Raw genomic sequence first — 72089 nt, 5'->3', positions numbered from 1 at the left:
ATAAACATCTACATAACTGTAGTTTATCTTATCACCGGCTCAGGTAAAAGTATAACAGAATAAACTTAACTGTTAAACACACAACTGCCTCATCTTACACAGCAAAGAACTAAGTTTAGAATATACATAATACACACAAACTAACACTAAACTGAACTTCAACACTATCTGAAACATGTATGATATACTCAAGAAATACATCAAACGATAACCTACGATTCAGTTTTCTTTTTACAGTAATTGACGTGGAATTCCCCAAGGCTCCAGTCTGGGGCCTCTTCTGTTCAACATCTACATGCTCCCTACTGGCTCAGATTATGGAAAACAACTAAATATGCTACCACAGTTATGCAGATGACACACAAATTTACATAACCGTATCACCAGGGGACTCTGGTCCAATACAGGCGCTGAGTAAGAGCAGTGAACAAAACTGAAGTAATTGTTTTTAGAGCAAAGGAAGAACATTTAAAAGTCAGCACTCAGCTTCAATCGACAATGTTAAAAACTGCAAACCAAGCCAGAAATCTTGGTGTCGTCAAGGTAAGGCAGACGCTACTGAGCATGTGCAGGAACGCTGTTCTGTTTACAGCTTTGCTAGCTTGTTGTGCTACACATCACAACATCTGGACTTGAAGTTATTTTAGGGATTTATAATGTAGCACAAAGCCCAAAGGAACTCGTCCAAACTCGTAATGATAAAAAGTGAGTGTGAATCCAGATGAAGTCTTTGGATTCATTCTTTTATTTTGTTGGTTTTCAGGCCGATGCTGAACAGCAGAAGAAGAGAACACCTGCTGGTCCTGCTGTCACACCTTCAGGTAACACAAACAGGCTGTTTATTTAAATATACAAACAATCAATTATCTTGAAGACTAATTCCACATAAGTGCATCAAACAAGGTTGAAGTTGTTTTAAACAGTTTGGGGTTTTTTGCTGCCAACAGCCAAGAAACAGGAGACCGCCGAACCAAACTCTACTCCGACATCCAAGAACGACAGAGGACAGAAAGAACAAGAGAAGAAGAAGACGGAAGAAGAAAATGAGTCGGCAGAGAGCCGAGGAGTGAAGAGGAAGAGAGGAGAGAAAGAGGAAGAGAAGAAAACTCATCAGGACGGCAGCGAAGGAAAGAAAGAGAAGACGACAACACAGACCCAAGCAACCAAGAGAAGGAAAGAGGAAGAGGAGAAAGTAGAGAGGAAGAAAACGAAGCAGGACGGAGGCGAGGACGGAAAGAAAGAAGAGGCGATAAAGGAGAAAACGGAGGAAAAGACATCAGCTGAGAGCCAAAGGATGAAGACGAGGAGAGCTGAGAAAGAGGAACAGAAGGAGGAGGAGGAGAAGAAGAAAGCAAAACAAGACGACAGTGACGAGAAGAAGACGAGGAGAGAGACGAGGACGAGAGAAAAAGACGCCGCGGAAGAAAAGAAAGAAGCGCCCCCGACGAAGGGAGAGGAGGGCAAAGGAACAAAGAGGAAGAGGGAAGAGAGGGAGGACGGCGTGGAAGGAAAGAAAGAAGAGACGAAGAAGAAGATGACAGAGGAGGAGAAGAAGTCATCAGAGAGCGAAGGGATGAAGACGAGGAGAACAAAGGACGCAGCCGATGAAGGGAAAGCAGAAGAGACGATAGAAGAGACGACGACAGCGGAGGAGACGGAGGGAGGAAGCCCTGCGGACGAGGAGGTGAGACTCCTTTTTAAAGTTCACTTTTCTAGAAAATGAATCTCTTTTAGTTTGTTGGATTCCAAAAAAACTTGCAACAAGCACTCAAAGATGCTTCTCATACCAACAGATCTGATTTAAGAGACTTTGTAGCATCCAGCCAGTTTTCTGAGGAACCAACGAGTCTGATGATCCCCACACTGCAAAAAAAAACACTTAGTTTGACCTGAAATCATAACGTCTTAATTTCTGTATCATATTTAAACTCCACAGTCATTCAGATTAACTTAAATAAACACAAATCTAAAGAATTTTCTTCATTTTTTCGGTAGTTCAGCAGGACAACAAACATGATGTACAGCAGGTGAGCCGACTGTCAATCAACGCCAACACTTTAAGCCTTCAGATCTTATCAACGGAGCAATAAATTCTAAAATGACCACCAGCACACTTGTTAGAGGACCTGAAATTAGAGATTGAGACCAGAATGACTCGATGGAAACATTGATTAAGTGTTTCCAGAGAGAAAGTTGATGCTTTTTAAATGGGAGTCAGATGGAGCATTGGAACATTTATTTGGACCATAGACTATAAAAGTATGGACGTAGTTACCGTGACGTCACTCGTTGGTTTCTGAAGAGCGGTTTTGAAGCTCAAAGTGAGCCGCTCCGGCCGTCGCCATCTTGGCAGTGTGTGACGCTGCCTAACTCCCAGCCAATCAGAAACGGGCAAAGAGGCGGACCGAATGGCTGAAACAAGCCACCTAGCGGAGTTAGCTTGAAGCTAATTTGCATCCGTAGTCTGTTATAATCAAAACATACAACAACTGTGATAATGCTAATGCTATTTTTTGCTGGCAAAAAACAGGTTTAAAACCATTAAAATGTTCTTACTGAAGGGTCTTTCAGTACAATCAAACCCTGAACAAGACTTTTTAGGCGACCAAAATGTTACAGTTAACTTTCATGAATTGAAAACACATTGAAATAGCGACGGCTACGGCTATACTCTGTGAATCAGGGGTTACGCCATGGTTACGTTACCTAACCAATGCTGTCACCGTGGTAGCGACTTGCCTGTGACGGTACCCACGTGTCACTCAAAGTGACCATGTCCTTAATTATACATAACTTTCAGGCTTAATAAAATTTAAATGGGCGAGTTATATAAAAATTCACCCCCTGTACAGTTATCATGAAAGAGGAAATTATCAATCAATCAATCAATTTTTATTTATATAGCGCCATATCACAACAGAAGTCATCTCAGGGCACTTTTCACATAGAGCAGGTCAAGACCGAACTCTTTAATTTACAGAGACCCAACAATTCCCCCATGAGCAGCACTTGGCGACAGCGGGAAGGAAAAACTCCCCTTTAACGGGTAGAAACCTCAAGCAGACCCCGGCTCTTGGTGGGCGGCCATCTGCTTTGACCGGTTGGGTTGAGAGAGAGAAAGAGAGAGGGAAAGGGGGAGGGGGGACAGCAGAAAAACAATCACAACAACAACAAGCACAAGCAGCAACAGCCAGGGAAGGATGCCATCAGGACTGTGAAGGACCGCGAAGGTTCGGCCCGGGACTCAGGCTACCAAAACCGTTTATTGTACCAGACTGTAAACATGTTTATTTCTGCTGTAAAGTTGGACATTTTAACATGGAGGTCTATGAGGATTGACCAAAAACTGCAGTTCCTTGAACGACCACTTGAGGCTCCAAAAGCGAGTCAATCCCCACAGACCTCCAGAGTTTGGTGCTTGCTTTGGACATTATTTGACTAAAACATTGACTGAGAGTTGAACATCAGTCTGGTTGATACAATAACAACATTCATTCTCACAGGAAGCAAATGTTTTTAAAACTGAATCATGTTTTTCTTCCACGTGCAGCAGCAGCGCCGCCTGGCAGCCAAGAGGGAGAGTCTGTTGACGTCTCTGAGAGGTCTGCTGAAGGCCAAGAGAGGAGTGAAGAGGAGGGAGGCGACGAAGAGCGCTCAGTAAGACTCAACACACACACACACACACACACGGCGGTTAAAAGAAAGCGTGTTTAGACGTTTTTTAAACGTCTGTTTTTTCTATCAGGAACGCCGGAGACGCAGCGAAGAACGAGATCAGGAAGGCGGGAAGTCAGAAGACGTCGTCGAAAGAATCGACGAAGATGATCGGCAGGAAAACGGACGTCAGGGTTTTCATGGGTAAGAGAGCGACAGTGGAGAGAAGAGAGGAGACGACGGTCAAAACAGCAGAGAATAAAACAGTCAAGACGGCGGAGGTGAAGAAGACCGACAGAGCCGATCAGATCAACACGACGACGACGGCGAGTAGAACGGCAGACGAGGCGAAGACGAAAGAGAGCGAGGAGAAGAAAGACGAGAGAAAAATAATCGGAAAGATCGTGAAAGCGACGGCCGGACAGGGAGCGAAGGTTCAGGTGAAGACGATGATGGGAGGAACGACGGCGGCGGCGGCGGCGGCAGAGGAGGAGAAGAAGAAGAAAGAGGAAAAGGTGGACGAGAAGAAGAACAGTTCAGACAAGACGAAGGAGGCGGAGAGAGAGAAGAAACCCGAGGAGGCGCCGAGGAAATCCGAAAGAACGAGAGCAGCGACGGAGAAGAAGAGCAGCGAGGAAGATGAGAAACAGAAGAAGAGCGGTGAAGAGAGGACACCGCCAGGAAAGAACGAAGAGGAGGAGGAGGAGGAGAGGAAGAATGAAACGGGCGAGGTGGAGAAAACGACGACGACGACGAGAGAGCTGAGGAAGAGTTCGGTGAAGACGAAGGAGCCGGAGAGAGAGAAGGCGGAGAGGAGATCTGAAAGAACGAGAGCGGCGACGACGGAGGAGAAGAAAGACAAAAACGTGAAGGAGGTAGAGAAAGAAAAGAAGAGCAGCGAGGAAGATGAGAAACAACAACGGAGGAGCGGTGAAGACGAGAAAAAGAGCAAAGAGGAGAAGAAAAGGACGACAACAAGAGAACTGAGGAAGAGTTCGGTGAAGACGAAGGAGCCGGAGAGAGAGAAGAGAGGGAGCGCCGAAGAGGCGGAGAGGAGGTCTGAGAGAACGAGAGCGGCGACGGAGAAGAAGAGCAACGAGGAAGATGAGAAACAGAAGAAGAGCGGCGAAGACGAGACGCCGAGGAAGAACGAAACGGGCGAGGCGGAAAAAACGAGAGAACTGAGGAAGAGTTCGGTGAAGGAGAAAGAGAAGAGAGGGAACGCCGAAGAGGCGGAGAGGAGGTCTGAGAGAACGAGAGCGGCGACGGAGGAGAAGAAAGAGAAAAGCGTGAAGGAGGTAGAGAAAAGGAGCAGCGAGGAAGACGAGAAACAGAAGAAGAACGGCGAAGACGGGACGCCGAAAAACAACGAAGAGAGGAAGAATGAAACGGGCGAGGCGGAAAAAATGACAACGAGAGAAAAGAAGAAGAGAGAAGAAAAGGAATCACAAAGAGACGAAGAAGAAACGGCGACAAAAACAGACGAAGAGTCGAAGCAGAAAAGTTCAGCTGAGATTAAAACGCCGCAGGCAGAGTCACAAACAGGCGCAGAAGAAGAAGAAGAAGAAGAAGTGGAGAAGACGACCACAGAAGAAGAAGAAGAAGAAAGTAAACAGAAGTGTGACGTCTCGGACGGAGGGAAGACGGATCAGAAGCTGCAGAAGAAGAATCCGACGGTGACGCTGACGGACTCGACGCTGCACAGAATCCACGGAGACATCAGGATCTCCCTGAAGACCGACAACCCGGTAACACACACGCACACACACGCACACACACACACACACACACACACGCACACACACGCACACACACACGCACACACACACACACACATACACGCACACACACGCACACACACACACACACACACACGCACACACACACACACACTGGACTACAGGCTCTGATCGATCGCTGATCAGATCAATGATTGTTTGTTTTCCTGCTGATATTAAAGGAACAAACCAAATAAAATCACATCTCGTTGTTGTTATTAGAGAGTTCAGTTTGTCTTAATTACAAGATTCCTTCTGTTTATCTTTGTTTGTTTGTTTGTTTGTTTGTTTGTTCCAGGACGTCAGTAAGTGTCTGATGGCGTTGGATCAGCTCAGTATGGTTTACGTGACGTCTCAACACGTCCAGAGACACAGCGAGCTTGTCGCCACATTAAGAAAGGTACGAAAACACAACGTAGAAAATATCAGTAATACTTCGTTTTACAGGTAATTTTACACACATTTCCTGGTAATTTACAGATATTTAACGGTTCAATTTTAGGACATTTTACAGTGAACGTGCGAGGAAGCTTGTCGGACTTCAAGTTATGAACTTGTGGCCGAACCACCACCGATGGTTCAGACTAATCAACAGCTACAAATTAATGCAAATTAAAGAATTACAGCTACAAATTATTGCAAATTAAAGAATTACAGCTGCAAATTATTGCAAATTAAAGAATTACAGCTGCAAATTATTGCAAATTAAAGAATTACAGCTGAAAATTATTGCAAATTAAAGAATTACAGCTGCAAATTATAAGAAAAAATATAAAAGTGTTCAGTTGGTTTAGTTGATAAGTGCAGATTCTTTATATTTGGGTTCATACGTAGTTGTTAATTTGCAAAAATTCTTAATAAATTAGACTTGTAGCAATTCTTTAACTGACAAAATACTTCAAATAATCAGAGTGTAGTTTTATGTGTCAAATAACATCATTAGCATATTTAGTTGTTTCTGTTATTTCCTTTTTATTCTACCAAATGACACAGCAGCTACTTTTAGGAAATTATTGAAACAACTAATAAACAAACGATCTAATATGTTAATATGTAGTTTAACACACAAAATTACACACTGAAAACTGAGTATTTTATATCAGTTGATGAATTGACAAATGTCTAATTTATTTATTTATTAAGATTTTTTGCAAATTAACAACATATGAACCCAAATATAATGAATCTGCATTTACCAACTAAACTGACTTTTTTTTCAGTTTTTTTTTATAATTTGTACCAAATTTTACCCCCCTCTCTGTAAAACGTCCTAAAAATTAACAGTTAAATATCTGCAAATTACTACGAAATTTTCCAGGTAATTACTATAAAAAAACCCGTAAAATACAGCGTTATGAAAATATCTCAACCTGAGTTTAAACTTTGTGCGTAGATGCGTTTCTACCGGGCGAACCAGGCCATCATGGACAAGGCCTCGATGCTCTACAACCGCTTCAAAAACGCCTTCCTGGTGGGCGAAGGCGAGGAGGTGGTGAGCGCCACCTTCCTGCGCTCGCTGCTGGAGGAGAAGGAGAGGGAGGAGGCGCAGCGGGCGGAGCGCTGCAGGGAGCGGCTGAGGAGGGAGGAGCTGCTGCAGGAGGTGAAGAGACGCATGGGCCAGGTGAAGGAGAGGAGGAGGACTGACGGAGGAGGAGGAGGAGGGGGAGGGGAGGAAGAGGAGAAAACAGAAGGTAAATGAAATGAATTAGAATTATAGTTTTACTGTTTATAATATATGACAAGTAAATTAATACAAATAAGTAAACTCTGCAAAATGTTTATTAATTTGATGAATAATTTTAGTAAACAATCCCGGCTCAAGGTCCACTTACTAGGTTTGTCCATTCATCTGCTGATGAAGACCATGTGATACCAGAAAAAGCTAGTAAGTGGACCTTGAGTTTAATCTTTTTGGCAATAATTTTGTCAATAAAATTAACTGTTTACAGAGTTAATTCATGATAATAGGTCATTTAGACATTTTAAGATTTTTATTTTTTTCATTTATTATTATTATTATTATTATTATTATTATGACATTTGTTATTATATTAAATAATTGATAATGCCTGTTTATTTTGCTTTAGTATGAAGTATTATTTATTTTCAATAAAATATAGAATTTTTTTTCATCATAATTAACAAATAATACATTATATTTTTGGGGGGGTCATAATTACTATAATTATTATTATTTATACCATGGGCACTTAAAATTCTAGATTCTGATTGGCTGGAAACAGGTGTGTGTTTACAGTTTTAAATTAATGCGCCAGTATTAAATAAAGCAACGGAGAGCTTTAACTAAACAGTTTGGAACCACCGTGAGGATTTAACGCGACTATTCTGGACTTAAAATAGTGTAAAAAGCTTTGAAACATGTCAGAAATGGAGACTGTAGCAACAATAAATGTGTTTGTGTAACAAACGATACAAACGTGCTCAAACTTCACAGAAACATCAGACAACACTTCTGTGATTATAAGAATCACGTCATGTTTTTTTTTTTAGTTTTATCTATAAATTTAAAATTTTGTCACTTTTTACTTCCATATATTTATATTGAGATCTGAACCCAGCTGAACAGTTTTACTGTATTTTCACACATGATGACACTTTTTTAAAGTTGTATAATGTGAACATGTACCTGTATAATGCAGCTTTAATTGTTTATTGTTTGTGTTGTTTACCCCCCTCCCCCCCCCCCCCCCCCCCCCACAGCTCCGGTGGACTCTTCCTGAAGGTTTAGCGTGAGGCTGCCTGGACTGAACCAACTCCACTGAGGGGGTTGAAGGCGGTCGACCTGAAACAGTCACACGGACACTGACGACATCACAACCGTTTACCTCATCACACATATTTATCAGTTTAACTACTTCCTGTTGTAGATGACGTCACACTCAACAGGTACTGAATGTTTGGATGACGTTCATCCCGACATATTGACTCGTATTAGCGTTAGCGCAGGTACCGTTATTGTCATTATCACATACAATACATACAAACTGTGACAGTGACTCATTTTCACCACAACAGTGTTTATTATTATTTTTTACACTTTTCCGTCATCAAACCCCAAACATGAGCATTACAAACCTTCACCAGAGTGTTGAACTTCAAGTTACCTTATTTCAAGTTACGCCTTCATCATTTCTGTTGGGCTCCTGGATGTTGCGTAATTACAGCAACCTGAGCAGGACGTTTAACCCCGACGTCATCTGTCAACCTCCTTTTTAAGCTAATTTAACTTTAACCCTGAGATTAACACGTCATGTGACCCTTAAACATCATCTGAACGTTTTAGTCACTCATCGACCTCTATATTAGTTACAGAAGGGGTGACGGGCGTCTTCTTAGTGACTTTTTTAAAGGACGTGTTCACAATTTTTCAAGTGTATCTTTAAAAAAAACAAACAGCAGTCAGGTGTTTTTATGACACAACAAAATTGTGAATCTGTTCTTTAAACTGTAATTTTGACATCAGGAAGATGTAAAGAAACAAAAAAAACGACCTTTCACCTTTCGGCTATAGTCACGTTTACAATTAAAAATATGACGTAATTTACCTGAAATTTTTTTTTTTTTTTTTTTACATTGTGTAACACAAAATAAGGTGACTCCCTGTTTGTTTTTAGTTGCTTTTACTTGAATTGTTGCTGTTTTTTAATGGAGCTACAGTAACGTCAGCTGGTGTTTTGCCTGCAGTGACTCTGGTGTTTGTTCAGGGTGAAGTTATTTCATCTTTGCTGCATTTTAGTAAAAAAAAGTTGGTTTTTTTTGTCATTTTTGGTAAAACTGAATCTTTAAATCCGTCAACATCTACCTCTGTTAACTTTGATCTGTCGTGATGAAAGGGTACGTCTCCTTCAATTATTTGTTTTTGTCTTTTTTTTATATATTTCTGTGTAATAGTTCTTACGGGGACGTTTGGACCCCGTAAGTCTGTATGAAAACAGGTGTGAACCGACACTCCTGTTTCATTTTAAAGGTGCACTTTGTTCATTCACGTCTCTACATCTGCAATAATTATAGATGCATGAGTACAATTATAGTTAAAAAAAAAAACCTGCAACATGTTTACTGTGTAAAGGGAGAACAGGATGTGAGGGGGCTGATGGGAAATGTAGTTTTTTTTTTTGTAATATTTGACATCAGATTGTTGTTTAACTGACATTCACAGCAGCTTTAAACCCTAAAACATGAAGCATTATTAAACAGACTCACTCCACCTCGACGTTCACACTTCCACAGCTGCAAGAGGACCTGGTGCTTTTGCTCAAAGGCACAAGAACAGTGGCGGCATCGACGCTAACAGCTAACGACTGTTGGAGCTGCACAGTGTTTTTTTTTTGTTTGTTTGTTTTTAAACTCACTGAGAGTGAACTGTACAGCAAGATATTTTATTCTGTATTTTATTGTGACTAAGATGTTTTTATTTTGTTTTTCTACTTGTATGCAGTTGTTGTTGTTTTCTACGTGGCTCCTGTTGAGTTACTGATGTGTAAATATGTAATTTTTATTTACAGATTTTTTTTTTTAAACAAGCTTTGAGTTTATTTGTGAACATTTACATGATATACTACCATAAATAAAATGTTTTAAGAGGTTTCAGATGCAGTTTTACATGTAAAAACAGTATGACGACGATAATTCAGATATTATTTTCTCACGTTTGTGTCTCTGAAGCTGCAGTCGCATCACATTTCCGTTGTATGAATGTTTGTCGTGTTTGCTGTTCACTGCTATTAAAGTTTGAAGGAAAATACAAGCGTACGTTTCCTGTTTTTTGGTGAGAAGTGCGAGTAGATGGATCTGCAGACTGGCAGTCATCTACATGACACACCCGTGTGGTCAGGTTCAGGCATGAGCAGTGAGATGGTTGGGGGTCAGAGGTCAGAGGGCGTAGGTCTGCATATTGATCCTCATGATGTTCAGCTGTAACCGGGCGGATGTGGCTCAGTCGGCCAATAGAAACACTGCTGCACTGTGATTGGAAACGTGTTTCATCACCATTTACAGTCCGTCCTCACACTCGTGTACAGTTTACAGTTTGTGATGAACAATATTCACAGAAATGTGATGTCACTTCCTTTTCGTGAGCCGAGCGCAGTGGGGGGGAACGCTGTGAAACGGAAATGAAAGTGTGCCTCAACAGACCGCACTGGTTTTAACCAGTTTCCTGTCTGTGTTGAGTCATTTATTTCAGTCACACAAGCAGCAGCAGCAGCGATGATCTGTTGTTCAAACACTTTGAGACACTTTTCATTAACAGGTCAAGCTAACATGAAGCTTCAGCGTCCAAATGAGTCAAATCAAGTAGATATCTTTCAACGTTACAGTCTTTTTAGTGCCAAAGTCCCTCTTTTTGTTACTATACTTCCACCTGCAGCTCAACAGGGAAACACTGTCCGAGGAAACACAAAGATGCTAAAAAGACTGTAAATGTGTCAGATATCCACTTGATATGACTAACTCAGACTGCTGAAGCTGAATAGAAGCTTCACACAGACTTTTAAATGACTGTGTGGACACACTGTGGATTTTGGCCTCCATCACTTCCATTGAAAACACATTTGAAGGATCTTTTAATATCCAGTATGAACAGGAGGAATGATTATAGTGAGGAAACATTTGTGTATCAGAACTTTGTTTTTTCTTCTTTCCTCTCCCATTAATCATCTCACGACCCCTCAGATTTATCTGCTGACCCTTTGGAGGGGCCCGACCCCTAGGTTGGGAACCACTGGACTAAACTAGCTAACTGTATATAAAGTAGTGTAAACTAGCTCCACCTCCAGCAGCTACAACAGTAACATGCTGCTCTAACACTGATGCTTCACTATTAATAATCTAATGATGTCATATATAATAATATATCAGTCAGAGGGACCAAACCACTACTTTTACTGCAATACTTTAACTACATCAAGCTCATAATACTTATGTACTTTTACTGCAATACTTTAACTACATCAAGCTCATAATACTTATGTACTTTTACTGCAGGAAATGATCTTCCTCCACTGGTTGTTAAATGATACAAAGGGAAAATACTGGATAAAGAGGAGAAAATAAGTGTGATTATGATGTAAACGGGTTATGAAAGAGCATAAATGTGAGCAGTAAACAGATAAATAGTGTGTGTGTGTCCAGTCATGCAGCGTTATGTTTGTTATTCAGTCTGTCAGCAGTTTGAGGGGCGGAGAAAAGGAAGCAGGAGGTGTGTTTTTCTCTCAGTGTGTGAAACGTAGACAGGCTTCTTTTTTTTCCTTCACGGAAGAGAGTAAAGGATAGGTGACCAAATCCACCGACACCGACAGACAGGGAAGAGAGAGACCGGGACTACTTCACCGCAATAACGCGGCTGTGGGTGTGAAAACCCCCGCAGATGTGCAGCGGGTTTGCGGGCAGCGGGACGGAGCTGTGACCGACAGAAATGGGACTGTGGTTCCGCTCCTGATAGGACCTCAGCAGCAGCAGCAGCGGCAGCAGCAGCGGTGGTGGTGGTGGTGGTGGTGGGAACCCGGCCGATCTGCGGACGTGAGGGAGGACAGCCCGGGCTCAGACATGGCCCACGTAGGCAACGGAGCGGCCGCCGAGGAGGAGGTGAGTTTCTACCCCGCTGCTCCATATCATGTCTCAATGATGTCTTATTTCTAATGGAAACACACATATTCACATTAGTGATGTTTAGTATTGAGACTATATCATTCTATACTAATTATTGATTATGTGCTCGATTAATCGACTTCTTGTTTGGTTTATAAAATGGTGAAAAATGTTGATAATTGTTTCCCAAAAAACCCAAAATGCAACTTAACGTTTTGTTTTGGTTCACAACCCAAAGATACTCAGTTTACTGTCATAGAGGACTAAAGAAACCAGGAAATATTCACATTTAAGAAGCTGAAACTTAAAAAAATGACTTAAAACCATTAATTGATTATCAAATTAGTCGTTGATTCATTTTCTGTCAGTTGATTAATTGACTAATCATTGCAGCTTCAGATGTTTTTATTGTGATTCTACACGGCTGCTCCTACAGTGATCTACCACAGCCCATAATGTTTGAACTATCTCTAAGGGAAACCTACATATTCCTATTAGTGATGTCATTTTATTGATCAATCGATTAGTTGTTTGGTCTATAAAATGGTAAAAAATATTGATTGTTGTTTCCTGAAAGCCTGAGATGCAAACTAGAATGTTTTGTTTTGGTCCACGACACAAAGATATTCAGTTTAATGTCATAGAGACTAAAAAAAAACAGGAAATATTCACATTGAAGAAGCTGGAATCAGAGAATTTTGACTTTTGTTCTTAAGAAATGACTCAAAATGCTTCATCGATTACCAAAACAGTTGCAGTTCATTTTCTGTTGACTGATTAATCAACTAATCACTAAGTTATTTTAGGCTGATGTTTACCATCACCTACAGTCAGTCTATTATATTCCTGTAGTGCCTTTATGGTTTGTGTTGCTATAGTGACCTTATGATCCTAAATATGATAATATGATACAGATAGACATCATTTCTATAGTGACATATGGTATCACTGTATGTTGCCATAAAACTGCAGAATATTCCTAAAATAGTCCTATAAAGTACTCAGTACTGAGTTTATAATGACCTCACTTCCTGTCTTATCATCCTGTAGTAATTCTGATATTTCTATAGTACGTCTGTAATGTTTCTATGTTTGTGTATATGTTTCCTATAATACTGTGATAATCCCACAGTTCTCTGTAGGGTTATTGATATTGATGTATTGGATATTGAAACATCATGATATGACATAAATGTCGTCTTTTCCTGGTTTTAAAGGCTGTAATACAGTGAATAATCTGAACTTACCAGACTGTTTGAGCTGTTCTAGGTCTTTATATCCACATGACTGATGATTATTTATCAAAAATCTCCCTCTGTATTCTGTCACAATATTGATATCGAGGTATTTGGTCAAAAATATTGTGATACTTGATATTGTGTCCACATGGCCCAGCCCCAGTTCTCTGTCAGTAACTTTACCTTCTGCTTTATCACTACATTCCCAAATTATATGTGTGTCTGTAATATTAAATATTAACTTTTATAGGAACAATAAAATTACATGTTCCTATAAAACTCCTACGCACTGAAAATCACCGGGTTAAAATTTTACCCAGTTTGGGCCAGTAAAGCACCAGTACAAAATGATGTGCATATGACCTTCACAAGATACACAAGTTATTAATAATCAATAACAAACCATGACATGTGAGTTTAAAAAGAGAAGAGTAGATTATAACAGGCTTTAGTTTGGGTCTTGAGAGGCTTCCTGGGTAACATTAATCCAGTGTTGTGTTGGTTCTATATTCACCCAAACTGGGTCAAATTTAAACCCAGTGATTTCTTTAGTGTGTATATAGTCTTATATACTCATAATTCTCCCCTCTATATACTATATATTGTGGCTGTGACACCCAATATTGAATTTATAGACCTTGCACCATTATACACAGTTGTTGTTGTTGTTTTCAATGCTGGATTACCAACCAGTGGTCAACTGGTCCCAGCTTCACTGTGTCTGCATTGGTTGTGGTGCTTTAAAACTCAGTATCAACTGGTATGATGCAGTGATCACTCCTATTTTATTACTTGATCCTTAAAAGGTGTCCCATATTAAAATCTAGTTTTAAGATCTGCCTTATATTAGTTTTGTGCTTATGTGTGTTTAATCAAATTAACAAACTACAACACAAGTCATCTCTTTGTGTTTATTTGGGGGTTTTTATGTGTGATCTGGTGAAAAAACAAACAGATATATGATCATAGATATTCTACCCTACATCTATTTAATATGACTGGACAACTTTATTACACTTCACTGACAGATTTCACTCTGATTTCCTTTAAACTGCTTCCATGCTGTCCTCATTTACAGCTTATTTTCCACATCACGTGTTTGATTTACAACAGAGTCTGTAACATTCCTGTAGTATCTCCGCTCTGACCGACAGTGTGTCTCTGGGATTATATAATCTGTTTACAGTGACAGCGGTTTAAGGGGTCTCTCATATGTTTATATGTGTATTAATTATTGATATATGTATGTATAAACTGAACTGTAGATCTTCTGGTTCAGCACAGATGAGCAGTGAGTAGACTGCTGATTACTATATTTATCTATGTGCTGTGTAGTCAGCTTTAGGTGAGGTGATACTGTCAGTTTCCTCGTGTGTGTGTGTGTGTGTGTGTGTGTGTGTGTGTGTGTGTGTGTGTGTGTGTGTTAGTTTGTGGGTTTATGTAAATGACAGATTTGATTTCAACCGCAGACTGTCTTCCGCTCAAACAAACAGGAAGTTGGATGAGAATATGCTTTCAAGAGCTCAAACGTTAATTCTGATCCAAAATGACTGACGATGATGTCACTCACTTCTACTTTAAGGAGGTCAGAATGTGCGTAGTCACAGCGCAGCAGTAAAGTCCTGCATGGCGTCTGGGTTTCTGGCTGATAACATGATGCAAAGACAACTGGCGAGGTTTTTTTTTTTAAACCTTTATGTTTCTAGTAAAACCTGATGTTCCATCCAGGTTCATATTGTTCAAACTGGGAGTGCCCCAGTAAAACTACTGTGTGGGTGTGTTTCACCATCCTTGGGGATGCAAGATATTTTCTAGATCCTGTCAAGGGATCTTGGAGGTTTCTAGGGTGTTCTTGGTGTGCCTTAGAAGATTTTTGGAGCTTTTATTGTTATAGATTTTAGCAAATCCATGCTAATCCCACAGCTTTACAAATCTGTTTCATAGACACACAGAGACAAGAGGAAAAAGGAGAAAGACTGGAGGGAAATAAGAGAGAGAACTGGAGTTTCTAGTGATTTCTGAGATCAAACAGACTCTGAGCTGTCTCACAAGCACACACGTTTGGTTCATCATCTGTAGTCAGTACATTGCGTCTCAGGGGTGAATAAATGCAGACTGCACAAATGGTCCACTATTCAAGATGTCTTATAGGGTGCTCCAAAGGTTTCGTAGTTCCAGAGGTTAACGAATAAAGTTTTGGGGGTCTGAAAGGATTTTAGGGGTCTCGTCTCAAGAGTTGCATAGGTAGATTACATGGGCGGTTTATGGTGACTTATTAGGAGACATGGTGCGAGGTGTCTTTGCAGAGGCTTGAGAGTACATCTACCGTCTGTAAGAGTTTCAACATCCTTACCAGCTTCTAAAGATGAAGGAGTTCTGAGGTTTGTTCATGGGATTTGGGGATCTCAGACTTTTTTTGCAGTTATTTCTTTATTGAGTTTTTACTTGATTATATCCACAGGTGGATGCATAACAAGTCACTTCTATCTTTCTTAGTGTATCATGCAGGACTGTATTACATAAGACTGTAACCACAACTGCAGACTGTCCCCCCCCCCCCCCCCCCCCCCCCCCCCCCCAATCTCCATAACCCTCCGGAAGTGGGAAAGCTTAAATTCTACAAGGTAAAAGAAACATTTGACTTAAAGTGGGTATATTTGTTCAGATTTCCAATGTTGTACAACTAGTCTTCTACCCAACATAGAAACTGTTTGCACCCATTCACTTACAAACTTAGGTAAAATCTGGTAACCAGCATTTTTTTTCTATATTTCATGTATAGAAGACCAGAATTCTTGCATTCTGGGACAGCTTCAAAGTACATGCACCAGTGTAACATCTGAAAACTTGCGGGAACTTAGACTTGCTTTAAGGGGTTTCAGGGATCTTTGTGGTGGTTGGAGAAATCTCTACAGAGGTCTAGAGTTTCCTCAGGTCTCAGTTTTTAGGAGGTTATAGAGGAAAGGGTTATAGAGGTGCTTCAGGAAGTTCAATGGATTTGTACAAGGGAGAAAGAGGCTGTTGAACAGTTCTGTGGGTCTGTGTGGAGGTTTTAGAGATATTCAAGTGGTCTGTTCAGGCCCACTAAAAAGATGCAAAATGTTTTTGAATGGGGAATTTAGGAGGTCTGAAGGGTCCCAAAATGTGCACTGGATGCGTCAGGAGTTTGTAGGAAGTCTAATAAATCCTTGAAGTTTATGGAGCTCTGAAGAGATTATAGAAGTCTGAGAGATCCTCAAAGCATTTTTTGAAGTCCTTGAGGAGGTTTAAGGGGCTCCCCTTAAAGGGTGTGGTGCTTTCTTCAGCATTCTTGTGGTTCCTGAGGAGAGTGTATTTTAATAGGATCTATAGGTTCTTGAGGAGGTTTTATATGTAATTTATGAGGTCTTTGTAAATTTACAAGGTTCTTTGTGTGCCTGAGGACAGTTTAGAGGGTTTTAGGGGTCCCTGTGGTTGTCCTAGGTGCACAAGGTTCCAAGAAGTCCATACATGGTTTGAGGGGTCTTTGAGAAGTTTCAAGATGTCTTTTAGTGTGTTTCAGAGGTTTTGTAGAGGTACCAGTAGCCTTCAAAAGAGCTCTACAGTTCTTTGAGGGGTTCTAATTATTCAAGTGACAGTTCTGAGGGTCTGAATGGGTTTTAGGGGTGCCAGTTGCCTTTACAGAGGCACCAGAGCTACTTGAAGGGTTCTTGCAGTACCTGAGTATGTTTCTTGGGTCCTTGAGGACCCAAAGGTGGTTCAGGTGGCTACACTGGATTTAGGTGTCTTTGAAGAGGTTCAAGAGGGTTCCACAGGTTGTTATTGAGGTATCTCAAAGGTCATTGAAGTGGATATAGGGGAGTTTGAGGGGTTTGACTTACTTGAGGTAGTGTCTAAACACTGAAAGGGACTTTTAGAAGGTTTTAGTGGTCCCTGTGGAAGTTTTAGGGCTCCAGGATTTCACAAGTGTTGCACAAATGCACCTTGACGTGAGTTGACTAGCTAGTTTCCTTGGGGAGACTGTTTCTTGGTATTGTTCTCCTTTCAGACTTTCCAGGGTGATCAAGGGACTAAATCCAGCATCTTTTTGTTTATAAACCCGATGCACATGTTCAGGTGGATGATGTGGGCTAGGTCTGACAAGTTGAGGCTGTCCTGCGTCACAGCTCACCAGTTTATCTTCTCATCAGAGCTCACAAATGCTCCTCTGTCAGCCTCCAATCTAACTCATCTCATTACAGAGGAATTCAGCTGACTTCAGTTGAGTCATCCAACCTCACTGCTCAGCAACACAACAATAAATAACGCATCGCAGACAGGAATTATCGGAATGAAAAGAATTACAGGAAAGACAACATCCAGTTAGGCGGTCGAATGAGTTTGCTGTGACCCTTGACCCCTTTTTTGTAATGTCAATCTAGGAGTAATTGTTTCTTTTTAAGACTCTCAGGTATGAATGGAATGTCAGTAACACCATGGGAGTGTGTTGCAGAACATAGGTTTACCTTCATTCATCCTGCTTCACATTCATACAGAACTCTTATTGTTGGACGTTCAGCAGTTCAACTGTTTGGATTAAAATCTGTGCGTTGCCTAAGGGCACTTAGTCCCTGGATTATAGCCAGGAAACTGTCACTCAGATTTACAGATATTGGACAAAGTAGACATTTTGTCGTTAAGAGTTCAGTCAGCACTTTTTAAGCAGTTGAGTTCCAGGATTCCCAGAGGAGGTTTCAATGCTCTCTTGGAAGGATCCAGAGTTTTTTCCTGGAGATTTCAATGATCTCTAAGAAGGTTATAGGGCTCTCCGAGTGGGTCAGAGGTTCCTCTTAACAGATTTTTTTCTCTGGCATTTTTGTTGGTTCCCTCTGTGTTATCCATGTTTTTCTGAGCAGGAAGTGTGATGGGTCTTGAGGTTCAAGGTTCCACGGGTCATTTAAGGGGTTTTGGGGAAACCTCTAGAGGTTTGGTGGATTGTAGAGATGGTTTTCAGGGTCTTACTGAAGTCACTGAAAGTGTTCAAGGGGTCCTTGAGAAGGTTAAAACATATTTGAAGGTCATCCATGGTGGTCAATGAAGGGTGTCACGGTGGTCTGTCAGGGTTTCAGTGCCTCCTCAGGGGGGTTTGTTATCTTTTTAGGGAGTTTTACGGATCTGTGAGGACATTCTGGGTTTTTTGGGAGTTTCCAAGCCTCTTTAAGAGTACTCGAGCTGTTAATGTGTGTTGAAGTGTGTTTGGTAATAGGATGCAGTGTGTAGGTCTTGACTAATTGATTAGAGTGCTGCTGCTGTCACAAGAGAAGCTTCTCTGACATTGACCTCTCTTTGTGTGAAACAGCACACGTCTTTTTCCACAACTTCTGTTTTCCTCCTGCAGCCGACTGAAAAACACTAAAAGATAATAGATCTGAGGTTATTTTGATGCTGAAGTATGAGAAAATCATCTCTTCTAAATTCCTCCTGGGCTCCTCTATCGGGCCACAGGAATATTTAACTTTCAAGTCACAGTCAGAAATCAGAAAGATAAAGGCCACAAGAGATACATGAAAATCATTTTCTGCAGGCAATGTTGAAAATGTCAATAACTTCAAGCTTATACAAACTCCTGATTTACAGATAAGACTTTACTAATTAAGGAGGCGTCACAGCAGCACAATAAACAGACCAAATACAGAAAGGATAGAGAAAAGTAAAATAAGTAGAAAAAAGTAAAACTACACCAGAAATCAAAATCAGGATGTCATATGTACAAATTAGTAAAGAAGAATAAACAATAAGTAGAAAAAAATATATATATTTTCAGTACAATACCATAATATACATATATAGTATTATATAAGTAATAAAACACTCAGCGAGCACTTTATTAGGAACACCTGCCTCATGTATGTTAATGGGGTTAGGGTTAGGGCAAAATATTAGGAACAGTTTTCAATATGATGCACTCCAGTACACCAGCAGCACCCACTACGACCCCAATAATGAACATAAAATATAAGCTTTGTAAATGTGGAATTCATGGCCGAGCTGGGTTGCGTTAGATTACACAGGTGTCCCTAATAAAGTGCTCACTGAGAGTAGATTTAGTTTTAAAAAGCTAATGTTACTGTCTACAGCAAGAAAGAGACAATATTCAAGAACTTTTGACAGGAAATTCAACACTTTTTAATACTTTTAGGGAACTGAATTCAATGCTTTTTAAGACTTTTCAAGACCTGGAAATACCCAGATTTTTGTTAAGGGCAGCCCCGGATGGAGGCAAAGAAATGAGCAAGAAGAAAGGGAAAGATGGAGGAGGGGTGTTTTCATTTTTCTCACAAACAAATCTGTGAATGAAACCAAAGAGACACTCACTCGTCTCTTTTCACAGTTTTCACTCTCTCATACAAGCAGACGCTCTCGCTGACATTCCCTCACACTGTCAGTGTTTTCGACTGTTAGCGGCATTCACAGCGTTCCAGACACAAATGCCACAAGCTCCTGCTGTGTTTGTGTGTGTTTGTGTGTTTGTGTGTGTGTGTATCTGTCATAGGACAAATTTCAGACTAAAGACAAGTTAATTGGGGACAGCTTGTGCAATTGGGGACAAAAGCCGTGTCCCCAATTGGGAAAAAGCTCATTTTTGGGTCAGTGGTTATGGTTAGAGTTAGGTTAAGTCTCCAGGAAATGAATGTTAGTCTATGTAATGTGTGTGTTTGTGTTTATTATAGATGAATGTTGTTTAACCAGTCAGTCAGCACATTAACTCTCAACACAATAGAATCTTAAAAATGACATGACGGGTGAAGTTTCTCTTTTACAAGATGTTTTTTTTAAACATTAGTTCATGTTAATTCATGTGATTAATAGTTTTTATTCCTGAAAATTCCCAAAATTGAGAAATAAACCACACACTTCTCCTAGATTACCACATTTTGGTACTAAATACTCAACAAGAAACACCACAGAGAAAGTCTCTTTCTCTTTCTATTTCCCCCGTTATTTATGTAAATCTGATCCTGAAACTGAGAGAATCAGCTTCATTTCTGTTGAAATCTGTGATACTTACAGTTTGACTTTCTAAAACAAAAATGCCACACAGCTCTTTAATACAAGCTTCCTATGATGATGTTGAGTTTTTTATTGTAGTTTTTCTATTTTACTCTTACTCTGTTTTTCACAATTGTCTGTTATGCACGTATATGTGTCTTTGTGAAACACTTTGGTGCAAAACCTGTTTGCTTTTAAAATGATATATAAATAAAATAAACTTGAAACTTTTTTTAACATTACAGAAGTTTAACCTTTTCCTGTTAGTAACCCTAAAAGAACGAATAAAATCTGTTCAAATATTTGAGAGGTAAAATGTCAGATAACATCTTATTTGACACGTTTTAAATAATATAATGTAATTATAACAATAATTTAATTTTCTGTCTTAATTTTCTCTTAATGAATACTTGAGAAATGTGTTTATTTTGTTTGACCATCAGTAAAACGAACCTCAAGTTTTACTTTAACGATGATATAATCAGAGAAAAAAAATCATTCTCGCACAATTTTAATTACATATTAAATCACACATGAATAAATATTTTAATAATCCATCTTTGTCTGTGAGGCCGACAGATTGTTCAGTGGACAGAGTGTAACTGGGTCACAGTGTTGAAGTCTGGTTGTGTCTGTGCGAGTGTGACTACAGCGGGTCGATAGCTGAGCCTGCAGGCGCTGAGTTGCTGTCGAGCTCTCTGTATGTGCGACTGCAGCTGTACACTATTATGCAAGGAGCCACTGGGCTGCTATTATTAGCCTGCTACTGAGGCTCCAGAGACATACTGGTGTGTGTGTGTGTGTGTGTGTGTGTGTGTGTGTGTGTGTGTGTGTGTGTGTGTGTGTGTGTGTGTGTGTGTGTGTGTGTGAAATCAATGCTGTTGCTTTCCACTTCACATGTTGATGCCAAAATAGAAAATGCGTTGGATTATATTCACGTTGTGAAGCATGTTTGTGTGTATGTGTGTGAAACTCCTTGAACAAACAGTGTGACCTCAGGCAGCATTGATGCCTTTGATATCATATATAAATATATATCTTCGTCTCCAGTGTACCATGTTGACAGACTGGGATTTTGTTGTTCCTTTAAATAGACACCGAGCTTTAAACAAACGTCCCTTATTCTTCTGGGACATGTTTGTCACAACAGTCAGATGAAAATTTCATCCTTTTGCCTAAATTAGATTTTTCTTGGCAGCAGTAGTGAAAACCGGCAAAGATGATGGTGAGCAATAAATCCAAACTACAGGCTTCAAAACCATCCCTTTTTATTTTTGAAACCATTGGATGAAACTATTCCCAACTTTTCAGGGTGAAAACTCTGAAAAGGTTGGAATAATCTTGAAATGTTTGTGTTTGGCTGGGGGCCTTTTGTTGTGAGTCATTGCCCATATCTCTCTCTCTCAACTATTAATAAAGGCAGTAAAGGAATAAACTTTGGGTGGAACATTCACAAGAAGGCAGAGACATATTTAAAGTATTCAATAATCATAAACAATTGGGATTATACTTGAAAACTCTTAATGGTCCCGAGATTATTCTGAAAAAACCCTGAAAACCTGAGGAGTCAGGATTTAATCTGAAAAAGGAGAGAATGATTCTAATAAGTCAGCATTAGACCTGAAAAGTCTTAAATGGTCTCGAAAAATCTGAATTGAATCAGATTATTCTGGAATAACCCTGAAAATGTGGTAACTCTGAAAATGAGGAAGGAATAAGTCTTAAAATTCAGGATGGAATAAATGTAAAACTGAGGAATAATGCACAATAAAGTTATGAATAGTAATGGAATAATAGTGAGAAATCTGGAACAGCCATTAAATTTTTAGAATAACTCTGAAAAGAAGTGAATAATCCTGAAAAGTTGGGAATAACCCTGATAGGAAACAAACCTGAAACATCGGATTTAGTCCCTGAAAAGTCTTAAATGGTCCAATGTCTAAGTCAGGTATGCATTTGATTATTCTGGATTAACCCTGAAAACTCAGGAATAACCCTTAAAATGCAATACTATAAGTCTTGAAAAACAGAGCAGTTGGACACATGCAGGAGACTGAAGAATCAATATTTATTTACTCAACTCGGGAACAGAACTCAGGAGTGCAAGTGAAGCGAAACTGAACTGAACAAAGGATCCGACAACACCAAACTGATTAAATACAAACTAAACTGAGGTGCAGGTGGAACAGGAGAACAGGAAAAGAGCTGATTGGCTGTGGGAGACACAGGGAGCAGGGCAGGTGTGGAGGAAAACTACAGAGCAAACATAAAACCAATAATCATGGCACACAGATGGCTGTAAATGCAAATTATTCAAATCTACAGAAACAAATGTCAACAAACTCCTTTTGTCACAACATGTTGAGGACGAGTTAAAGAGAATCCAGACATTGAACAAACAGTCTCTGGATAAGAACGTCTGCTAATGTCCTGAATGTAAATACAGAAGACTTGTGGAATAAACTGTCTGCTGTATAAACTCCTCAGTCACATTTCACAACTAGTGTGAAAGCAAAGGGCCGACTGCCACTCAGTCCAGTTCAACAAACTGGGAGAAAGTCTGAGGTGAACTGGTGGAGGGACACCAGAGCCAGACTGGGACAGAACCATGACAGAATAATAATATGGTTAGAAATGGAATTATCCTTACTGAAATAACCCTGAAAACACAGGATTTACTCTGAAAAGCAGAGAATAATCCTGAAAATCTTAAATGTTCCTGAAAAGTAAATAAATAAATCAGATTATTCCAGAATAATTATACTAATACTATATCATAACTGATAATTTTATAATAACCCTGATGATTTGAGAATGACGCTGACAATGAAGGAATATGTCTTATTATTCAGGAAAAACCCTGAACAACAATAATAATAATAATAATAATAATAATAGTAATGTAATAATAATCAAACATCTGGAATAATCCTGAAATTTTAATTAATTCTAATAACCCTGAACGGTCAGGATTTACTCTGATAAGTGAAGTGAATAATTATGAAAAGTTGGGAATAACCTGAAAAGAAATGAATCAAGATTCATCTGGAATAATCCTGACAATTTGGGAATAACTCTAAAATTGAAGGAATAAATCTTGAAAGAAGGAAATTATTCTGAAAAATTAGGAATAGATCTGAAATTTCAGGAATAACGTGAAAAGGCAGGAATAGTCCAGAAAAGTGATAAATGGTCTGGAAAAGGCATAAATAAATCAAGATTATGCTGGAATAACCCTGATAATTTGGGAATATATATGGAATAAGTCTTAAAATTCAGGAATAACCCTGGAATCTGGGAATAAGTCTTGAAAGGTCCTGCTGTACTCTGAAAAGAAGGGAATTGATTCTGAAAAGTTGGGAATACACCTGAAAAGTGTGAAATGCTCCAGAAAAACTAGAAAATAAATCAGATTATTCTGGAATAAACCTGAAAACTCTGGAATAACCCTGAAGAGTCAGGATTTATACTAAAGAAGGGAATGACTCTGAAAAGTTCGGAATAGATCTGGACATACAGGACTAACCCCGAAAATTCTTAAATGGTCCAAAAAAGTCTGAAATAAATCAGATTATTCTGGAATAACCCTGAAAATGCAGGAATACATCTTAAAACTCTGCAATACCTCAGAATAATACGGAATAACCCCGAAATTATAGAATAAAGGTCAGGAATCAGAGGGAATAGTCCTGGAAATACTTAAGTAGTCCCAAAAAATGAAATAAATCAGGAATACTTCTGGAATAACCCTGAAAACGAAATAAGTGTTAAATTGAGGAATAAACCTGAAATCTCATGTTTAATCCTGGAAAAGCAGGAAAATCAATGAGAACAGAAACAGAAAACTGCAGATCAGACTGATGATGACGTTTGTGGTTGTTAACCAGAGTGTTTCTGTGTTTTTCAGGACTGCTTTGAAGATGCCTTCGACCGGATACCTGCGTGAGTAACACACACACACACACACACATACACACATACACACATATAATGCATAAAACGCACACTCACACAAACCAGTCATTCTCTGAGTGTTGTACAAGCTGAGTAGAGGTTTGTAGGTTTGTAGGTGTGTGTGTGTGTGTGTGTGTGTGTGTGTGTGTGTGTGTGTGTGTGTGTGTGTGTGTGTGTGTGTGTTTGCGGTCAGCTGCAGATCATTTCCTCTCAGCTTCCCGTCTCTTTCACCCTGTCTTCTGTCTCTTTCACTTTTAGTCACTTCCTGTTTTGGATGGTGTGTATGTGTGTGTATGTGTGTGTATGTGTGTGTGTGTGTGTGTGCGTGCAGGGCATGTCAGATGGACCTGCAGACAGCCATCCAGGAGACTCAGTGTGCTCTCAATCTGGTCCTCAACAACAAGTTCTCTGAAGCCCTGGACCTCCTCAAACCATGGTAACCACGGCAACGCATCTCCGTGTTTTATTATGTAATATATGATATAGTGTACTAGTGTATTTGTACAAGCACAATTTGCACTACAAAGCTTTTGAATATGATTATGACAAGTGCTGCCACTTGTACTGGTACTGATACCATTACTACTGGTACTGCTACTGGTACATTTACTACGGGTACTATTACAACCGGTACTGCTACTGGAAGTGCTACTGATACTCTTACAACTGGTTCTGCTACTGGTACTTTTACAGCTGGTACTGCTACTGGTACATTTACTACTGATACTAATACAACTGGTTCTGCTACTGGTACCAATACAACTAGTACTGTTACTACTGGTACTAATGCAACTAGTACTGCTACTTGCACTGCTTCTGGTACTTTTACAACTGGTAGTGCTACTGGTGCTATTACAGCTAGTACTGCTACTGGTACATTTACTACTGGTACTAATACAACTTTTACTGCTACTGGTACTGCTATTGGAAGTGCTACTGATACTCTTAGAACTGGTTCTGCTACTGGTACCAATACAACTAGTACTGTTACTTGCACTGCTTCTGGTACTATTACAACTGGTACTGCTACTGTAACCATTACTGCTGGTAGCTACTTCTACTGGTACTATTAATACTGGTATTAATATTGGTATACTACAAACCCTATCTCTAGTGTTGCTATACATACTAAAACTACTGGTACTATTACCACTGGCACTATATGTGAAACTGCTTCTGATACCAGCACTACGGGTACTACTATACTTATCACTAGTACTGGTGCCAGAAATGGTACTAAAACTGCTACTGGCACCAACACTTGCACTACTACTGGTTTTAATGACATTATTGATACACATTCTACTGATACTACTATTACTGATACTTTACTGCTGCTGATGGTACTACTACTATACACACTACTGGTTCTGAAGCTATTGCATTACCATTCACACTGGTGTCACTATCACTGTTATTACTACTACTGCTCCGTCATCTGAGGCTGCTAGTGCTGATACTAGGATTGCTACTGATACTTCGTCAACATAATTACCGTGTGTATATAATATACTTGTGTGTGTGTGTAGGTGGAAGGACAGTATGTACCATGCGTTGGGTTACAGCAGCATCTTGGTGATGCAGGCAACCATGACCTTCGAACATAGAGACATCCAGACTGCCATGGCAACCATCAAGGAGGCGTTACACACCTGTCAGAGGTGAGAAAGGAACAATATTGTGTCGCTCTGTCTGAGAGTCAAGAGCTGTGCAGGTTTGGCTCGAGTATTTGGACATCAGATTAAATTACTTTGGCAAAGATAAAGATTTAGTTGAGTCCCAACAAGGGGGGGGGGGGGGGGGGGAATTCAAGTAGAAGTTATTTTTGTTGAGCACTATTCTTGGTAAATTGAGCCTCTCGACCTCTCTCTGGCCTTATGAACCAACACCGCTTTCTTAAGACTTACTTTTTGCTAATTTGTGTTCTTTTGGGGGCATTTTTGATATGCACCAGATATTACACATATTTATCTTCAAAACATAGGATAAGAAAAATCGGTGCTCCTCAACAAGTCACTCCCATCATCCAAATAGAAGTAATATCCGAATAAACAATATACAATAAGAACAAGAACACAGCAGGGATAAATCTGGAACATATGAGAAAGTTTCAGAGCAACTGAGATTATTCTGAGCAGCATGCATGGGAATACATCACAATATAATAGACTTGTGTATATTTCTGGCTTTTCCCCTGATGGTCTGAATAACTCGCTGTTGCGCTGTGCTGCTCTGTCTCATCTGTCCGTGCGCTGTCTTCTTATCGCGCTGCAAAGTTATGAATTTGTTTTTCACTGCGTGAGAAAATGGTCGTGTAGTGTGAGAGCGTGTGAAAAGTGTAAACATTACACCTGCTAAACATCAACATGTTAGCATTGTGATGTTAGCATTTAGCTGAAAGCACTGTTGTGCTACGGTACATGCGAAAGAATTTTAATCTTGTTCATTTTATAAGTAACTAAAAAAGACATTTTGCTCAAAGGGGCCATTTTCATTATGAATAAACTACATTTAACTGTTCATAATCTCCATGATATTGCAAAGCAAAGGATGTTGGCTAAAAATTCACTCTGTTATTCATGTTATGTTACTAAAATGTTCCTCCATTTTGCAAGATGTGATGATTTCTTTTTTTAACAATAATAATAAATTTCATTTATACAGTACCTTTTAAAACAAAGTGTTACAAACTGCTATACATGGGAAAAACTAAATTGAGACAAATGAGAACCACAACTAAATAAAATCCAGCAAATAAAAGTATTGAGAGTAAAATACCCAAACACAGTGGAACTGGATACAAAGAGCTTTGGCCCTGCATCATTAAATAAGTTTTAATAAGTGATTTAGATGACGTTACTATTCTATAAGCCTCAGTTGTTCAGGCAGGTATAATCAGACTTATATTCACATAACATTTTAAACATCAGAAAATCTTACTCATACAGCTTTTGAAAAGAAACCTGAAAATTATGATTAAAACCACAGTTTCCTCTTTTTTTTACATATCACAAACTTCTCTAACTACTTCCTGTTCTACGTGAAGCACTAAATCAAGCCAGGTTGACTGCCTCTAAACTGCAGCTGCATCTGAGGAACTCTCACTTCTGTTTTCAATGACATTTACGCTTAAATAGATGAAAGACAAGAGAGATAGAGAGAGAGAATGCATCTTACACTACTGGATGACGAGCACAGCCCAAAAACTTCACTTTGTGATAAAGTTTCCGTCTTCTTCTTCTTCTGTTTAATCTTCAAACTGTTTCCGCAGATTCAGGAAGAAGAACTCGGTAGTCGGATCTCTGTCTAGTCTGATCAGCAAGCAATCCAATTTACAAGAAGGTATACACACATGTCCCGCTCCAACATGCATTGACTGACAACAGGAAATGCAGCTCACAAACAGGAAATAAGATCAAAAGCGACAGGAAGTCACTGTGTTGTGGTTATGTGTTTTGCAGAGGAGATGCATGCAGAGATCTGCTATGCCGAGTGTCTGCTGCAGAAAGCCACGCTGACATTTGTGCAGGTCAGAGCTGCTGTCTGATTATCTGTCTGTCTAAATATCATAATCCCACCCTTGAAACAATGAATCACTGTCTCATTCTGATAATTATTTAAGCTAACTAGCTAGTGGAGCTAATCAAAATGAATAAACTTTAACATATAGAAATTGGTGGAATGCGCCTTTAAAGCTGCAGTTTCTCCAGTGGCCATTAGATGCTGCTCTTGTAAGACTTGACTGTATTGAAGTGAATTGGAAAACCCCCAAAGCCAGTTAGTGTTTTACACACTGACATTATTGTCTTAACAGATGATTTTACTTCTTTTGATTGTCTTTTTGAAAAATATATAAGTTTACTGAAACAATATTGAAGGTTAACCTGGGAGTTGGGAGTATATTTCCTAAATTGACCAACCTTTTTAGCCCTTAAAGGATCATTGTGTAAGATTTAGGGGGATCTATTGGCAGAAATGGAAAGTAATATTAGTAAGTATGTTTTTATTAGTGTATAATCATCAAAATGTATAACATAGGTCTAGTTGTTTTTAGACATTATAATGGGGAATAGTAACATATTGTAGCTTTCAACCAAAAAAGTGTTTGTTTTTTTTTTATTCTTTAATTGGTTTATTTGAATTTGAATTTAAATTTTTAGTGACCCGAAAGATGATAGTGGCCAGAATTTCAAAAAATCAGACCATTTCTACTCAGGGACATATGCTCATAGGACTTTGACTAATGATAACATGTTTTAACTGAAGATGCTGTGGATACCGCTGTAAGCTAATTGAACAAATTATAAATGTGGTAATTATTATCTGTCACTTTTTTCCAGGATGAGAACATGATCAGTTTTATCAAAGGAGGCATCAAGATTCGAACCAGCTACCAAATCTACAAGTAAGTGATCAATTCAAACCTTTAACAAATTTAAAATACTTTATCTGTCATTTACTTAACTATTGGTTCAACAATTAGGTTGTTATGAGTTTTAAAAGGAAATTTTGAACATGGTGAAAATTAACAAGTTGTGTTATTTAAACGCAGCATATTTAGCTTCTAAACACGTTTTCCCACATTTTTAATTTACTTATATTGATTTCTTAGATGTGCATTTGATGTTTTTTTTATTTGATTCTGTTTTGTATGTTGCTTAGATGTCAATTGACAGATACACTGCTTTCATCTCTTATTCTTTAATTGTGAGTTCATCTGTTCTCAGGGTTAGGGTTAGGTTAGGAAACCAGTCATCCCAGGTTTCAGGTTCACATTTGAAAAAATACTTGTTCAGCTCTTCCAACTCCCACAACTTCCACTGTTCATATACATTTTATTGCCACTGCTTTCAGTGCTTACACTTAAGCCAGTTGATATTGTCTTCGAGTTTTTTTTAATCGTTCCTGAATCCATATCCTCCATATTTGTTATGGAATATTTTGTTATAAATGAATATCCTAACCCTTCAATTACTTTCTGATTGTTACTTCATGTTTCATGTTGTCCAATAGGGATTGTCAAAATGTGCTGAATGTTGCCCAGGATGCAGCCAACCAGTCTGATTCGTTCAGACAGTTTGAGGGCGGGGTCAAGTTGGGCATTGGATCCTTCAACCTGGTGGGTTTTCAAAGAGGCATTCACTGGTTTGTTTTTTTTCCCCTGAAGTCCCAGACGAGAGGAGTTTAACTGCAGCAAATGTTCAGTCACATCAAAGTTGATTTAACTGACCTCCAGATATTTTCTATAACTTCTCTAAACTTTTGGTTCACACTTTTCAAAAGCACCCTGACATCACAAAGTGAAAATTTGAAAAACATGAAGACAGGGTGCTGACTCTTGCCTGTTTTACTCTCTGGCATATGATGTTTTAGATTAATAAGTGGTATTTAAGTTTGCTAACTTTGTCTCAAAAGCCTGGAAAAGAAGGAAAGATTGACTATTTAATTAGTATTTATTGTTTTCTCCATGTTTTTGTCATGATTTATGAATTTTGTTGTAGACAGTGATGTTCTGTAGATTTGATTGTGAAAGTTGTTTGAGTTGTTTCCAATACACGCTGGGCTTAGTTATGTGCATTATACAGTAATATAAATTGAATTTATTCATTCATTCACTCACTCATTTATGTTAACAACTAATACAACATTATATCTAGTTTATAAAACTAACTACTAAAACTGGTATTTTTTCAGACTGGTGAAAGGCTTGATTTCACTCAGACCTTATATTCAATTCAATTGAATTCAATTTTATTTAAATCGCAACAAAAGGCACTTTTCACATAGAGCAGGTCTAGACCGTACTCTTAAATTGACAGAGACCCAACAATTCCCCCATGAGCAGCACTTGGTGACAGATAGTTTTTAAATAGTTTTGTTTAATAGTTTTGTGAAAAATAGGCGAATGTCATCAGCATATTGTCAGAGATAGAACGATATTAATAGAATTACTCACACAGATACATTATTAAAGCAACATTATACTATAATATTATACTATTTTACCTTAAAATAACAGCTTCATAATCATTTTGATGATACACTGACTGATAATAGAGAAAATTAAAGAATGGCCACTGTGCGCCCCAAACACCTGTTCTTGCACTACGAGAAGTGCATAAATAGTAGTTACCTGGATGTAACCCCAGTTCTATGAGTACATGCAGAGCCCTCTAATGGGCTGTTCTTCAGCTAATAAGCGACAGCTGACTCGACTGATCAGACCTTCAGTGAATTACAATTACTTGTTAACTCGCCAATATGTAACTTATACCGTTATCAACAGAACTGAGATACATGTTAGCAGCCACTGGACTGTATTTTCTGTAGTGAATGAAGATGATGTGGATCGTAATGTAAGTCAGTCAGTGTAATGCTAGCTGTTAGCAACTGCATTTTAGCACACAGCTAGCACTGTGGGTTCAGATGTAAGATCAGCTAGAAGCACAGCGAGAGTAAGTGTTGAAGTCTGTTCCCCTTCAAGTAGTGTTCCCTCATGTTGCAACGGTGCAGTACCCTCACCGCTCAGTTATCAACAGAATTAAATGCACGTTACAATGTCTTGGTTTAAGTGCACATATTGATTAATCCATTGAAAGTGCATTGTTTTAATAATTCATTTTTGTTATATGTAATAGTGTTCTCTGTCTTTCAGATGTTGTCTCTCCTCCCTCAGAGGATTTTGAGGCTGTTGGAGTTTATAGGATTCTCAGGAAACAGGGTGAGTACAGCTTTAAAAGAAACGGCCAGGTCATTAAATTAATATTTCCTCAATTGTATCAGCAAAATAAAAACTTATTATTTAGTAAGGCTTAATAAAATATTTCTCTAAGAATTTATTTTAAAATGTCTCTACGTTTTAATGTTTTGTTTTTTTATGGTAAGATGCTGTTTGTAACCGCAGCTGCTTCACAGAGAAAGCCTTTCAGCAAACGAGTAGTAATTACAGCCCTAAACCAAATCCTTTGCTGTGATAATCCTGGAGGAAGACTTCAGTTAGCATTAACAAGAGACTCTCTTCACATTCCCCCTCTGTCTCTGTCTGTCTGCAGGGGTTTGGTTTGTCTCAGCTGAGAGAGGGAGCATCCAGTCACAGTTTGCGGTCAATCCTCTGTGCCCTGACTCTGCTCTTCTACCACACATACGTTTCACTGATACTGGGTAGGAAACTGCACACATATACACTTTGCTCTTCTTCTATTGCTCTGATATAGCACACTGTAGCCGCACCCTGTTGGTGGTCCAGCTCTACAGCCCTAAATTACTGCACACATCTTGAATGTTGTTCATCGATTCAGAGATGTGGTACCATAACTTCATGGATGATTAGGTGTAAAACTGCTGTGAGTACAGGCCTCTCATAGATAACTTTATTTATAACAATGTTGCTGTGTTTGATCAGGAACTGGGGAGGGGAACCTGGTAGAGGCTGAAGCTCTGCTGGAGCCGTACCAACAGAAGTACCCAAAAGTAAGTAAAGCACATACACAAGAAATGTAAACATTCAAAAATCTACTGACAGGACAAAATTTCCCGATGCTGATGAAATCTAAATTTTGTTTGTCTTTCAGGGCTCAATCATTCTCTTCTACTCTGCTCGTATCGCCACACTGCGAGGAAACTTTGAGAAGGTCTAAAACAAACACACCGTTGTACTTCTATCTGTGATGATCCTCATTGACATAACACACTGACAAACCCTGAGCTCTAACTGTAACCTAAACCCAATTCTAATATTAACCCTAAAACCGAGTCTCAACCCTCAAACAGACCTTTGAACAAGTGAGAACAAAAAAATATTCCTCTTGTGCAAAAAAAGGTCCTCATTTTTTAAAAAATTCACTCTTCGAAAATGTCCCCACTTTCAAAGAGTGTCCCCTTTGACCTCACCTGAGCAGGTGAGTGTCGATGTGTAAAATGTATCCTGTGTTTCAGGCTCGGGCCAGGTACGAGGAGTGTATCAGCAGCCAGCAGGAGTGGAAGCAGATCCATCACCTTTGTTACTGGGAGCTGATGTGGACTCACTCCTACCAGCAGCAGTGGCAGCAGGCGTACCGCTACGCAGACCTGCTGTGCAAGGAGAGCCGCTGGTCCAAGGTCAAGATAACACTTACATAATGTGCATGCGTAAATCCTGGTCTCATGCAGGCTCTCTTTAGTCTCGTAGTCAGCCTTCAGCACTTTCTTTCTCAAAACAGGGAGAAAATCTTCCAACAGATAACTCCATGTGCTCCTACTGCAGCTTCACTGGAACATTTTAGAATGTATAATTTGCTAAATGCCTTTTTTAAGAGGTTTCTTATAGTCTTGGTTGATCTTTTGTCCATTTTTTTTGGTAATTTCTTGTGATATTTCAATGGAAGATGAGCTAGTAGTCATACATCATTACTGAACCTTTACATGACCTTTACATTGCTGACATCGCAAAAAGCATATTCTAAAATATGCTTTGATCTTTAAGGGATTGCCTCTGTATGACCCTCTGTCTGCAGGCTATCTATGTGTACCAGAAGGCAGCCATCCTCAGTATGATGTCAGAGGAGGAGGTGAAGAAGACGGGGGAGGACATCATGGAGCTCTTCAGGTCAGTCTGCCTCCACTTAATAAATATTATATCTAAATATTAGACCTGTAACTGTGTGTCTGGAGCTACACAGGGAAGATAAATGGGGAAATGTAGGGATAAACATAGAAATGAATGGGAATAAATGGGGAAAAAATGAGGACATTGTTGGAAAGTTAAAACATTTGGGGATATTTTGGAAAGTGAGGACGTTTTTTTTTCCAGTCCTCCATTCTTTAAATGGCTGTTTAAGGTTTAAGGTCAGGTTTAGGGTCATGCTGTAAGTATGTAAACGTGTATTTGTGTGTGCAGGCAGGTGGAGGGGCTGAAACAGCGCCTGGCGGGGAAATCGATCCCAACGGAGAAATTTGCAGTGAGGAAGTCCAGACGCTATAAAGCTGCTAACCCCATCCCCCTGGTCATCCCCGCACTGGTATACACACAAAACACACTTCTGCAATACACACACTGGAGCAATAGTTTGAGGCGATTAGAAGAGTAGTTAAAGTAATGATTTAATTTCTTCTCTCTCCGTAGGAGATGATGTATGTTTGGAACGGTTTCACCATAGTAGGGAAGAGATCTGACTGTACCGAGTCCCTGCTGGTTACCATAGAGACGGCTGAGGAGCAGCTCCGCAACGACCCCAGTGAGTTCAAAACATCAACGTTGCTACTAACGCTACTGCTAACACCGATTATTAATGTTAAACAAGGTGTAATGCATCTTGAAATAATGGATATGAACATTAATATTTACTCAGAATATTGAAAATAAGTTCTTAATATATTAATGTGTCAGTGGATGTGTATTAATGTAATTATATGTTACGATATGCATGTTCACGCAGATTTATATGCATGTATAAGTATGTATGTATAAGTACACATACAGTATATCTCTTGTCTTTTCTGATGCATTAATCGCTGCTTTTTTAAGAACACATCTTTATTTATTCACTATTGTTATTATTTATGCTTTATTAATTTATGTTGTTCAACAGTATTAGCAGTATTATACATTTTGCTCATAAGAGGTCACAATATCACACCTATAACAGTTCAAACACGATGAAATGGGGGTTATGTACCCAATATAGACTCAATGAATTTAATTAATGACAACTGAGTGTAAAAAAATAACAATGTTTAAATAACAATGTTCACTACTAGTACTACTGCTGTTACCTGCCTGTCAAATCTAAGATGGCCCACAAATGTGATTTCTTTCAACTGCCTAAAAACGCTGAGTAGAAAAAAAAAAAGCTTGCTGAAAAAAAAGGTACAGGAAAACATGTGAAAAAGAGAACAAACAATGTTAGCGAGTGTGCAATTTACACTTTTTATTTCCCTAAAAACTCCCTAAACAGTGTCAGTGACTGTTCACTCCAGTAAACTTTACGAGCAGCAGCGATTGCTTTGTGAAATAAATAAATAATCTTGTAATGTCTTGATTTAGTGTTAATATTCTCCCAATAAAATTCTGCAACTGAACAAAAGTCAAAGATAATGCAGATAAAGAACAATTTTCTTTTTAGTAAAGCTGCCAATACCTGTTATCTACCAACTAAACCAAATGTGTCATTCTACATTATTATAGAAAGCATCAACTTTATCTTTATGTGTTATTTGCTAGATGTAGATTCTGAGATTTAACCCTTCAGTACACAGAATTAACCGGTTTCTTTTCCTGAGCTGTTGCTATGATCTTTGTCTGTCTCTCTCTGTCTCTCTCTGTCTCAGACCCGTCAGAGTTTCATCCAGATGACAGCTGTCTGGTCCAGATGTTGAAGGGACTCTGTCTAAAACACCTGGGCAGGTTACTGCAGGCTGAGCTCTGCTTCACACAGGTCCTGTCCAGGTAACTCATTAACACGCAAACACATGCAGACAAACAGCTCCAGGCACTCAGTGTGGCTGTTTACCCTCTCCAAGTGTGACACAGATTAGATAATATACCTCTGTGTGTGTTTACTTTCAGTGAAAGTCGTATAAAATACGATCACTACTTGATTCCTTTCACACTGTATGAGTTGGGTCTGCTGTATAAACAACAGGGAGACCTCACCAAGGCCACTACATACATCGAAAATGCCAAGTAAGTTGTCTTTATACCGCTCTATAAATTGTACCTCAAAATATACCTAATATACTAATCTATGTATGTTAATACACCTATATATCTTCCTATACATTTATACACCTCTATATACCTTCATTTCCCTTTGTATACTTTTATATACCTTTATACACCTTTTATATACCTTTTTATACCTTTATACACCTCTATATACATTTATACACCTCTATATACATTTAAACATCTCTATATACCTTCATATACCGTTATACACCTCTATATACCTTCATTTACTTTTATGTACCTTTATACACCTTTTATATACCTTTTCATACATGTATAGACTTCCATATACTTTCATATACATTTATACACCTCTATATACCTTCATTTTCCTTTGTATACCTTCATATACCTTTATACACCTTTTATATACCTTTTTATACCTGTATACATCTCTATATACTTTCATATATGTTTATACACTCTTATATACTTTGACCTCTTTACACTATTATGTACCACTAAATACATTTACATACTTGAATATACCATTAAACACAAATGTGTATATATATATATATATATACATATATACCTTTATGTTATTCTGTGTCATATAATATACGTCTATACATGTTTATGAATTATTTACAGTACCTTTCAGCGACCCCTTTACACCTCTACAGAAGTGTACACATCTCAGAACAGCTTTATTCACATCTGTGTACTGTACATTCACATATTGCTGTAAACCTCTTCAACGTGTCTGATTACCTGTGCTACTAGTAGCTGTTTCTGCTGTGGAATGTATCTCTGGTATTTCACTATAGATAGTGAAATACCAGAGATACAGATACTATTGGTATCTGTATCTCTGGTATTTCACTAAAGGGGAAATTTACACACATAACTACAAGTCTCCAAATAGCCTCAGGTTTTCTTGGAGGTCTTGAAGTGCACTGAAAGGAATGAAATGTACAAAGTCAGGCCATCATACCACTCATATTTTATAACATTTTTATTAGAAAGGGCCATTTCTACCTATACCAAGTGCTTTCACAGCTCATGTTAAAGCTTAACATGTGTGAGAGGAAATGGGAAGCGTAGTAATCACAAAATTCTGAATGATTTCTTGTGTTTTTCATTAGGACAAACTACAAGGATTACTCCATGGAGTCCAGACTGCACTTCAGGATCCACGCGGCCCTCAACAGCCTCAAAGGATCACCTGCGGGCACCCCATAATAGTCGAAACAACTCAAAAAACTGCAGCTGGAAACAACAGTGTATGATCCGAGTCCAGGGATTCCCTGATGATTGAAGAAACTTAGATTTGTTGGGGTTCTGAGATCACACTCCCATCTGGACTTTCTTTTTCAGTTTAGCCGAGCAACCTTTTATTTTATTTCCTTTTTCCTTATTTATTTTTGCAATAGTGTTGACAGATGAGATTATTTAAACTTGTACCTCTTCTTAAACAACCACGGGCTTCCCATTAGCAGCTGGGTGTCATGGTTCAATTGATGCCAAATGTCAATTATGTCAATTCAATCAGCAAACCAATAGATCACAACGGCTCCTTTATTGTCAGTATGAGGACGGTTTCAGTCTAGGGGCTTGTTCACTCGGAGATCTTGCATAGGAGAAACGATTTTGACAATTTTTGGCAACTTCTTGTGTTCAGGTAGAGTGAGAAAGTACTGGGAAGCAGCTGCAATTTTCTGATATAAAGATTAAGTTAGATAAGGTTTAACCCTTTGAAAAAAAAACGCAGCTTGGAACACCAAGACAAGACATTTGGAGAAATCAATCAGCTTTCCAAACTTTGATTGCAGTCGGTCGCCTCGTTTCACCTCTTGCAGTGCGATTCTCCGTCTGAAAAGGCCCAAAAATATAGAAGCTTTTTGATCTTGGATCACATCTAATGATTAAAACTCTAAATAACAAATTACCACAACAAATCATGAAGGTGTACATCGTCAAATAATGAATACTTAAAGCAAATACATGTCAAATTCAACCATCAAATGATAAATATTAATATATAATAATGAAAAGTTGATCAATTAACAATAACGGTTGCAATTAATGAAAAGCTGCTAACCAGCCACCCATCAAATAATGAATAGAAAGGTTAAATAATAAAAAGTGAGTCATCAAATAAGTCTAAAAAGTAAGAAATTAAGTTAAATTCAAGTCCATCCTGGTTTATTTTAAGCTCTATGTCCAGCTTTCACCACTAGATGTCGCAATTTTACTATATTTTTACTTTTACTATTGGATTACAGCAAGAAATCATCACATCTAATGATTAAAACTCTTCAAAAAAGAACAACAACCACAACAAATGATGAACGTCTGCATCATCAAACAATGAGTATTCAAAGCAAGTAAATGTGAAATTCAACATCAGACAATAAATATCCGTCGAATGTGGCAGCAATAAATAATGAAGGTCGACGTCAAATAATGAAACTGCAACATAGACCTTAAGATAATAAAGAATGTGGTTGTATTTAATACGTGTGGAAGTTATTTTTATGGGCTTCGTCTTATGTAACGACTAACTTTTTATTATTCTACCTCTGTATTCATTATTTGATCGATGGCCATTCGTTGTTTGACGTTTCTATTTGTAGCGACCGGCTTTTCATTATCAGATATGGATATTTATTATTTGATGGTTGGATTTTCGGTATTTGTTGTGGTAATTTGTTATTTGAGGAGTTTTAATAATTAGACGAAATGATTCATTGCTGTAATCTGACATCAAAAAGCTTCCATACTAAAATCTAATCTTTACTGTTTGCAAAACTGACACCTATTACCTACTACTAAACACATCCTGGTATTAAACTAACAACTCATGGTATAATGTTTGCTTCCAAAAGAAAAAAAAAATATATATATATATATGTAGGATAGAATCATGAATACTGATGTTGCAACGTGTACTGATTAAACTCTGATGAGTATATTCATGTTAACAGCAGGGAGAGCAGTGTGTTCAAACACACAGTATATACATACGCTTTATATTTTTCTTTACTTTGCCTTTTTTGATTTCTTAATAATAACGTGCACTCCACATGTACACGTAGTACACAAACGTGTCTGTGCACACGCAAACACAGCCTTGTCACCAACCGTGGCTTAAACACAAACACACACACACACACATACAAAACACGGTACACTCATTCCAAGCTTGCACGTACTGGGCAATATGCACATTAAAAAGAGAAACACTCAAAACAGCTGTAAACGCACACATTTAGCAGCAATATAAAAAGAATTTTTGCTGTTATTAAGTCAATCAACTTCTCAGTCATTCTGTTGCTCAATGTGTGTCCATGTTTGTAGTTTTATCTGTAGTTCTCTCTCAGAGGCAGAGCTGGGTTTTTTTTTTTTTAAATTTCAATTAAACCTGCAATAATTGATTTATTTGTCCACTTGTTTTCAGCAGAAACAAATAATGAACACAACTCTGAACTATCATCAGCTTTTAAGTTGATATGTTGAATTTATTTCCACATCCAGCAGTTACGGAGAAACATTATCATTCGTTTAGAGTCGTGTTTCTGTCCACCTGGTGAATGTAAGTCCAATATTCACTCTCTTTTAGCTCTGTTTTTACTCTCTACCAACTCCTGAGGGAAATATCTGGCTCTTTAGCTGCTAAATGCTCCACTATGTTCACCAGCTAGTCTACAGCTAACTGTTAGCAGGTAGTGTACAGCAGCTTTTTACAGCTTTTTCTCTGAAAACGACGCTATGAGACGCTGAGAGTGAACCAGAACAGTAAAAGTTGCAGCCGGACAGATAATCAATGAGCTGAAACTCACTATAAAGCTCCGTAAAGCCGAGAGGAGCTGCAGAGTCTCTGATAATTCTCTGTAGGTTCATCACTAGATTACACACTGTTATAGATCAGACATTTTTGTTATTAAAAAATATACATTATAGCTGCTCTAAAGCTGCAGTAATCAATATTTTTATGGTAACAAGGGTTTTCCGGCCTTCAAACTCTCTGATAGCGACTAGCTGGTGAACATATGGAACACTTAGCAGCTGAAGAGCCAGATATTTTTCTCAGGGGTTGGTGGGAGACCAAACCAGAGCTGAAAGAAGGGTGAATATTGGACTCACATTTAACAGGTGGACACAAACACCACTCCAGTAGGATGATCAGCTCTGTGTCTGCTGGATATGTAAATAAAGTTAATTATTATATATTAATAATTAATTTAATTTGCTAACAAGGTGATAATAAGGTAAGATATTCAGCTTGCTCTGCTGCCCCCAAGTGGCCAAAAAAAATCAACAAATGCAGGTTGAAATGAAATAAGATTAAAATGGAAGCATTAGCATCAACTTTCTTTCCTATAAGAGATTACTTCTTCACACAGAGCAGCTCTGCCTCTGAGAAAACCGCATTTGTTCACGTTTACTCAACCTTCTGTTGACAAAATACATAAAAGACTGAAGGCTGTAGATTCATCCTGATACTGTCGCTCTGTTTTCAGCTGCTAACTTACTGCTAGCTTACTGTTGTAGAGATATGGCTTTGGCTATAAACAAACAAGCCAAGGAAGATAGCTTGTTATTTATCTTTTGTTATATTAAGTAGTATTCTGTTATATGAATTATGTAGCTCAACAGCACACATAAAGAGCAGTTCTGGTATCTATTCATGTACTGATATATAAAAAAGAAGCACAATCTATGATCTCCAATCACCTCCAGTAATACAAACAAAACATTTCTGATGATTCTTAAGACCATAATTTTCTCATTCGGCTTCATGTTGTTTGATACTGTTTGCTATTATGTATATGATATATTACCACAATGAAGATTTAATGTGTGTCAAACTAAAAGGCTTGGCGGGTTTGGGGTGTAGATAGATGAAAACGTTCAACTCCAAAACCCACAATCTCAAAGGCAAATCAGCTTACCTGTAAAACACTGTTACACTAAATATTAAGCTAAATACGTTGGATAAAAGAGTATACCAATGATTTGATCATTCAGTCAAGCAAAAAACAGCTGCAGAGTCAACTTATTTAAATCTTTGCTTCCATTTTTAAGCATTCGGGTGAAGGACGCACTTTTCCAGTAGACTTGGGGCAAATGTGGCGGCTGTAACAATAAGCCTTCTCCTTATAATGAATGTATCAACCAAAAGACCAAATTATATGTGTGTCTTGCTGTATGTCTCTTTTCTTCGTGTGTGGATTTTATTAGTGCCTACAAAGTGTTAGGGTCTTTGTGTCTTTGTGTGATCTGAAGGAACAACTTCATTGGCCAAGTACAGTAAATATTCAGGTTTGTCTTGTAACAGTCATTGATACGGTAAATAATAGTTTTACAATAGACCAGTGCACGCTATCTTAAAGTCAAGTTATCTAAAAATAGCGAACCGCTAATGCTAGTAAACTGCCGGAGGAGTTTTCGGCTAATGTTGCTAGTTATAAACGAGGTTTTGTTTCAGGAAGAACAAAATTTGGCTTAGTAAACAATTAAATAGTTACCTCTTATGATGAGAACAGACACTAAAATCCTCCATGTATCTTCATGTGCAATAAAACATTAACCACCTATAGCGTATGCTGTTTTATTATTGCACCGCTGGTGCATGGCAACGCTATGGCGTTAGCATGTTGCCTGTTATGCTAAAAGATTGTTCCTACTATCATCTATAATAGCATATTCTAAAATGTTGGCATTATTCTAAAATGTTGGCATTATTATTATCATGTTAGCATTTGTTAGCATTAGCTCTTCACAGAACTAATGTTAAGCATCGTGTTAGCAAAATGTTAACTAAATGTTAGCAGTTCTTGCCGCTGTTTTAAAGGTATTTCCAGAATCCTTAAAGACTCATCTGTCCATCTAAAATAAAAAAAATATACACATTAAAGATTTTTGGCCCGTTTCCCAAGTTGCAGTAATAAAGTATTTCCTAATCCAAACAAAGATGGTAGCCAGAAACTCTTTTTGTACAACCCAAGAAAATATAAAAAATAAAATAAAGGAATCTAACATAGATATAGACTAATATAACTGATAATAAAACTTTTTAAACGGTTCATCATGTACAAATCAATCAATGAAGGTTCTTTGATTTTTGGCTAGCATCTTTATCTGGATTCACCATTTAGGAAACGTATTAAAAATCTATTGTGAAGTGGTTTGAATTTTTAAAACATATTAAGTGTCTTTAAAGATTCTGGAAATACCCGTTAAACCCAAATGGATAAATCAGTTTCTTTATCGATGTCATTGATTAATAAATAATAATTAGCATGACTCCTACAGTCAGTCATATTGTGTGGTAGGTAAAGCAAACGCTGCCTTCTATCATAGTTCTCATGTGTTAGGATAGTCCGAGCCAATGATGGATGTTTTTGGTGTAGTTTTTCATCATTTACTAGTTAAACAGATAAATATTATCTGAAATCTTGGTACACTCCTTTAAAATGGTCACCATTCACTGTCACAACATTTCTTCCTGGAAGGTTTTGGTTTGTGTGTTTCATTCAGTTGCTCATGTCAGTGCCTCGGTGTGTCTCTCTGTGTTTAAACTATAGTTCTTATAAAGGTTTTCTATAGGATTTGAATTGCATGTTATTCTTCAATATGTTTAATCTTCTTTTTTTTTTTTGAAATATGAGACATTACTGTATGTGCTTTATAGCAGGAAGCGATGTGACCCAATATTACAGGCTTTACGGTTAGAGATGGTGACCAACGTGGTGCAATAAAATGAAAATAGAATAACTGTTCATTTTGAGTGATTTGGCATTTTTCTTTTATTATCACTGTTTACTGTGTCTGTTTATGTGCCTCTTCGTGTGTCAGTGAGTCATAAGCCTTTATTTCTAAATTCTTTAGTCTTGTGTTTATAATAAATATATTGGATTTATAATATGCACAAAAGACGCATCAGATGGTTAGTTGTCCTGTTCATGTAGTGCAATTCACATAGTTTAAGGTATTAATCTGGCATTTGTGCCTCTGCAAGACAAAACAAAGATAAAGATTATGCTGCTGGGGAAATATTGTTAAGGACAAAAAAATAGTTCTCTGGATAGTTGCTTTAAAAATACATCATTCCAGTTTCAGCAATATAATATAATATTATATACATATATATTATACAGTCAAGGGACAAAAGACTGCTAAGTGTTTATTCTTGCTAGCCAGGTTTCAGATAATTTTATGAAATGAGCATTATGTTTGAACAGTGGGAGAAAAGCAGAAAATGATTCAAAGAAAGCACGGATAAAAAAAAAAAAGCTAACCAGAACTCAAGAGGTTTTAGTCACTAAACTGAAATGTAAGCTTCAGTCCAGTTTCTTGCAGTCCCTCTAAGAGCCATGAGCTCACTTAAATCCATATAGCTGTAGCTGATTAGCTGAACTGTTAGCTAACCTGAATCAAACCGTTTTAGATACAAATTTGCTTTAGACCTGAATTTGGTCTAATCAGGTCTAATTTGTTTTAGACCTGAACCCATCCAGTGCATTTGTGGCATTAAAAGTACTCCATATCCCATCTGACCTCCAGCCAGCTTGGACTGCTCTGACGCTAAACACTCGTATAACTATAGCGCTTGCACATGACTCGATCAGCCACAAAGTAAGACGTATGACTCCGACTCTTCAATTGATCAGGAATGTGTAGACTACTGGAATGTTCTGATAATGTTGGAAACTCTGTTGTGTCTTCATTTATTTGTTTTTAAATCATACTGAACCTTTGATCAGTTGCAGATTCAAGCAGGACTGAGTCTAAAGTCTAAATGTGTATTCAGAGATTTGTGATACTGTCAAAAGCAAATTCAATCTCAGTGTGTGATAAACTTGTATTTAGTTAAATATTTAGTTAAAAATCTGGTTTCCTGTTCAGTTTGATTTGTTATGAAATAATGTTTACATTTAATTCTGAATCATTGACCTACGGTAAGAAAAAAGTCACATTGGCCACCATTACCCCTGACTCATTTTAGCTGTTCTCAGCAGTAAAAAATTCAGGGGTTTTGAAACTCTGTTCTCTGGAAACACTGTTGAACATTAACTTGTATACATATTTGTCTTTGTGTGATGAAATTCGCTATTTTCCTTTCAGGTTACTGGTATTTTGTACTTGGGGTTTCCCACATGCTTTTAAAGAACAATAACACTTTTTGCACTTTAAACACAAACTGTGAATACTTAACAGTGTTGTAGACCATTTTCCAAAAGCATTCCATTTGAAAACATATGTTTTTGCCTACAGTTTGGCATGGCAGATGGCAAGTACTACGATACCCATGAGCCTCAGTGGTGGTTGGGGAAGAAGCCAGTGAGGCTTGAATCAGAGTTATAGCAAATTCAGAATTTTGCAGTTGAGAACAAAACATGTTGCTGTACTTGAATTCATCCAAATCTGATCTGGAATCTGCAACTGAACAGATTCACAGACAATCAAAATTGACCCGAGGACAACAGGAGGGTTAAGTTCTTTAGGACTAAATTTTCTACAAAGTGTCATCTTTAGCTGCAGCCACAGTCTATATGTAAAAATGGACCTAGCAAGGTGTGACTTCACCTGTTGGTTTCATTGGAACCAGTTTGAAGCCCAGAGTTGCAGTTTATGGTTGGCACCATCTTTTACATTTGGATCCAGGACCTTTCAAATAAAGGACTGTGGAATGTTGCCTTTCAAGCTCTGGAAACTCACCCCCTCTCAGACCAAAGTGAACACTAGCTTGCTCGGGCTAAGGTTGGCTACTTCAGCTAAATTGTGCTAACATAATCAAGTAACATTAAACTTAGTTAAATATTGTGACAATAGTCCAACTCAGTGCGAGTCCTGGAGCCAGGGAGAGCAGCAGGTGAACCAACCACAGCTGTCAATCAACGCCCACACAGCAGACATCAAAGCTACTATAAGTCTTCAAATTTAATTAACGGAGCAATTATTTCCAAAATTACTATCAGCACACTTATAAGAGGGCCTGAATTTAGAGGTTGAGATGAGTCCCAGTCCAAAAACAGCCAAATATATCCAGTGAGGAGCAGGCAAGAATCCGAAGTCCAATATTCAGGCAGAAGGTCAAAAACAGGCAGGATATAATTGTTTTCTGTTTAACTAAACTCAGATAAGTAACTTAGATATCAGTGTCATCTGCATCCAGATGTGTTTAGCCAACCCTATCACAAGACTAGCAGCAGGAGGAAACAGCCTAGCTCCATCAAAACTACGCTAAGTTCAGCGAGCAAGATACAACAATGCTGATTAAACCAAAGACACAAAGTTCTACTAACAACATAAAGACACTGATTTTATAAACATTTCCAATAACTTAAGAGTATTTTTCCGGATTTACACTAACTAGGGCGTGTTTTAACTGTGCAACATGGTTTAATGTATACTAATCAAAGGATGCTAACAGCTAAACAGCTGACTTCTCTAAGAATCAGACATAATTGACCGCACCACTCATGCACTAAAACAGGCAAATCACCAATAGAAAGTTACATTTAGCTAAATATTAGTTTGAGATAGAAATTGTTTGTGATGGGACAAAGATATTAGCTTGAATCTGAGACTTGTAGTCTGCTTATTTAGAGTTTCTTAAAGGCTGAAGTGGGTAAAAGTTAGCACTCTGCTTTTCTATCAACATTCCTTTACTAAACCCAAACAGCCTCAACTCAGGGCTAACATTTATTCTCATTTCTAATGTCTGTACAAATTAATGGACATGTTAACAATAGTACACTATTTTAACTGTATTTAATTCATAACAATGTGCTTTAATATGTCAGAGCACAGTGTGTGTCCACATTGACAAGACAAGCTAATAATTGATTGGTGACATCATCAGCTAGTAGAGTAAATATCAGACCTCGTCAGTCTGTCAGATAAATTAGTCCATTAGAGACAAAACCGTCTCTGTTTGTTCCTTCAGTATAAAAGTTCATTTCTGATATCTGTCTCTCAGAGGAGAATAAGGGTATTTTTTTGATGAGAAGGAGATAAAAACATGTTTGTGTTTGTCAGGATGTCATCGGCTGGTGTTTCTCTTCTCTTGCTGTTTCACTCTGTCATGGTAAGTTAACACTGTAAATGTAATTAATTGTACAGTATGGTGTATTTCCAGTACATGCACACAACAACCCTATTCTTTGTATGACATTCAAGGCATCTAAACGCTTTCTATTACTTGTTTGAACTATGTTTTACTGTCTTTATCGCTGTTCTTACACCAGAATCATGCAAGTTGAAATACTCCGATCTTATTCTGGAGGTGGACAAAATAACAAATACATTATAATATAAAGTAATCCAAAACATGACCCCAGAGTTTAATGAAAACAAACAAGTGCAACGTTATATGTTTTACATAGGTAGTTGTAGTGTTCATGTTATTGTGTCCACCCCTGAGTATTATAATATATTGTAGTGCTGTACACTGGATGCTCTAACAGGTCAATCTAAATTATCAATTGGTTATCAATTTCTTATATCCAATTTTGGTCAGTTTAGCAATTTATCTATAATTAGATTTTTTTTTAAAAACTACTTAATAAATTATGTATAGTGTCTTTGTTTATTCATTCATTGAATTTAACTTTGTCTCTTGTTGTTGTACCGTAATTCATCTGCATTCTGTTCAAATTCTACTGTATTCTACTTCCTCCTCGCAGGTCTTTGCACAAAGCTCTACTCTTACAGTGACACATAAAACAGACGAGTTTCTGGGACCAGTCGAGTGTCTGGAAAAGAAGTAAGACGTGTCCTCTGATTCTGTCTTTTGTTGATTTGATCTAATGTTTTGTGCACATATTCAACTTGTTCTGTCTTTGTTTCTTATTGGGCAGGTATACTCGTGAATCATGTGACCTTGTGTTTTGTCCTCCATGGCAGTCTTGCATCCAGGGACGTTGTTCCTGTAAACTGCCCTACCAGTGTCCCACAGAGGGTTTGGCCTCAGTATGTAGTCGTGGCAACAAGCAGCTACGCTCCTATTGCCAGGTAACCAAAAGTACTGTACTGTGGCCACTGAGCAAGGCACCAGCACCGCCTGGCTCCAGGGTTAAAATCCCACTGGAGCAGTGTCCAAAATGAACTTTTTGACTCACCTCACTGACTCAATTTTCCAGGCGATGGCGGTTTCCTGTCAGTCCAAGAAACCTGTCATGTCCCACTTTGGAGAAACCTGCACAGGTTTGTTCTTAAAGATAAATTCACTTAGAGGAGTTTTACACTGTAGTGTCCTCGTATATTAGTCATATTTACTGTGACCTTCATCTTTCTCTCTTCAGCGGATGTACCGAAGTTCAGAAGTTCACTAGAGCAAGACACAGGAGTGGTCCGGCTCTTTGTTCCAAGCCCTGGAGGAGGTGGGGAGGAGTTACTGGTGTGTCAGGAGCTGTGGGACATGGCTGCCGCTAATGTGGCCTGCAGGGAGAAAGGACACCCACTGTGAGAGAAGATCTATTAAACAACTTGTAATACACACACAGTATACATACCAGCATGTATAAAGCACATGGAAACTGTAAACACATGGGATAAATACAGGATGTGTTTATCTCATGGCCGCTGATTGGTTGACAGATTAAAATTGAATTTGGAGACATGTCAAACATATATGAGTTTAAAGTATAAAAATGCATTATTTCAGTGTCCAGCTATTATAAGAGATTTTTCAAAATAAGATGGACTAACAGACAGACTTATACTTTAAAATCCACTCACAACTAAACTTTATATACAGTAATTATTTCATCTAGCAGGAACGGAGCTAAATTATATAAAATGTCCCAAAACAACGAACCTTTCCAGCTTCCCAGTTGGCCCAGGAGGTGAGCCATGTGTGTCGGATGCTCACAGGTCGTATTTAAGAATGAAACTATATATTTGTGAGGTGTTTTTAAAGATTCTTCATTAGGAACCAATGTGCTTGGAGCTGAGAGCCACAGACAGAGCAGGGAAGTATTGGGAGGCAGGCTAACACATCGTCGGTTTTGGTTTTTCATGATTTGTTGATGATAAGAAAAATAAATATCACCAGCCTCATCCTTTAACCATAACTCTAAATCATTGGCCATCAGTAGGTTCATAACAACAACAACGCTTGTGCTTTAAGCTACATTACCAGTTAGCTTCATTGTCTTTGGTGGCCTGGACTTGGGGTCTCTGCATGGGTTTATAAAGAGCCAGTATTTCTATTTAATTATCATTTAAGTAATAAAAAATAACCTTGTTTGCTCAGTTCTCAACAAAATCAGATTCAAATGGCCACCAGAGCAAATTACCATTTCCTTTTGTTTCATTCATGCTAGTAGATTTCTGTTTAGGGGGGGGGGGACTTATAAGTCTTGCCAATGTAATTTTCAGTAAAAACAGAAGCTGTGGTAGTGGCTGCTGAGAGCGGTTAACTTTGTCTAATGTCCATCACAGAACTATGTCGATTTACAACAAGTAGTACAGCTGTGAACATCTCATCCGGGCTGTTTTGCCTTTTTTTCTGTCACAATGTAGCCTGATAAGCACAACACTCAACATGTTTCAATCTATGAACAACCAGGATAGATTTGACCATTATGGTGATACTGAATTTTACCTTTATGTGTGTGTGTGTGTGTGTGTGTGTGTGTGTGTGTGTGTGTGTGTGTGTGTGTGTCTGTGTGTGCGTGTGTGTGTGCTCAGCGGTGCGGCAACAGCTGACACCTTGTCTTACACTTCCCTGGCGAGCCACCATAACGACAAACAGTTTCCGGACAGATGTGTGAGCGTCCGTTGCCAAGGTTACGAGAACTCCCTGTCAGAGTGTGTCATCTACGACAAGACCAACATTGACAACATGAATGTTGCCACGGCAACCTGTGTACAACCAGCAGGTTGGTAATTACAGACTCTGTTATGTTTTATACTGTTCTGTCATCAGTGTGACCTTTGTGTTGTGTTTTTGTTTTTGTTTTTTTTTTTGTCAGATGAGGAGTGTGACTTCAGGTGTGTGAACGGGAAGTGTGTGTCTCTGACTCAGACGTGTGACGGAGTTGATGATTGTGGTGACCGCAGTGATGAGATGTGCTGCAAGAGTAAGACAGAAAAACACTCACACACACTTTACACACATCTGTCTATCTAGAAATGCGAAGTCAAAGGCAGCTGGAGTTGCTGTAATAATAACGATAATAACAAAAAGCACATTTCTCAATGCAACAGATGAAAAAACTAAAAAAAGATGCAAGAAATCAAAATATGAAAAACAAATCAGAAAGGATTTTTTCAAAAGAGACAAATCAAAGAGACACCAACTGTTAGTATGACTTTTATCTGACCCTATGTATTTTACTGATTTTGGGTGTTGGACATGTGACATAAACATTCCATAATCTGCAATATGATGAGGTAATATGATATAGTCCTTCTTGGGGGGGACCTTTAAATACAAATAATGGGTTTATGGTCAAGTTTGGAGCTGTTCCAGATGTGGTATGCAATGATACATAATATGTTGTGAGGTAGCTGTCAATCACTTGATCGGAGGGCTCCCAACTGACCTAGTGCCCATGGAAAACCTATGTTATTCATGTGATAAGATACAGATGTGTAACCCTATATAAGTCATGCACTGACAGTGGTACGTTACCCAGACCATCTTTGTACATGGAATGGACCCGATGGCCATCGTCTAATAAACGTCTTCAAAATAAGAACTTCGCCAGCTCTTCCTTTGAACGATATCATCACACATCCTTCCTTTCACCAACAAAAAAAAGTAAATAAATGATCATTAATACTGTAGGTGAGGTTAAAAAGTTTCAGAGGTTATTATATACAGTATGTACATGTCTGAAAATGATGATAGTCTGCGTCATCAGAGAACAATAAAGTGATCATAGGTGTCAACAACTGATGGCAAAACAATATGATCTATAGATAGACCTCACTCACAAATTACATAAAATTACATAAAAAATAAAAATAAATACATAAATAAAAATTTGAGAATTTGTTTTGAATCCTTTTAAGAAAACTGTTATAAGCTCCTTTATATTCCCATTTACATTTATTACATATATATATTATTATTGTTTTCTTTCTTTCTTTAATCCTTTCTTTGATTTTTAGGTACTTTTTCATTTATTTTACTTTATCAAATTTAATTTTCTCTGATTTTCTGTTTTTTGTTCATCTATTTACTTATGTACTATTTTCTATGTAAATTTCTTTCAATATTTAATTACAATATTTTAATTTTTTCTGTTTTTTTTTCTTTCATCCTTTTACTCATTTATTTATTTTTCTGTTCTTTTTTCTTCACTTAAAATTTTCCCATTTTCTTCAGTTTTTGTTTCATTTTTGAATATTTTTTTTCTCTATTTGATTAAATGTTCTAATTTTTTCCTGCTATTTCTTTTTCTATTATTATTTTCTTATTTGTATTTATTCTGTTTAAATGTTCTATTTCTTTATTCCTTCTACTCTAACAGGCAACCAGTAGATAGTTTGTGTGGATGATACTTTGTGTGCACTCAGGCTAGTTTTGGTGTTTTGAATCAGTTGTAGGTGTTTGATCAGGCGTGTGGACAGAGAATTACAGTAATCCAGACGACTGTAAACAAAAGTGTAGATGATGTGATTCTTCACAACACACATACACATAAACCCCTCCCCCCATATATCTCCCCTGTTTGTTTCCCAGTATGAATCAGTGTGTGGGTCTTTATCTGTCAGAATGCAGGGACTGGGCTTTCCGCTGCAGCTCGGGTGTCTGTTTGCCCAAAGAGGCGGTCGGTGACGGACAGATCGACTGTCTGGATGGCGAGGATGAATCAAACAAACACACAGGTACTGAACTCACACACACACACACACTTTTGAAGATACAGATTCATTCACTCCCATTAAAATTTTTGATTTTACAGAATTGAAGTGAGCAGCACATAATGAGGAGAAAACATGTTAAAATGGTCAAAAAAATGGTTCTTTCACAGTTTTGAACAAACACAGACGGCACATTGTTTAAAGGTAGTCTACTGGTTTTATTTTTAAGAAAGTGAAAGAAGAGTATGACACCATTGCCATGGATTCATTGAATTAGCTTTGGGCTACAGCCACGTTTTTAAAAAAATATTTGTTTATGCTTATGGCGTCAGAGTCCCGATTTATAAATTGTGTGGCGAAATACGCTTATTATCGCTTATAGTCTCTTGTTTCTGGGGCAGCTTTGGGTTGCGCCCGACACAGATAAGACCCACAGTGAGGTTAAACCCGTTCTTTGGTGAACTGAACGAAGCTTATTTCAATTAATCAAGACCAGTGCTGAGTCTGTGTTCACTGGGAAAAGGGAGGTTCTGTTATGCTTATGGCTTCAGAGACCTAGGCGCCAATTTACAGATTATGTACATATGGCAAAATACTTTCTGAGTTTTCACTTATTAAGTCATTAACCCGCCTGCTGTCCGGGTCAATTTCGACCCGGGAGGACAACATGTGTCATTATATCCTGATATATATATATATACCCTTAATGGCTTATGGCAGACTGGTATATGTAAAAGTTCAGTCAGAATACTGTTTTTTGATGACAGCACATAATGACACCTCAAAATTGACCCAGGAGGACAACAGGAGGGTTAAGTGTTTAAGTGTTTATTAACATTATCAGATGGGTTTTATTTTCCATCTTATGTACATTCACATGTTTTTATGTTCATTGTATGTCTTTTTTGATGTGAAGCATGTTATTTCTTTTGTTGTAAAGCACTTTGAGCTGCATTTTTTTTGTATGAAAGGTGCTATACAAATAAAGTTATTATTATTATTACATTTTGGCAAATGGTCTCCATTAAAAGTCTGCTGAATCAGCTATTAGCAGTTCCTGTTTGCAGTGTAGCCATGAATGTACAGACAACTATCACTGGATTACTTTGATACTGAAGAGAACTTAAAAATGTGATGATTCGTAGTCAAGTTCTGCAGTTGAAGGGAACATTTCTAAGCAGATTTTGGACGTTTGTCACACTGAATCTAAAAATGTGTTTCCTGTCTGTGTGTTCAGATTAAACTTGAGTTAAGACTCAAAGAAGGAGTTTGAGTTTTGACACAAATTACGCCTCATGTGTCCGTCTGGAGAGTCGAGTGGCATTATGGGAAGTGTAGGATCCAGTGTTTTGTTTTGTTTTATCTTGACCAATACTTGGAACTAAAATTCAGGATATCCGACACTGCCGTTTCTTGAGATTCCCTAAACTGTATCAACTATCTGAGAAAACAGTGTATCTTTTCTTGTAAACATATTTTATTAATTTTCATTCCCCACAGAGCTGGCGACGGTGAACTCTCCTCTCACAAACACAGGTACGTCAGTAACCATGGTAACCCACTGACTGTCATGTAATCCCTGCGTCAAAAACACAGATTGTATCCAAAATCATTCCCTCGTTTATCATTAATCTAAAGCCCTTTTCAGACATGGAAGACGTAACATTGCTGCTTCACTGATCTGTTGAGAGACTTTCATGTTAATGTTGCTTCTGTAATGATGAAGATGATGATCTGTTGTTTTCTTTATAGAGTACATCTCTCCTAAAAATGGTAAGTTGCTCCTCATGCAAATTCCTCATTCTTTTATTTTTTTATTTGGATTCCCAACAAAATGGTCACTAGTCTTCCTGTGGTCCACACAGCAACAGCAGCAATAAAACAATTTAAAATCATATTGATCAATAAAACAAGAAAAAGCTGAACAAGGCAAATTTAAAGTTCAGAAAATAAATGATTTTAATGTGGCATGGAAAATTAATGTAGTTACTAAAAAAAAAATCTAAATAGTGATTTTTATTCAATTATGGCAGAGTAAATGCAAACATAAAATGCACTACTGTATTTATTACAATGTGTATTATATTTCACTTTTTTTAATTTGTATTTATTTGGGCGTTTCATGTTTTATGACCAACATTTTATAGATTTGGGCTTTTATAGGGAACAAAAAAACACATTCAAAGAAATAACTGAAGTACATAAAAAGGAAAGAAATCATGCATATATACCACACATACTGTATATTTAAAGCTGCAACATTTAGTCGATTAATTAATTAATTGATCGACAGAAAATAATCAGCAAAATTTTGATAATGGATCGATCATTTTGGTCATTTCTTAAGCAAAACGTCCAAATGTTTGCTGGTTGCAGCTTCTCAGATGTGAGGATTTGAAGCTTTTCTGTGTCATACATGTTAATAAACTGAATATCTTTGTTATTTTGAACTGTTTGATTGGACAAATTATGACATTTGAAGTCATCAGCATGAGCTGTGAGGAATTAAAACATTGACATCATATAAACAAATTGATTAATCAAGTAAATAATCAGCAGATTAATGAAAATAATCGATAGTTGCTGCCCTATACTGTGTATATATACACATATGCATACATACATCATAACATATGCATTACTCAACCTAATTGATATTTAGGCATTTTAAATATTCCATGACTCTGCAACAAAATTGTTAAAATTAAAATGGTTCTCTGTAGCTGCAACAATTAGTCAATTAATTAGTCAATCAACAGAAAATAATCAGCAACTATTTCGACAAGACAAAATGCAGAAATTCTCTGATTCCAGCTTCTTAAATGTGAATATTTTCTGGTTTCTGACGTCAGGATGTCATCTTGGGCTTTTGGAAACACTGATTTGTCAGACATTTTTCACCATTGTCTGGGATTTCATAGGACAAACAACTAATCAAGTAAAGGTGAAAATAATCATCAGATTAATTGATAATGGAAATGCAGCCATACAACAACCCCTGCCCCAAATAATACGTTTAAAAATCATTTTGAAATTGTTTTTGACTAAAAGAAAATGTCTAATTAATAAATAAAACTGCCAATTAAAATAATAACACTGCCAGTAGTTGCAGTTTAAAAGATGTTTAAGCATGTTTCTGTAGAAACAAGGGTCACCAGATCGCACATGGAGTCCCAGGTGAACTGTGGGGTTCCTAAAACAGCCAGAGACGATATCGAGGAGGAGGAGCTAGTAAGAAGCAGACGCATCAAGAGAGTGGTGGGAGGACAGCCAGCAGCGCCGGTCAGTTAGACACACACCTATATGTCTGTTGAATTTCATGTCATCATCTTTATGGCTCGATACTGATGACTGTGAACACGGTGGAGCTGTTATCTACTGACATCTGGCCAATCAACTGTCTGTTTATCTGTGTGCAGACTCAGATCCAGTGGCAGGTTGCTATAGAGATGAACAGGAGGCTCCAGTGTGGAGGAGCTTATATCGGAGGCTGCTGGGTAATCACCACCGCTCACTGCCTTGAGTAAGACCGAGTAACTTCCATTGGGGAAGGGGCAACATGAACACACATTAACTTTTATTAAGTTATTAAGATGAGAGAAGAAGCTTAATTAACAAGATTAACAAGCAGCAGTGAGTGAGTTGAAAACTTTTTTTGAAAACTTTATATGTATATATATATATATATATATATAATTTAAGGTAAAGAAGCGCTTGTGCAGAAGAGGCAGGAAGCTAAATGAGTTCTCCTCACAAGATCAACAGAATTACCTTACCTAAAAATAATGAGGGGTGAAAAGTAGTAGAGTGATGGTGAAAATAATTTAAAAATTACTATAAATAACTATAAAATTAATAGTGCCTTTGCAATAGTCATTGACAATAATATTCTTTTAACTCTTAACCCTCCTGTTGTCCTCAGGTCAATTTTGACCCGGGAGGACATCAGGTATCATTATGTGCTGTCATCAAAAAAACTGAAATGGTTTTCAAAACAGTATCCTGACTAAACTTTTACATATACCAGTCTGCCAAAATCCATTAACATATTTTCCTCTGATCTCAACTATAGTTAAAATAATTCATAATTTCTTAGTCAGGATACTGTTTTCAAACCATTTCAATTTTTCTGATGACAGCACATAGTGACACATGTTGTCCTCCTGGGTCAAAATTGACCCGAGTACAACAGGAGGGTCAATAAGTCTCTCGCCCTTCTCTCTCTTCCAGGCCCAACCCCTCTCTCTCCATACAAACTCCTGGTCCAGACAGCAAAACCAAAAAGTAACTATCCGTCTATCTACTTCACATTTATCTGTCTAATGTTCTGTGTAGTGAACCCAAATGTTTTAGCTGAAGCTTCTCTCTCGCCTTTCTCTCTCCAATAGGCCTAACGTGGCTGCTTTGATTGTGAAGTTTTCTCTTTGGAAGAGGGCGAAAGCTCAGGACTCAACCGACGTAGTTCCTGTTCAGGACGTCCACATCCACCCCAAGTATGAATACCTGTTTGTGTGCATGTACAGTATGTATTGTGATGATGGGCCCAACATATCTCAGTATTTAACCCAGAAAACGGCAGAATATTAATTAGATTAGGTTAACATAGTACTTTTTGGATAGCACACCGGGCTTAACTGTCAATATGTTGAGTTTTGGCTACTTCACTTTCCAGAGGAATTTACAGCAGGTTGTATGAAATCACTGAAACAAAAATGTTTAAAAGCATTGAAAAAAAGGATATTGATTCAGAGCAGGATGTTTATTTTGATCAGTTACATGTGAACATCATGCATCAAAGAAAACAATTTTGTATTTTTGTATTTTATTTGAATCCTGAATTACAGTTTGATTATTAAAGCAAAAGATGGTCTGATCTGAAGTGAAGTGAAGTTGTAAACCTAGGGAGGTATGAGAACAGATTTATGCTAGCTATTATAAATGACAAAAGAGCTAGACTCTAAATATTTTTTGTACCTGTGAGAGTGATGATATCAGATAAGTAAAGTATAGTTTCGTCAGCATAGAGTGAAATTTGATGAGATGTTCATTTTAAAGTTGCGGATGAAATACTGCTCATAATTATGAGATTACGGCCTAAAAAACAAAGACAAAAACACCAGGGAGAGTAGACAACCCTGTCTGATGGATTGTTGCAGCACTCAGGTGTAACATAGCAAACTCTTGCAGCATTTATTGAAGCAGATATAAGCAGAGAAACATTTTAAAGCATTACTTTAGGTAAAAATGAGATCAATAATATAAACTGTAACTGTAAAACATTAAAGTCACACTAAAACTAACAATAGTACTGTAATGTCTTACTCACCCTCTTATTCAAATAAAGGTACGACCCCAACACCCGTGAGAATGACATAGCTCTGGTGCAGCTGATGAAACTTCCGTTCAGTGACGAGTGTTTGTTGGACAACTCAGCAGTCAGCCCTGTCTGCGTTCCCTGGACCCCCAGGCTCTTTCATCCCAACCATACCTGCACCATCTCTGGATGGGGACAAAATGCAGGTAAAAGAGCCACTGCATCTAATCTACTTCCAAACTTGTAAAGAGTAGAAATCCAAATTCAAATTCAATTCAAGAAATTTATTGGCAAATACAGGTGAGGCTGAGAGGATGTTTGTCATTAGCTTTAGAGGAAGGCAAGTTTTGAAGAAGTAGAAATGTTGACTTGTTGGTGGCTCAAATGGCAATCCATCTAATAGCCGTATTAGATATTTAACTCTAAGTAAATATTTTACTTTAGATAAACATACCAATCAACCAACACTGAGCTGCTAGCATGGCTATAGGTCATATTAGGTGTGAAAAGTTTGGAAGTTAATCCATGTGCCTCAGGGTGATGGTAAAAGTAGAAGATAAAATGAGGAGACATAATGTCACCTTTCTAATTTCTTTAACCTCTTATTTTGTTACTGTTCTTTTTATTATTTAATTCTCATTCTGTCTCTGTGCCTGGTTAAATATATCTCATTGTTATCGTTGTATTTTTGATTATATGTGTTTTTTGATATTGATATGATATTGTTTTATGGTGCAGACCCAGTTGAGAAATTATGAACACTCAGTCTATTATATACAAAGGTTTATGCAACCTGAACTAAACAGGAGAAAGTAAAGAAATGTAAAAATTTTACTGTTGTACTTTTAAAATTTACTAAAATCGAATATGATGGTCAGATCCACTGTAGCTCTGTTCCTTCTCTACCTTCCTTCTGGTACTGATGACTAACTTTTCTGTCTATAGGTGGCAGACTGTCTCAGGTCTTACAGTGGGCCAAAGTTTCCCTAATTGAAGACTGTCACAGATTCTACAATGACCGCATTAAACCTGGCATGATCTGCGCAGGTAGGTGTGGTTGTATCCTGGTGCCTTTAAGTGGAGTTGTGTTCAGTTGTGGTGTTACCATCCAGAATTTGGCCCTCCCAGGAAGAAATCAGCATCAACGCTGTTTTGATGCATGGGCTTACCAGGGCTCAAGCCCTGGTCCCAATGATATCAAGGGGCCCATAAGGCTCAGGAAAAAAATAAAATAAAATTTGCAGGGAGGGAAAAAAAACTCCTGCCTCCTTTCTACGTTTCTTTGTGATGTCTGGATTTAGAGCGAAATTAAATATCACCTAGTGTTTAGTATCTCTGCTGCTCCTAAGATGAAACTGGATGCGCCGTGTTTGTTTTTTGTGGGCCCATCCATAAAAACCAAATGCCCGGCCAGTTACTTTCCTCTGGCGCCGAGACTGGTTGTTTTTAGTGTGTTTACGAAATGAGTCCATTTGAAGTTTGACTTTGTGTTTGCAGGGGATCTGGACGGCACTGTGGACGCCTGTCAGGGGGATAATGGAGGCCCTCTGGTGTGTGAGGATGAACTCGGTGTTTCTTACTTATGGGGCATTGTAAACTGGGGGCAGAGATGTGGCCAGTCGCAATCACCTGGAGTTTATACACAGGTAAAATACGGAAGTGTGGGGGAATAAACCTTCTCTCTTTATGCTTTAATATGTTAAAGGAACAACATCTTGTAAATCATCAACCAAGGCACACTGTCAAAATAACGACTTGCTGTGTTTGAATTCCCCATCAGTCATTGAGGATTGATTTATCCATTGGATGTAACATTGGATCAATCCTGGTGTTGTAGGTGAATCTGTGATCTTTCCTCTAGCGACACCATGACACCAGCTCATACACAAGAAATGTTAAAATCTCACAACAAAGTTGTAATCTCTTTACAATCCTACATACAGTGAAATAGTGTGCCTTTAAACTATTCACAATTAATGCAAATATCTGGAATAGTAATATTAAACTGATGTAGTCTAGTTGTCTAGTTCCCATCAGCCAATTGTATTGTAGTAGTCTCAATCTCATATTCACAGACTCACAGTTTGTCTATGTGCCTCAGCACATATTGCACCCCAGTCATCCAAGGAAATATCCTCCTGTATATCTTCCTTCCAGGCTTTTAGCCGGTCAGGAGAGGATTCAGATGACCAGCATGTCATAAAACAATGAAATACACCCTGTAATATAACATTTATCAGAGATCAATCATTCCATTTCAGAAAGAGGTGGAGGAGTTAATAATTGATTGCAGGATGTAGTTATAAAGCTTCTATTAAGTAATATAAGTATTTTTAAGAAGTGGCTATTGGAAACGTAATCAGATTTTTATCTTGGAACATATCTCCTATTTTAGTTAGACCTTTGATGGCCCAACTCTTCCTGGTTTAAATTGGTCGTTTCCCCAAATTGGACTAAAATGGGACATTAAGTGAGTTTTCTCCTAGCAATTCTCGAATACTGTACCAGAATTTCGTCTCAATCTCGGAAGATTATATTCAATATAAATGGGTTAGATGTTTGCTCCCTAAGCTTTTTAATATTTGTAGAGTACATGTATGTGTAAAGTGTTGGTTTAGGTGTAAGTGAAAGTGATTTGATGTCTATCCATGCTGGGATTGGCTGTGAGAAGTAAGTAAGGAAAAGTAATACATAATAGCGCACAATTGCATGGCCCTGTAGTACCAGTGGAAGTTTGGAAGTTTGAGTCTCCCTCTGTCAAATGGCAAGTATAATAATGTCAATCATAACCTGTGTCGTCTATTATTCCATATAATAATAATAATAAATAATGGGATAATGACAGAGGTAAAGGTATATTTTGAAACAGGTACAATAATATTACAGAAATTGGCATATTAGACCATCTTTCTATTAATTCATAAGAAATGTTAAAATCTATTTGGGAAATTACTATGAAATTTACTGAGCACATTCATGCTTCCCAGAGTTTAAATCCTTTTCATTTTAGGCACTCCATGATGTTTTCCTTAGCGCCACCCTCAGGACAAAATGTCAGCTTTTACATAAAATAACACTTTTATTTATTATTTATTTATTTTATTGACTCTATGACCTTTCCTCATAGGGGGGCATTAGTAGGATTTACAATCTTGTTTTGTAAAGAACTACTTATTAATCATAATCATTTTTCTTCCAGGTTGCTCATTACTTTGAGTGGATCAGACAACAAACCGGCTGGCCTTCTGTGACCAAGTTCAACTCCTAATAACACACTCACATAACAAGCCACATAGGGATTACATTCATATTTTACCTTGTCTTCAGCTGTGTATTGATGTAATTCTAGCTTTCATTTCTCATGTTTTAGGAAATTATTGATTTGTTTCTGACAGTTATTTTAACCATTTGCTCTGGATGTTTTGTGTGGGTTTATTAATGTACATTAATTAAATATTGTGTTGTAATTTTGTAGCATTTAATATACTGTTATTACCTGCTTGATCTTATGTTTGGTTGCATTATTTCTACTGTTAGCATTATTCAGGAAGCAAACTAGTACCTGCAAAGCTGCCAGATAAAAACATGCTTTATCTGAAAGAACAACAGTGACTGTCTCATAATTACTCATAAAAATGGTTGAATTTCATGGAGAAGTGACATTTAGTTTCTCCACACAATCCAGTTCATACCACAGTACAAACATCAGACAGACAGACTGATGTTTAATGTACCATCCAGGTATTCACAATATGAATGTATGCAGATGATGTAGTTTTATTTATTTGTGGAAGTATGAAACAGGGAGTAGCTTAGAAATTAACGGATGCTATGTCAAATATCTGAATGGTACATTGCCTCTTCATTTCACCTAAACATTACCACATCATGTATTTCAGCCATGCTACCAGTATGGCTCTATGGATGGCAATGTTTATCTGTTGGTCTGTCCACCACTTTGGTCCAGACTAAAATATCTCATCAACAATTAGATGGATTTCTATTAAATTTTGAAAAGACATGCATGGTCCCCAGAGGATAAATCCTAATAATTTCAGTGATCCTCTGACTCTTCCTCTAGCGCCACCATGAGGTTAACATGTTGTTCATAGTGAAATATCTTGACGACTATTGGATTAATTGCTATGAAATTTGATACTGACATTCAACAGTAATCTAGTATAAATTCTAATAACCACCACAAGGTTGACATTTTTGTTTTTATTGAAATATCACGACAACTTATGGGTGGGTTGCCGGGAAATTAATAACTTGTCATCTAACATCATCATCAGGAAAAACTTTTTATTGTCCACTTCTTTGGATTATGACCAAGTACCTGCAGAACTTTGTGTCACTAACATGCTAAACCAACATGGTGAACATTTTACCTGTTAAACATCAACATGCTAGCAATGTCAATGTTAGTATGTTAGCATTTAGCTCAAAGCACTAATAATTGCACTAATAATAATCCAGTATGGTTATGGTTGAGTTTTTCACTAACTTTGGACTCATCATGCCTTCCACTGCAAAACACATGTATACAGTGATTCTCTGGTCCCAAGCTGAAGTTTCCATATTAAAACCAACAGACTTACTCTTTAAACAAGCGTTGCTAGTACTTTTTAACAAACCCAATTATTATCACCACTGTCATATCATTCTGAGGTAACTTTTGTTTAGTAAGGAAAGTTTCAAACGGTGTATGGATTTGTGTCACATATTAAAGATCCTCTTCATTAAACTAAACTGTTTCCATGGTAACAGTTGTCCCATTCAGATGCCCACAAATCTGGACAGTCAGTTTTAGATTGTTAGGAAAAAGTGTTGTGGTACATTTCCTTTGTAATATTTTTCATCTACTTTGTCAGTTTTTAGTTGTGTTGGGATTGAAGGTGAAAATTAGCTCTTGTGCTAAACCAACACATTTATGATGTTGTAACAGATTGATAGATGTTGTAAAATTTCAGTATTGCTTTATGTGCATTATCTCCAGTAAATAAACAAATGAATAAATAGTTAAACTCCTAATAACACACTCACATAACAAGCCACATAGGGATTACATTCATATTTTACCTTTGTTTCTGACAGTTATTGAATGAATAAATACACGAACTGACAATGTCATCAATTAGTCATTGCCTTGTCTTGCCAGTTATGACACACAAACACACATTGATTCATCTTATTGATCGTGTGTGTGTGGGTGAGGAAAAACCCAGATACCAGTAACCTGAAACAACAAGAATGAACTTCACAACTGAAACACAAATATGTGTTAGGTTCAAATGTAACTTTGCAGCTGGGAGGTCAGGGGTCTAAGTCAGACTTCCTCCTACAGACACGTGCAGATTAATTATATTGGAAATTAAATGGCCAAGAAAGCAAAGATGTTGATACATAATAATTGCAGCTTTGTGATATTCTCAGTTAAGTATTTTGAAATGCTCTTTTATTGATACAACGTTGAACATTAACTTGTTTTGCTTCCATCCATCTATTTATCCTGTTCAGGGTCGCAGAGGGTTGCAGCTTGTCCCAACATGCAGAAGCCTTTTTTCCAGCATTTTGACACATTTTGACTAGTAGGAACAGCAAAGGTGTTATTACTATGTAGTAAACCTCAATAACTGACTCCTGAATGTATGGCACTCTTGCATTGTTTGCGCAATATTTGTTGTTGTTTTTTAACATATATTTTTAGTTTATATTGTTACATTTGTGTTGGTTGAATTTTTATTGTTTTTGTATAATTTCTTTTTTTAAGTAATATAAGTTATACATTAATAGACCATCTGTTTTTCTTCTTGTATACGTCGGGAGGTCACAGTGGGGAAACATTTCATTGCCATTGGTACGTTTAATGTTTATGTGACCAATAATAAGTAAATGTAAAACCTAACCTAAAATTAACAAGGGCTCTGTTTTAATCAGGTGTCCCTGTGAACCATGATAAGGTGACAGTGAGCAATTCATTCAAGTCATTGGGAAGGTGTGTCCAAACTTTTGACTGGTACTGTATCTCAGACTTTGCTTTTACCATTTACACCTGTAACATGTAAAAAAAAAAAAAAGAAGAAGAAGGACATTAATGTTTATTATAAACACCTGCAGGAAAATGAGTCTCCAGTTCATCTGACTTGCATTTTTCTCATCTGTTGGAGGAAACAAAATGCAGCCAGACAGGTCGGATTCAAACCGCAACCTTCGGCACTGACCACTGAGCCGCCCACATATTTGTGTTTTCCCATATGCACTTAAACAACCCCAGCTCTTTAGTGACTGTTGTGTGACATTTACAGTACATGATCAGTCAGCTGGATGAATCAGGACACAGGCTATGTATACACGTGTGTGTCCACATTGACAAGACAAGCTAATGATTGATTGATCATGTCATCAGTGAAGAGAAGAGATAATCAGTTTGTCAGTCAAACTGCTCACTTACAGAGAGAATGACTAGCTCTGTTTGTATCTGCAGCTCTGCTTCTGCACTGCAAAAATAAATTTTATCATTAGTTTGTTCTTTCTTCCATTAGTAGAGATTAACAATATTTTTTGGCCGAAGGGAGAAAAAGAAGAAAACGTTTTTTGTGAAAAGCCAGTTTGTGTTTGTGTTTGTCAAGATGAGATCCACCAGAGTTTCTCTTCTCTTGGTGTTTCTTTTCGTCTCTCGTTCTGAAACGGTGAGTTGACTCACGTTCTCCTTTACCTTGTTATTTAGAGTGTTCAAAAACATTCCATCACTTTCTTCTTCTGTATTTTTGAAACTTTTAACTGTTTTTATCACTTGTATTATGTAGGATTTCCAATCCAGATCAGTAAGTTTTCAGGAAAAAGATGGTTTGTAGATTGATATTGTGTTGTATGGTTACAGATGGGTGCATGAGCGTAGATTTGGGTATAAAATCTGTCATGTCAATTATAAATACAAATTTTAGTCTCAGTTTTTCAAGAAAATTAGATGTATATGTCTGTTTAAAATCACAGTAAAAATATCCTGTTTTAGGCAGGTTATATCAGCAAATACAGATAGTGGAATATATAGTGAACCTTTTGCATAGTCAGGCTCTTTATGTGTGTATGTGTGTGCATGAGAGAGAAAAGACAGACAGACAGCAAGCACACATATGCAACAGTTTACTTTGGCCGTCTGACAAAATGTGTCCCTACCAAAGTTAAAACCAACACTACGGCCTTGGTTGAGTATACATGTAGTGTTCCAGAATATAATATACTATATTATAGTGGAGCATGGTGATCTGTATATAGTCTGTATATGGTTCAGTGTAGACCATGGAACCACCAACAGTTCTAGGTCAGATGACAACAGAGACCTAGATGAGAGGTTTAGAAAGGTCAGATATGTAAGAAGGGGGCCGACCCATTGACCCATTGCCTTAAAAACAAACAATAAGATTTTAAAATCAATTTTAAACTCCACCGGAAGCCAATGAAGAGAGGCCAGAACTGGAATAATGTGGTCTCTATTATTATTAATGAGTTAATTGTTAATTACTATAAATTAATTTGAAGCTACGTAAGATTTCAATAAAAAGGGTAACTCATTCAAACATACATGATGCAATCAATAAAACACATTGAATGTTGTGATTGAACATTGTGCTCTGAATTGAATATTAAATGAGGTTGTTAATAGTTCCACACTATTTTTCTATCATGAAGAAATGTATTTTTAAAAGTTGCAGAATTTAACAAGTAACAATTCCAAGTACTTTTATCACCTGCATAACAATTACTTTTACAGTAATAAAAAGTTATATATCATCTGCAAAACAAATACTTTTACAGTATGTAACACTTTGTAACACTTTAACAGGACCCAATCCAACAAAGCACCCCCACAGTCATCAGCCCCTACCCTACAACCCCTACAGCGCCTGAGATAGATGAATTTCTGGGTCCAGATGAGTGTCTTGAAAAGAAGTAGGTGCTCCTTACTCTGATTGGCTGGGCTTTTTCCTTCTGCTATTTTCTCTTTTTTAGTTTCTATGACATATTTCCACTTATCCTTTTGTATTCTTACATTCTTTATTACTTATTGTTGCCATTGGTTAGTCAGTAAAGAACCTAAAGGCTGCCTTGTCTGACAAACACTGCTACTGAGTGGTCAGTGCAGCAGAATCAGACAATAAGTAAACGCGTTTGTTTACTAGAACATTGAAGAAGTCTTTATTGTCTTTGTTAAAGTATTCTTCATCCCTGAGAGCTGTTTGTCTCTCACTGAATTTCCATTTCACATCATCTGTAATTCACCAATAATATGTGTGTAAATAAAGTCAAATTAAGGTTTCTCATCCATATGATCTGTATTTATATACATATATTTATATATACATACATATATATACATTTATCAGGTTAACTCGTGCATCATGTGACCTGGTGTTTTGTCCTCCATGGGAACGTTGCATTAATGGACAATGCTCCTGCAAACCGCCCTATCTGTGCCCCACTGAGAATGTCCATCCAGTTTGTGGAAGGAACAGTAGGAACTACCGCTCCTACTGCCAGGTAACTCGTGTGTAGGGTTTGGTATCAACAGCTGGTCTGGAATTGGGGCTAGTCATTTGTAACAGATACATAGTTCTCTAATCTGCTTATCAGTTTCTGAAAATGTATCTACAGTGATGATTTTCGGACCTACTGAGTTCCCATCAGTATATCTCTTTTCAAGAATCAGAACCAGGATTTGATGTGGTATCGATCCTTATTACAGGTGTTCATTCCTGGCAGATTACAATAGGGAAACACATATCATTTGTAAATGTAATTGGTTTTGTAAATGAAACTTGTATCATTTAAGTGCCAAATTTTCTTTTTTCAGTGTTAATATGTTTTCCAGGTGATGGCTGTCTCATGTCGGACCAAGAAACCTACCATGTCCCACTTTGGGGAAAATTGCGGTTTGCACTCATACATTCAGTTCCTTGTGATATTTTTGGTATCACTGTCATATTCCTACTTATTGCCAATATAACCTTTATGTCTCTCTTACCACAGAGGCTCAAGGGTTCCGCAGTTCAATAGAGTCAGACGTAGGAGTGGTCTGGCTCTTTGTTCCTGACACTAAAGGTGGGGAGGATTTACTGGTGTTTGAAACACAGTGGGACATGGCAGCTGCTAATGTGGCCTGCAAGGAGCACGGGAACAAACTGTGAGAGGAGATATATTTACATAATGCAAATGAATAGTGTACTAGCATTTATAAAGTCACAAAAAGTAGACCATAAACTTATAGGATAAATATACATTTACAATAACTGGTAGCCAACAGTAGCTCCATCCAAAATGAAAAAATATACTTTCTAACAACTCCAAAGCTGTCATACTACATTTTGCTAAAGATGTACAGTATACTAACGATGAGCCTTGTGTGCATGCATGTGTGTACAGTGGTGCAATGTCTGTGGGTTCCATGCCATACATCGACTTTGTGGTCCATAACCAATCTAAGGAGGTCCCATACAGTTGTGTTACCATCCGCTGCCAAGGTTTTGAGAATTCTCTGGCTGAATGTGTGATCAGCAGCAAGATACAATGTGACACAATGAAGGTCGCTACTGTAAAGTGTTATGATGAATCACAAGCATCAAAAGGTCAGTAAACACTGATTCTACTCTAGTCTTTTCTATCTGTGCCTTCAGTAGATTGTGTTTACTGCATGCACAAAATAAATCCATATTAACTACCCACTATTTGGGTATTGATGACTGTGTAAAAGTAAAATTCTTGTTACATCAGTCACTTGTGAATAACAACCCAAGATACCTAAAGTCTTCCACTCAGGGGATCTACTTATTTTACCTCTTTTTGTCTGGCGTCAAACATGGTCTTAAACTTTGGGGTATTTATCTTTACCCTGACCCCATCACATATGCTAAAAGCTGGGATGTGGAAGTTCATGGTCCAAATTAAGCCAAAAGGACGCCAGCATTTCTGTGTAAAGGAGATTTTAGATTAGCCTTACCAAACCGGACATTGTCCAGGCATCCTTGATATCTTGTCCGTGAATATGCCAAACAGGAGAGTTTATCTGTGATCATCCAGACTCCTCTGGCTACCTGAGTGTCTGTGATCGTTTAGACTTAACCGTAGGGAGTTTTCATGGACCTATCACATGTCTGGCCTCTCATCTGATACCTGCTTTCCTTGGGCTCCTGATTATTTTGCTTTAAGGACAAATGAGGGACACAAACCTCTCCACTATAATCAGGGTATCATTTTTTTTTTGTCTGTGTGTTTCAGAAGCGCGTAACTTCATGTGTGCTAATGGCAAGCGTGTGTTTCAGAAGCAGACGTGTGACGGAGTTGACCACTGTGGCGACCGCAGTGATGAGATGTGCTGCAAAAGTAAACGAAACACATGGACATAAATGGATTTAATAACATCCCATCTTTCACAATGAGAATTATTATGTGTGTCAGATTGCAGGGATGGTGGTTTCCGCTGCAAAACAGGGGTGTGTGTGCATAAAGATGCAGTTTTTGACGGACAGATGGACTGTCTGGATGGCGACGATGAATCAAAGAAACACATCCCTTCTACAGGCAAGAGATACATACATACTGTCACACAAACATTTTTAAAACAGTTACCCAAACCTCATTTCTTCACAATCAATTCTAGAAATCACTGAAACTTTTGAAGGATTTCTGGTTTGTTTGTTCACCTTCAAAAAAGGTTTAAAAATATGACGAACAGTCTTGATTGTTCCATCAGGCTTCACCTGTTGTCAGCCCAGTCGACCCAACAGACAGACGAAAGCAAAATCATTTCAAAAATGACATTAAAAGTTACATTTTAAAAGTGGTAACATAATGTTGGGGGAGTTTTTCGGGCAATTCTGTCTTTTCTGCATCCTTGAGTATTTGGGTTTCTTTGTTGGTTTTTTTGTTATTGTTTTGTTGTTGTTGTTGTTGTTGTTGTTGTTTTGAATTTTTAATATATTTCCACAGAATCTCCCACAGAATCAAGGGTGTCTGCCCGACGACTCAATCCCTCAGAACCAGGTACTCCCGTAACTGAGTTGTACACAGCAGTGATTATAATGCTGTTGTTGGTGGTGTTGATGACGTTTGTTTTTTTTCTTATTTTCAGATTATATCTCTCCCAAAGAAGGTACGTACCCTCATGATGGACAATAAGTATACTATGTGAGTAGCAGTTGGTGACACTTAGGGATGTCACCTAGTAATATCAGAGGTCGTAGTACACTGTATGGCCAAAGGTACTTTTCTTTGGGGTCTGTTTTTCATGGTCTCATGTGCGCCTCTTAGTTCTGATGAAGAGTAATCTTAAAGGACCAGTGTGTAGGATTTAGTGGCATCTAGCATTGAGGTTGCAGATTGCAACCAACTGAATACTCCTCCCCTCAACCTCGCCCTTCCAAGCCTGTAGGAGAACCTACAGTGGCCACGAAACTTACAAAGGTCCTCTCTAGAGCCAGTGTTTGGTTTGTCAGTTCTGGGCTACCGTAGAAACATGGTGGTGCAACACTGCAAGCTCCATGGTAGTGGACCCTCTCCCTATGTAGATATAAAGGGCTCATTCTAAGGCAACGAAAACACCATGATTCTTATTTTCAGGTGATTATACACTTCTTAAAACATACTCATGAATATTATATTCCATTTCTGCCAATAGACCCCTCTAAATCTTACACACTGGTCCTTTAATGCAAACAGCTTGTTTCTCTCTTTCCTGCACAAAGACACCCCCATAAAGAAATGCTTTTCCCTGTTTGATGTGGAATCAACCAATCACCAGACCAAATCTGATCACAGCTGGATATGAGTTTCAACTATGTGTCTGTGTGTAGAAATAAAGGCTAGCAGAGCGCAACTGGAGTCAAAGTTGTACTGTGGGATTCCCAATGCGGCCACCGTGGACGATGAAGTAGTGGAGGAGCGACGCAGCTCTGGCCGATTCAAGAGAGTGGTGGGAGGAGTCCCAGCCAAACCGGTCAGTTAGAAACACACCTGTTCGTCTCATTACAGTTACCAGTACATCTTTTAAAGCTGCTATCATTATTATCATCACTGTGTATATCAGTGGTTCCCAAACTTGTGAAGGTTTGGGAACCACTGGCTGATATAATATTCCTATGCTGGTGTACTCACAATGTCATGTACGTACATGCTGTTCATTTATTAATATCCCGTAATAAATGGCACATACTGTATTTTTCTTGTAGTTTCAAATATAAAGTGTTCTTGTTTCTTTCCACAGACTCAGATCCAGTGGCAGATTGCTCTGGAGGAAAACAAAAAGATTGACTGTGGAGGAGCTTATATTGGAGGATGCTGGGTCCTCACTGCTGCTCACTGTGTCAGGTAGGGCAAGACTTTGAGGTAGAGGTAAAGTTAGAGGAGGTAAATGATGATGCAGTAGTATTAGTATGAAGTATTAGTGGTTGTACCTTATTGGCCTGAATATAAGACGATCCCCTCTTTTCTTTCTAACCAGTCTTGTTGAGACTTTCTCTGTTTCCTAGAGATACTAAATGAAGAGTCCTTATTCTTGAAGCCTTCAAAAATGAAATAATGCTCCTTCCATGAAAGCAGAATGTAAGTCCCACATTTGTGTAACTGGTCCATCGGTCGCATTTTCACATTTTCTCCTGTTAGGCTCGTGGAAATAATTTTCTCTCACTGTAAGCATTTTTCAGACTGTCTTTTCAAGCTCCTCATCATGACATTGTGTGACGCTGGTAATTCTTTGTTGATGATTCTGCAGTTAAGCCCTCGGGAGATGCTTCCCACTCATTTCTACTCGTCAGGAATTTATTTCCACCGTAGCAGCACGTTAATGAGTCATCACAAACTCCTGAAGGTTAAATTGGGCTAATGTAACTCCACTCAACATTTAGGCTACAAACAACCCATAATGCAACAGATACATAATTGTCTGGTCCTCTAATATAATACAATTTCTAGGAAAAAAAACATTGTCTTATATTTGGGCCAATATTGTAATTGCAGTAGTTGGGTCTTAGAAAATAAAATAGTTGTAATGGCGTTCACAATCATAATAGTACTTGTGGGGATAAAAGTAGTAGCAATGGCAGTTGTAAGCAGTGTATTTTTAGTAGTTAAACATGTATTAACAGTATATAAACATTTAATAAATGGTTTATAACAAACTATAATGTACATACAAGTACATTTTAAGTGTTTGTCAGCAATTATAACTTCTCCCATGAAGACATATTTTATATTATTAAAACTGCATTATAGTGTGTTATAAACCATTTATTAACAGTTTGTATACTGCTAATGAATGCGAAATAGTGGGACTTAAAGTTAAGCGTTACTGTGATGATAATAGTGCCTCACCCATGTCTCTTTACTAGGCCCAACCCTTCCGCATTCATGGTGAAGTTTTCTCTCTGGAAGAAGTCTAAAGCTCAAAACACGACTGACATTGTTCCTGTTGCACAGATTCACATCCACCCAAGGTATCTATCAATTTATCTAAAATCAATCATTACACATACTTTATGTAAACATTAATATTAAAATGATGTCAATAGAATAAGCAAAAGCTACCTTTGAATGATGTCATGCAGGTACAACGCCAGCAACTATGAGAACGACATTGCTCTGGTGGAGCTGAAGAAGCTTCCGTTCAGGGAGGAATGTGTGTTGGACAATCCGGCCATCAGCGCTGTCTGTGTTCCCTGGTCCTCCCAACTCTTTCAACCAAACCACACCTGCAGCATCTCTGGATGGGGACGAAACAGAGGTGTATACATTTTACATGTACATGTCCAGCTTTCATGTCAACCACAAGAAGAACTATAACAATAGCGCAAATGAGCAGGTTATTATACCCAAGACTTCTAGTAAAACTATGTAAAAAAATATGTATACATAATTATAAATATGTATTATTTTTATACATCAAGTGGTATGTTTATAATCAGATTTTCCACTCAGATGCAATATTCAGATTTTTTTTGAAAAATAATTTTGATAATAAGCCCGATCTGTATGTTTATATCATAAAATTGCATTTCATGGAACAAAATTCTTGCCATGTGTCATAATTGTTACAAATCACTACAGTAATCATATGGCAATTATAAGATATAATGTATATGATATATGATAAATTCATCATATTTATTTTGTGGCATGAAATGCACTTAATAGCACTAAAGTTGTGCACAGAATAAATTTTGTTCCAGAAAACATGGATTCAAAATGAATTTTATGGACTATAAGCTGCATAAAAAACTTCATATGTTGCACCATGGGTTATTTATTTTATTTATTTATTTATTTATTTATTTATTATATTTGATTTGATGCTTAAATAACAATGTCTTTGTTCATAGAGGGAAAAGCAGCTCGGGTGTTGCTCTGGGCCAACGTATCCCTCGTGGATGAATGTCAGAAGTACTACAAAGATCGCTTCAAACCGGGCATGATGTGCGCAGGTGAGTGGTTGATGATCTATATATACACTCAAATACACAGCTTTATGAACATTGTACAGGTGTAAATCTGTGTGTGTGTGTGTGTGCGCAGGTGATCTGGCTGGCAGTGTGGACTCCTGTCAGGGGGACAGCGGAGGTCCTCTGGTGTGTGAGGATGAACTCGGTGTTTCTTACCTGTGGGGCATCGTCAGCTGGGGAGAGAGGTGTGGCCAGCCAGGATTCCCTGGAGTTTATACACAGGTAAAATACAGAGAAAAACACCTGTGTACATATATAAATAGGGAAAATACATATACACATATACAATATACACAGAAAAAAAAATCATATATACATAGGAAAATACATGTATACATATGTAAGCATGGAAAATACATGTATAAATGTATATATGCACTGGAAATAAACACAAATATACAGATAAGTAAACCTATATACACAAAATAAATACATTTATACATATGTACATGTATGCACATATGCACAGGAAAAATACATGTATACATGTATAAACAGATAATATACATGTTTATATATACACAGAAAAAGAACACAGTATATACATAGGGAATATATGCATGGGGAAAATATACATATACATGTATACAAATATACAAAGAGACAATACAAGTATATCTATGTACACTGAATAAATACCGTACATGTATACATGTATAAACAGAGAAAATGCATATATACATGCATGCGCAGAGTAAAATACATATTTATAAAAGTTAAACAAACATACACACAGTATATACAGAATACAGGAAATACACAGACACAAATACTTATACAAGTGTAAAATATATGCTGCCATTATAATGGTTTCACATACAGTGTAATACAATATACTTTAAAATATATGATGCACAGCTACTGTAATTGTACTGTTGATTATATATGATTAATAAGGTATAATGTATGTACACTTGTGAGTTTAATAGATGTTCAAGATTTTTCCTCTTGTATATTTATATCTTACTGACACTTTGTATCTAAAATATGAACATTTTATTCATGAACTGTAGAAAGTAAATTCACATAAAAAAAGAAAGTAAACATACACAGAAAATTCACATGGCTTCTTTGCTAATGATTAGCTAATATTTGATCACTTCAATGTCAGATTTCAATTAAATCAAAACAATTATTCATCCAGACAGTAAAATATTATTACAAACAAATTTGTAGCGCAGTTAAATATTACATGGTGACGCTGTGATGATATGAATTCATCTCTCTGCCTCTCTGACAGGTTGCTCAATACTTTGAGTGGATCAGACTTCATACAGGTTGGTCTGCCGTCACCAAGTTCAACTCCTGATGAGCTGACCACACACACACACACACACACACGCACATTTGTACTTATTAATACTCAACTAATCAAAGTTGTGTATTGATTAAAGTAGGATTTCCCCGACATTTCACCTTTACTACGGCTGTGTGATGACGGACACTTTGATTACTGTGAATAAAAGTTTTAATTGTTAAGAGTTGAAGTGTTTTTATTGTGAAAAAAGATTGTCTACATTAAAGGTTCACAATTTTTCAAGTGTCTTATACCAACAGTCAGGAGCACAAATGAACATTAAAGCTGTTTTTCTTGCTGTAATCATTGCTCCTGTTCATACTGACCATTAGAAGATCCCTTCATAATGACCTTACAATGGAAGTGATGGGGGACAAAATCCACAGTCCTCCTTCTGTGCAAAAATGTATTTCAAAGTTTATCTGAAGCTAATATGAAGCTTCAGCATCCAAATGAGTCAAATCAAGTAGATATCTTTCAAAGTTACAGTCTTTTTAGTGCCAAAGTCCCTCTTTTTGTTACTATACTTCCACCTGCAGCTCAACAGGGAAACACAAAGAGGGAATTTGATGCTAAAAAGACTGTAAATGTGTCAGATATCCACTTGATATGACTAACTCAGACTGCTGAAGCTGAATAGAAGCTTCACATCAACTTTGGTAAATGCTTTATTTTACATTACTTTAATTTTATATTAATATCCTGGTAATTTTCAGGTATTTAATGGTTCATTTTCAGGACATTTCACAGACAGGGTGGTGCAATTTGGTACAAAGTGTAAGAAACAACTTTAAAAAGTGTTAAGTTGGTTTAGTTTGTGATTTTTCTTTCACCGACAGAAAGTTTTCAGTGTGTAGATTTATGTGTCACTAACATATCAACTTATTAGATCATTTCATAAAAACTCTATAATGGGTGCAGTTCCTGTATACTATCAAATTTACATCACCCTTTGAAAGAAATATCATAAGAATTAACAGTTATGCAAGCAGCTACTTTTAGGTAATTATTTAAAAAATCTAATATGCTTTGTCTATGTCTATGCTAATGTGAATTGTCAAAAATATACTTTATTAAGCCAACTTAAAAAAAAAATTTCTTACATTTTGTACCAAATTGCACCACCCTTTCTGTAAAATATCCTAAAATTAACCGTTACATACATGCAAATTACTAAAAGAATTTCCAGTAAATCAGTATAAAATTAGGGGACATGTAAAATAAAGTGTTACCAAACTTTAAATGCATTTTTGCACTAAATGACTGTGTGGACA

General features: G+C 37.6%; 3 protein-coding genes across 7 annotated transcripts in view; all 3 read left to right on the top strand.

Annotated features, from left to right (window-relative positions):
- The window catches only part of LOC122974066 (hepatoma-derived growth factor-related protein 2-like), a 14976-nt gene extending 4776 nt beyond the window's left edge, over positions 1-10200 (top strand). Inside the window, exons 7-14 of one of the 5 annotated variants that reach the window (XM_044341916.1) lie at positions 764-821; positions 948-1684; positions 3551-3657; positions 3746-4478; positions 4905-5402; positions 5731-5832; positions 6826-7123; positions 8154-10200. In XM_044341916.1, the coding sequence (XP_044197851.1) occupies positions 764-821; positions 948-1684; positions 3551-3657; positions 3746-4478; positions 4905-5402; positions 5731-5832; positions 6826-7123; positions 8154-8173 (2553 nt within the window). In that variant the 3' untranslated portion in view covers positions 8174-10200. Of the gene's footprint in view, positions 1-763; positions 822-947; positions 1685-3550; positions 3658-3745; positions 5403-5730; positions 5833-6825; positions 7124-8153 lie in introns of all 5 variants that reach the window. The other 4 variants (XM_044341914.1, XM_044341915.1, XM_044341913.1 and 1 more) reach the window with 4 other exon arrangements.
- A 1486-nt stretch (positions 10201-11686) lies between these two features.
- Positions 11687-37333, top strand: LOC122974113 (tetratricopeptide repeat protein 39B). The gene is made up of 19 exons (XM_044342008.1): positions 11687-12038; positions 24195-24229; positions 24573-24677; positions 25771-25902; positions 27513-27583; positions 27703-27770; positions 28582-28646; positions 29255-29360; positions 30897-30962; positions 31294-31402; positions 31644-31711; positions 31813-31872; positions 32177-32338; positions 32734-32825; positions 33117-33237; positions 33342-33453; positions 34547-34664; positions 34785-34901; positions 36035-37333. Exons 1-19 carry the CDS (start codon positions 12000-12002, stop codon positions 36129-36131), a joined length of 1743 nt encoding a protein of 580 aa, XP_044197943.1. The 5' UTR covers positions 11687-11999; the 3' UTR covers positions 36132-37333.
- A 7272-nt stretch (positions 37334-44605) lies between these two features.
- cfi (complement factor I) lies at positions 44606-70993 on the top strand. Its single transcript, XM_044342455.1, has 34 exons — positions 44606-44985; positions 45584-45663; positions 45758-45911; positions 46040-46103; positions 46202-46361; positions 47592-47782; positions 47876-47983; positions 49626-49739; positions 51216-51251; positions 51468-51488; positions 52858-52997; positions 53135-53238; positions 53946-53999; positions 54104-54208; positions 55060-55235; positions 55975-56076; positions 56527-56675; positions 58229-58294; positions 62876-62982; positions 63417-63570; positions 63902-63962; positions 64060-64213; positions 64453-64655; positions 65305-65409; positions 65485-65607; positions 66016-66069; positions 66158-66178; positions 66879-67021; positions 67289-67392; positions 68412-68516; positions 68628-68803; positions 69399-69500; positions 69592-69740; positions 70759-70993. The coding sequence occupies exons 1-34, from the start codon at positions 44920-44922 to the stop codon at positions 70825-70827; spliced, it is 3720 nt and encodes a 1239-aa protein (XP_044198390.1). The 5' UTR covers positions 44606-44919; the 3' UTR covers positions 70828-70993.
- Positions 70994-72089: the final 1096 nt, after the last annotated feature.

This window comes from Thunnus albacares, chromosome 22 (assembly GCF_914725855.1).
Source record: "Thunnus albacares chromosome 22, fThuAlb1.1, whole genome shotgun sequence".
NCBI classification, from domain to species: domain Eukaryota; kingdom Metazoa; phylum Chordata; class Actinopteri; order Scombriformes; family Scombridae; genus Thunnus; species Thunnus albacares.
This window is presented reverse-complemented; position numbering and strand designations above follow the sequence as displayed.

What these genes read in the sequence shown, in the direction of transcription:
- LOC122974113 (XM_044342008.1), top strand. Translation starts at nt 12,000, where the DNA reads ATGGCCCACGTAGGCAACGGAGCGGCCGCCGAGGAGGAG. An exon ending in CCACGCTGACATTTGTGCAG is followed by an intron (nt 27,771 to 28,581) that starts GTCAGAGCTGCT and finishes ACTTTTTTCCAG; the next exon opens with GATGAGAACATGATCAGTTT. An exon ending in TGCGAGGAAACTTTGAGAAG is followed by an intron (nt 31,873 to 32,176) that starts GTCTAAAACAAA and finishes CCTGTGTTTCAG; the next exon opens with GCTCGGGCCAGGTACGAGGA.
- cfi (XM_044342455.1), top strand. Translation starts at nt 44,920, where the DNA reads ATGTTTGTGTTTGTCAGGATGTCATCGGCTGGTGTTTCTCTTCTCTTG. An exon ending in TGCTGTTTCACTCTGTCATG is followed by an intron (nt 44,986 to 45,583) that starts GTAAGTTAACAC and finishes TCCTCCTCGCAG; the next exon opens with GTCTTTGCACAAAGCTCTAC. An exon ending in GAGGAGTCCCAGCCAAACCG is followed by an intron (nt 67,022 to 67,288) that starts GTCAGTTAGAAA and finishes TTCTTTCCACAG; the next exon opens with ACTCAGATCCAGTGGCAGAT.